The sequence below is a fragment of the Nicotiana sylvestris genome, chromosome 12 (genome assembly GCF_000393655.2).
Source record: "Nicotiana sylvestris chromosome 12, ASM39365v2, whole genome shotgun sequence".
NCBI classification, from domain to species: Eukaryota; Viridiplantae; Streptophyta; class Magnoliopsida; order Solanales; family Solanaceae; genus Nicotiana; species Nicotiana sylvestris.
In genome coordinates this window covers 90,885,895-90,957,983 of record NC_091068.1, presented here as the reverse complement: position 1 = coordinate 90,957,983, position 72,089 = coordinate 90,885,895, and the positions used below count along the sequence as shown (strand labels likewise).

Genomic DNA, 72,089 nt, shown 5'->3' with positions numbered 1-72,089 from the left:
GGGGCGTAAAAAAAATCCATCCCTCAATAATATCATCCGCGCTCACTGAGGGTGTGCAGACTCCGGAGGGGCTCCTACAGCCCAAAAGCTATCAAAATCAGTATAACCACTGCGACATACAGCCCGATCCCAAAAATATCACTCTCATCAGGCTCTCGACCTCACTCAGTCATCACTCTCCAGTCTCACCCATGGGCTCACAATGTTATGGAAACTAGCCGGGAAATAATGATATGCTATGCCAAAAATAACAAATGAGACTGAGATATAATGTGTAATGCATGAAAATCACTGAGTACAAAATAACAGTAATTTAGTGAGATGATAGCAAAAAAACGACCACTAAGTGTCCCAACAGTACCGGAGTAAAGCCTAGACATAATATCTAGCATGGTTTATAGTTCATTTACTTATCACATGATGAAACACGGATGTCAACAAGATAGAGTCATGTTACGGTGCCATGGGATGAACCAGTCACAGTCCTCACAGTTCACACCCGCACTCCCGTAACTTGGCATGTGTGTCACCTCAATACTAACCACGTAACATATAGCTCAGGGTTTTGAACCCTCAAAACCAAGTTTGTAAGTGTTACTTACCTTAAACCAAGAAAACTCTTACTCCGCAATGCCCTTACCTCTCAAATCGGCCTCCAAACGCCTCAAATATAGCCACAAATAATCTGATACAATCAACATGAGCTAAAGGAATCAATTCCATAAGAAAACACTAAGCTTTAGGTCAAAAGTCAAAAAGTCAACTCATAGGTCGGGTCCCGGGCCCACATCTCAAAATCCGACAAAAGTAACAAAATCCAACAACCCATTCGATCACGAGACTAACCATACTTGTTTCACTCAAATCCGACTTCGAATTAGCATTCAAATCCCAAAAATTCATTTTATGAAATCTCCACAATTTTCCCCAAATTTCCATCTCAAATCACTAATCGGATGATGAAATCAATGATATATTCATATGTATTAGCTAAATCCGAGTTAGAATCACTTACTCTGATGAATTTCTTGAAATACCCTCGAGAAATCGCCACAACCCAAGCTCCCTAAGTCCAAGATGTGAAATAAAACACTAAGCCTCGCTTATATAGTTCCCTCTGAACTTCCACTGTGCGGTCTACATAATTCTGTTGCGGCCTCACTCTGCTATCTCTACGGTCGCAAAATTCTACTATGGCCGCACTCCTTAGCCTTCCTCCACTGCGGTCCGCACAATCCTGTTGCGGCCACACTCCTCTCCTGCGGTCCGCACTCCCAAGAGCATCCTATCAATGTTAGAGTGTCAAACCTATCAAATCATGCTCGATTGAATCCAAATTTTACAAACAAGTCAAAAATGACACCACGAACCTACTCTAGCCTTCAGGAATTCAATCTGACTTCGATATAAAAATTTCCATTGCCTGCCAAAATCATCAAAATTCCAACTTTCTCCAATCAAGCCTCATTCTACAACGGACCTCCAAATCATATTCCGGAAGCGCTCCTATGTCCAATTTTACCTAACGGAGCTAACGGAACCATAAAGAATCAAATCCGGGGTCGTTTACACTCAAGTCAACTTCCGGTCAACTCTTCCAACTAAAACCTTCTCATAAGAGACTAAGTCTCTCAATTCACTCTCAAACCACTCCAAACCCGAATCAACTAACCCGGTAAGTCAAAATACAGCTGAAGAATACAAAATAAGCAGGAAATAGGGGAATGAGACTATACTCTCAAAATGACCGGCCAGGTCGTTACACTTTTTCAGTTGATATATTAAGTTATTACACTACATTCAAAGATGACTATAGATTTTGTTTGAATTCGTTTTATGATTATGTGTTGGATACAATCAACATAGTGCTAATTCTTTTTTTTTTTTAAAACAAATAAATCTTCTTCTAATTTTTTTTCATTGGTTAAGACAACCAATTTTTCTTTGTATGAGGAAAATAATCACCATGATTAGGTTTATATTCGATCTTTATCGTCCTCTTTTTTTCTTATTTAGAACTGGTGTCACGACCCGGAATTCCCATCGTCGGGACCATGATGATGCCTAACATTTTACTTGATAGGCAAGCCACCGTTAGAACAACTTATTCATTTTTCAACAGTTCAGATTAAATAAGGATAAAGAACTAGAATATCTGTAGAAATCCAAAGTAAAATGCGGAAGCTAAAACAGCCAAACATTAGCTAAAATTCATGGACCCGATGTCACAAGTGCACGAGCTACTAGAATAATACATACAAGAGTCTGAAATAAATACAAAGCTGTTTGAATGAAAATACACAGCTAGATAAATGGGAGGGGGACTACAAGAGTTGGGGGCGCTGAGCAGCTATACCTCAAATCTCCGTTGCACTGATCAATCCAAGCACGCTAATAGCCACCGCTGGGACCGACTCTAAATCTGCACAAGAAGTAGTGTAGTATGAGTACAACCGACCCCATGTACTATGTAAGTGCCGAGCCTAACCTCGGCGAAGTAGTGACGAGGCTAAGGCGGGTCACCTACACTGCAACCTGTACGTAGTATATAATAAAGACAACAAAAGGAAATATAGAATATAGGTAAGGCAGTCAGCTGAGAATAACAGCTACAACCTCAAGAAATAAACTAGTGTCATTCAAAATTACCAATCCTTAGAGTTTCAAATGAAAATACCGAAAATCAACATAGCTCAAGGAGATAGAACACATAGGTTGTTGCGGCGCGCAAACCGATCCCACGGTATAACATAGAATCCTACCTTATTTCACGTAACATATCAATAATAATAAACGATATATATATGTTGCGGCACACAATCCCATCCTACCATATATCAATTTTAGTATCATAGTTCACCCTTATTTCACCATATCAATCCACCTTTATTCTACCTGTTGCGGCGTGCAACTCGATCTTAATTCACCTTTAGTACACCATATCAATCCACCCTTATTTTACTTGTCGCGGTGTGCAACCTGATTCCATCATATCAATACCAAATACTCAATGTGAACAATCAAATCAATAGTATAAATCACAAGAATCTCTACGATCAATGAATACAATGCTGAACTAGAAAGGAAACCTTGTACAACATAGGAATATACATAAGTAATACTAAACAACGAGACATGTCCAGTAATTGATAGTAAAAAGGTACAAGTAAGTCCATTTAGCAATTAGTAGGGAATCATGGTGCTATGAAAAGATCTAACATCATTAACAAGAGAAATCATTGATTCACATGTAGAAATTAAGCATGAACGATATCTAGAGCATATAACAGTTAAGACAAGAAAGGAGATAATGAAGGAAACCGTAAAATCAGGGAAAGCAAGTAATTCAGCGGCGTATAAGCACTAGTCACTTCGCATATACACCACAACACATGAAAATCCCATAGCACATAATCTGAGGGTCCCTAATTCCCTCAAGTCAAGGTTAGACACAACACTTACCTCGCTCCAAACACCACTCAAAACTCAACCACAGCTTTGCCTTTTCAAGCAAGCCTCCAAACAAACAATATCTCGCAAATTACCAACCAAACGATTCAAAATAAGACTTAGGAATTACCCACGATTGCAAAAGATTGAATTTAGGCCATTATTGAAAAAGTCAACAAAAGTCAACTCCCAGGCCCACTTGGTCCAAACCTGAATTTCGGACCAAAACCTGATTACCCATTCACCCTCGAGCCTGGTTATGTAATTTGTTTTAGAATCCGACCTCAATTTGAGGTCTAAATCCCAATTTTATAAAAATCCTTAATTCTACCCAAACTTCCACCAAGAAAACACTAGATTTTAGGTTGAAACTTTATAAAATGTAATGAAAGATTGAAAGAAAAAAATTAGAATCACTTACCAATGATTTAGGGAAGAAAGGTTCTTGGGAAAATCGCCTCTAGGGTATTCTTGTTTTGAAATTTTGAAGAATGGGAGAAAATCCCATTTTTCAGCTATTAGACCAGTTGCAGGTGTCGCAATTGCGACCTGGGATTTGTAATTGCGAACCCCGCAAAGGCGAGCTTTTCTTCGCAAATGCGAAGTCTCACTATTCCTGCTATCATCGCAATTGCGATGACTTGTTCGCAATTGTGAACAGTGGCCTCCTCGCATTTGCGACCAAATGATCGCAAATGCGCACTCAGTGCTGACCCACCCCTCTTTGCAAATGCGAACCTAACAGATGTCGCAAATGCGAAGCCAAACTTAATATTTGCAAGGTCTGAGGAAAACCTAGTCGCGCGATCAAATCGCCAAAATAACACCTAGAACTACGAATTGAACACCAAACCAAATGAAAATTTCAAGAAAACTTTGAAACTTCTATTTTAACAACCGGACATCCGAATCATGTCAAACCAACTCCATTTCTCACCAAATTTGACAGACAAGTCAAAAATATAGTAATGGATCTATACCAGGTTCCGGAGCCAAAAAATGGACCCGATATTAATAAAGTCAAACATTGGTTAAACTTTCAAAGTCTTTAAGCCTTTAAACTTTCAAATTTCATCAAAAAATGATAACCTGAGTTAGGGACCTCCGACATCGATTCCGGGCATACGCCCAAGTCCCAAATCACGATACAAACCCACCGGGACTGTCGAAACACGAATCTGAGTCCGTTTTCTCAACATATTGACCGAAATCAACTCAAATAGATTTCAAGGCAAAGATTTTATATTTTATCAGTTTTTAACATAAAAGCTTTCCAAAAAAACACCCGGACTGTGCATGCAAATCGAGGAGGGCTAAAATGAGGTATTTGAGGCTTCAAAATATAGAACTGGATTCTAAAACATAAGATGACCTATCGGGTCATCACATTCTCCACCTTTAAAACAACCGTTCGTCCTCGAACAGACATAGAAAAGTATCTGGACTAGTAAAAAGGTGTGGATATCTACTCCATATGTCCGACTCGGACTCCTAAGTAGCTGCCTCAACGGGCTGACCTCTCTACTGCACTCGAACTGAATGATAACTCTTTGACCTCAACTGACGAACCTGCTGGGCTAGGATAGCCACTAGCTCCTCCTCATAAGTCAAATCCTTGTCCAACTAGACAGAGATGAAATCTAACACATGTGACGGATCACCGTGATACTTCTTAAGCATGGACACAGGGAATACCGAATGAACTAATGATAAACTGGGCGGCAATGCGAGCTTGTAAGCCACCTCACCCATTCTCTGAAAAATCTCAAAAGGTCCGATATACCTAGGAATCAACTTGCCCTTCTTTTTGAACCTCATCACACCCTTCATGGGTGAAACCCCGAGCAATACATGCTCTCCAACCATGAATGCTCTACGATCGGCATAACACTTTTTCCTAGACTGAGCTGTGCGAGTTGATCCTGAATAATCTTGTCCTTATCCAAGGCATCCTATACCAAATCTGTACCTAACAACCGAACCTCCCCCAACTCTAACCATCCAACTAGCGATCGGCACCGCTTATCATATAATGCCTCACAAGGAGCCATCTAAATGCTCGACTGGTAGCTATTATTGTAGGAAAACTCCACAAGTGGAAAAAACTTATCCCAAGAACCTCCGAAGTTAATAACACACATGAGGAGCATATCCACCAATATCTTGATAGTGCACTCGAACTATACGTCCGTTTGAGGATGAAATGTTATGCTCAACTCAACCTACGTACCTAACTCATGATGTACTACCCTCTAGAAATGCGAGATGAACTGCATACCTCGATCAAAACAGATGATTGACACAGGATCACCGTGAAGACGAACGATATCGCAGATGTAAATCTCAGTCAACCGCTATGAAGAATAGGTAACTGCAATAGGAATGAAATGCACTGACTTGGTCAGCCTGTCCATAATGACCCAAACTGCATCGAACTTCCTATGAGTCCGTGGGAGTCCAACAACGAAATCCATAGTGATACTCTCCCACTTCCACTCAGGAATTTCTAACTTCTGAAACAAACCGCCAGGTTTGTGATGCTCATACTTTACTTGCTGACAATTTAGACACCGAGCTGTATATGCAACTATATCCTTCTTCATCCTCTTCCACCAATAATGTTGCCGCAAGTCCTGATACATCTTGGCATCACCTGGATGAATAGAATACCGGGAACTGTAGGCCTCCTTAAGAATCAACTCACGAAGCCCGTCTATATTAGGCACACAAACATGACCCTGCATCCTCAAAACTCCATCATCTCCAATAGTAACCTACTTCGCATCATCGTGCCGTACTGTGTCTCTAAGGACAACCAAATGAGGGTTATCATACTGTCGCTCCCTGATGCGCTCAAACAAGGAAGACCGAACGACTGTACAAGCTAGAACACGACTGGGCTCAAAAACATCCAACCTCACGAACTGATTGGCCAAATCATGAACATGTGTTGCAAGCGGTCTCTCACTGACTGAAATGTACACAAGGCTGTCCATACTCACTGACTTTCTACTCAAGGCATCAGCCACCACATTGGCCTTCCCACGATGATACAAGATAGTGATATCATAGTCTTTCAATAGCTCCAACCACCTCCTCTACCTGAAGTTGAGATCCTTTTGTTTGAACAAATACTGCAAGCTCCGATGATTCGTGAATACCTCATACGACACGCTGTAAAGATAGTGCTTTTTAATTATCAACGCATGAATAATGGCTGCCAACTCTAAATCATGAACATTGTAACTCATCTCATGAATCTTCAACTGTCGCAATGCATATGCAATCACCCTGCTATCCTACAATAATACCACACCAAGTTCAATACGAGATGCATCATAATATACAATATAAGATCCTGAACCTGTGGGCAACACCAACACTGGCAACATAGTCAAAGTAGTCTTGAGCTTCTAAAAGCTCATCTCACACTCGTCTCACCATCTAAATGGGGTACCCTTCTCGGTTAACCATGTTAACGGGGCTGCTATAGATGATAACCCCTCCACAAACCGAAGGTAATAACCCATCAATCTCAAGAAACTCCAGATCTCTATAGCTGAAGTGGGTCTAGGCAGTTCTGAACTGTCTCAATCTTCTTAGGATCCACCTGAATGCCCTCTGCTGATACAACGTGCCCCAAGAAAGCGATTGAGTCCAACCAAAACTCACAATTTGAAAACTTAGCATATAACTGGATGTCTCTTAGAGTCTAAAGCATAATCCAAAGATGTTGATGCTGCTCATGCTCCTCTCGACTGTGGAAGTATATCAAGATATCATCAACAAACACAATCACAAAGGAATCCAAATAGGGCTTGAACACCCGGTTCATCAAATTCATAAATGTTGTTGGGGCATTTGTCAACCTAAATGACATCACTAGAAACTTATAACGCCCATATCGAGTCCGAAAAGTTGTCTTAGGGACATCAGATGCCCTAATCCTCAATTGATAGTAGCTAGACCCCAAATCAATCTTTGAAAATACTTTGGCACCCTGAAGCTAATCAAACAAGTCATCAATCCTCGACAATGGATATTTGTTCTTTATGGTGACTTCGTTTAACTGTAGATAATCTATGCACATCCTCACCGATCCATCCTTCTTCTTCACAAACAATACAGGGTGCACCCTAGGACGAGACACTAGGTCTAATAAAGCCCTTATCAAGTAACTCTTGTAACTGCTCCTTTTTTTCAACTCTGGTGGGGCCATACGGTATGGCGGAATAGTAATGGGCTTAGTGTCCGGAGCCAAGTCAATATAGAAGTCAAAATTCCTGCCGGGTGGCATCTATGATAGGTCTATAGGAAACACCTCTGGGAACTCACGAAGAACTGGTAGTGAATCCACGGAAGGAACCTCCGCACTGGAATCGCAGACATAAACCAAATAAGCTAGACACCCCTTCTCTAATATATGCCGAGCCTTCACATAAGAAATAATCCCACTGGTAGAATGGCCAAAAGTCCATCTCCACTATAATCGAGGCAACCCTGGAAAGGCTAAGGTCACCGTCTTGGCATGACAATCCAATATAGCATGATAAGGTGACAGTCAATCCATACCCAAAATGACATCAAAATCAACCATATCGAGAAGTAGAAGATCTAAACTAGTCTGAAGACTCCCAATAGTAACCACACATAAATGATAAATACGATCTACAACAATAGAATCCCCCATATGTGTGGACACATATACATGAGCACTCAAAGAATCACTAGGCACAACCAAATATGAAGCAAAATAGGATGACACGTAGGAATAAGTAGAGCCCGGATCAAATAGAACTGAAGCATCTCTATGGCAAACTGAAACAGTACATGTGATAACAGCGTTAGATGACTCAGCCTCAGGCCTGACTGGAAAAGCATAACATCGGAGCTGGGCCCCACCACTCTGAACTACATCTCTAGGATGACCTCTAGCTGGCTGGCCTCCACCTCTAGCGGCCTAACCACCACCTCTAGCGGCCTGGCCTCCACCTCTGGTTGCCTAAGCTCTGCCTCTAGCCGGCTTAGCAAGCGAACCGGTGCGGGAATCATAGTATGAGAACTTTGTTGTGGCGCGCTGCCCAATAATCTCGGAGAGGTCCTCCTGATATGCCCAAAACTACCATACTCAAAATATCCATCCTAGTGTTGTGGCTGCTGAAACTGAGACTGGCCCGAACTAGCCTAATAACCACGGTGATAACTCTGAATAGGAGTTGTACTGATATGAGCTGATGGTGCACTATAGGTTGGCTGCCCAGAATTAGGTACATAAGGACCATGACTCCCTGAAGCACTATGGGATGCCTGAAGCGCTAACTGAAATGGCTTGGGAGGATGCACCCTACCAAAAGTACCTCTGCCTCCATATGAGGCACCACTAAAACCACCGGAATGATGAGGCCTCTTATTAGACTCCTACTCCCTCTCCTGTGAAAGAACATCCTCGATCCGCCTGGCAACATTAGCAGCCGTCTGAAAAGAAATCTCAACCCCAGTCTCATTGGCCATCTTAGGCTTGATAGGGTGAGTGAGTCCCTCAATAAACCTCCTCACCATCTCTCTTTCGGTAGGAAGCAGGAGAATAGCATGACGGTCTAGATCCATAAAACGGGTCTAATACTGCATGACTGACATGTTGCCCTACTGGAGACGCTCAAACTGCATGCGGTAACTCTCTCTCAATGTAATAGGGAGGAACTTCTCAACAATAGCTGAGAGAACTGGTCCCAAGTAAGAGTAGGCGACCCAGCTGGTCTGGTAGATACATAATCCTTCCACCATCACTTGGCGGAACCCATCATCTGAAACACAGTAAAAATGACCCAATTAGTCTCCACTATACTAATGTTCCACAACACCTCATGGCAATGATCAAGATAATCATTTGGGTCCTCAGAAGGTGCTCCACTAAAGTGATCTGGGAAGATCTTGGTAAACTTGTCCAATCTCAATAAGCCCTCAGAAGATATGGCTTGACCATCACCGGCCTATGTCACAACAACTGGCTGAACTACCCCAACTGGCGGTGCTGCTGGAGTCTGATACTGGGGAGCTATCTGCTCTCGAGTATGAGTAATGGGGGTCTGTGCTCCTCCCCCATCCTGAGAGACAGCTGGTGTGATAGGAAATGTACCGGCCTACGCCACACTCTCCATAAGTCCCACCAAATGGACCAAAGCGTCTTGAAGCACTGAGGTGGCGATGAACCCCTCCAAGACCTGAGTTGGTCCAATAGGCACAGTTTGGGATGGAACCTCTTGATCAAACTCCACCTGAAGTTGCACCGCTGGTGCTGCTGCTAGAGCTCTAGGCTGAGCTCTGCTCCTGCCTCGGCCTCTGGAGCGACCACGCCTTCGACCTCTGCCCCTCATAGGAGCTGCTGCTTGGGGCTCCGACTGTTGTCCAACTGAAGATGCGGTGCGCGTTCTCGCCATCTACGAGAGAACAAAATCGAAGGGTTCAATCAGCAATGATAGAATAAAATTGCACGACAGAGAAGAATATAAGTGAAATTGTTCCTAACTCCATTTCCCCTGGAAGATAAGCACATACGTCTCAATACCGATCCTCCAGACTCTACTAAGTTTGCTCGCGACTCGTGAGACCTATGCAAGTTAGTGCTCTGATACCAACTTGTCACGACCCGGTGTTCCCACCGTCGGGACCGTGATGGCGCCTAACATTTCACTTTCTAGGCAAGCCAACGTTAGAGCAACTTATTCATTTTTCAACAGGTTAGATTAATAAGGAGAAAGAACTGAAATATCTATAGAAATCCAAAGTAAAATACGGAAGTTAAAACAGCCAAACATCTGCTAAAATCCCTGGACCGGGCGTCACAAGTGCACGAGCTACTAGAATAATACATACAAGGGTCTGAAATAAATACAAAGCTTTCTGAAGGAAAATACACAGCTAGATAAAGGGTAAGGGGACACCAGGAGCTGCGGACGCTGAGCAGCTATACCTCAAGTCTCCAGTGCATTGATCAATCCAAGCACGTTAATAGCCGTCGCTGGGACCGACTCTAAAATCTGTACAAGAATGCAGAGTATAATATGCGTACAACCTACCCCATGTACTGTACAAGTGCCGAACCTAACCTCGACGAAGTAGTGATGAGGGTAAGGCGGGTCACCTACACTACAATCTGTACGCAGTATCTAATAAAGGCAGGAAAAGGAAATACGGAATAAGGTAAGACAGTCAACTGAAAATAACAGCTACAACCTCAAGAAATAAACCAGTGTCGTTCAGAATTAACAATCCTTAGAGTTTCAAATGAAAATACTGAAAACCAACATAGCTCAAGGAGATAGAACACAAAGGTTGTTGCGGCGCACAACCCGATTCCACCGTACAATACAGAATCCTCCCTCATTTCACCGTAATACATCAAAAATAATAAACAATATATATATATATATATATATATAATGCAACCCGATCCCACCATATCAATACCAAATACTTAATGTGCACAGTCAAATCAATAGTTCAAATCACAAGAATCTATATGATCAATGAATACAACTTTGAACCAGAAAGGAAACCTTGTACAACATAGGAATCTACATAAGTAATACTATACAGCAAGATCAGTCCAGTAATTGACAATTAGAATGTGCAAGTAAGTCAATTTAGCAATTAGCAGGGAATCATGGTACTATGAAAAGATCTAACATCATTAACAAGAGAAAACATTGATTCACAAGTAGCAATTAAGCATGGAAGACATCTAGAGCATATAACAGTTAAGATAGGAAATGAGATAGTGTAGGAAAGCGGAAAATGAGGGAAAACAAGTAATTCGGCGGCGTATAAGCACTCGTCACCTCGCATATACACTGCAACACATGAAAATACCATTGCACATAATCTGAGGGTCCCTAATTCCCTCAAGTCAGGGTTAGACACAATACTTACCTCGCTCCAAAGATCACTCAAAGCTCAACCACAACTTTGCCTTTCAAACAAGCCTCTGAACCAACAATATCTAGCAAACTGCCAACCAAACGATTCAAAATAAGCCTTAGAAATTACCCACGATTGCAAAAGATTCAATTTAGGTCATTATTGAAAAAGTCAACAAAAGTTCAACTCTTGGCGCCGCTTGGTCCAAATCCGAAATTTGGAAAAAAACCTGATTACCTGTTCACCCCCAAGCCCTGTTTGTAATTTGTTTTGGAAGTCGACCTCAATTTGCTATCTAAATCCCAATTTTACAAAAATCCCTAATTCTACCAAACCCCCAATTTCTACCATGAAAACAATAGATTTTAGGTTGAAATATTAGGAAATATAATGAAAGATTGAAAGAAAATAGATTAGAATTACTTACCGATGATTTGGGGAAGAAGGGTGGTTCTTGGGAAAGTCGCCCCTAGGGTTTTCTTGTTCGAAAATTTGAAGAATGGGAGAAAATCCCGTTTTTCAGCTATTTGACCAATTTAACTCAGTAGCCTATCTGAAACTCACAGGAGTCCTCGGGGCTCCAAACCAAACATTCACCCAGGTCCAAAAATATCATATGAACTTGCTCGCGCGATCAAATCGCAAAAATAACACCTAGAATTATGAATTGAACACCAAATCAAATAAGATTTTCAAGAAAACTTTGAAACTTTTATTTTAACAATCGGACGTCCGAATCATGTCAAACCAACTATGTTTCTCACCAAATTTGACAGACAAGTCATAAATATAGTAATGGACCTATACCGAGTTCCAAAACCAAAATACAGATCCAATATCAATAAAGTCAAACATTGGTCAAACTTTCAAAATCTTTATGCCTTTAAACTTTCAAATTTCATCAAAAAGCGATAACTCGAGTTAGGGACCTCCGACTTGGATTTCGGGCATACGCTCAATTCCCAAATCGCGATACGGATCCACCGGGACCGTTGAAATACGGATCTGGGTCCCTTTGCTTAAAATGTTGACCGAAGTCAACTCAAATGGATTTCAAGATAAAGATTTCATATTTTATCAGTTTTTAACATAAAAGCTTTCTGGAAAAAACACTCGGACTGCGCACGCAAATTGAAGAGGTCTAAAATGAGGTATTTGATTCTTCGAAACACAAAATTTGGTTCTTAAATAAAAGATGACATATGGAGTCGTCACAACTGGTATCTATTATGATCTGTGCAAGAAGTCAAATTCAGTATGCAACTCCGCTCATAAATATATCAAGATGTTTGAAAGAAGTTCAACTTTTTTAACAATAAAAAATCTGCTAATTTGTAATATAGTCATTTGAGAGTAATGGATGGTGAGTACTTCTGAGCTATTGAGAATCAATTGACATAACTTGTATCATGTGCTCCTATCAAATGGCTTGAAAGATAAAACTATGCTAAATTACCTCAAAAGGATGTACTCGTATGTGAAGTTAGCACATATGCAACTTTGTCTTCCCTTATGGTTATGAAGAATAACTCCAGCAACATGGACAGAAAAGAAATGAGTTAAAGACCTATACCATACACAAATCTTTAGCTCACAAGAAACTATGACATATATTTTCTCCAGTCCTTTACATTACAAGTGAAAGAAAATAATTTATTTCAAAATGTGGCTGAAGGTGTTGGTTTATGTTTAGTCAACAATGACATGCCAATTGGAAGAGTTGGTGGAAAGAGTTGGTGTGGATGCTAGGAGGAAGCTTCCTCCTTTGATGTCACCCATGACATCAAGAGGAGGTCTTTACCTCTATAAATAGATGCACTCCTTCATTTGTAGAAACCATCCCAAAAATAATACAACACATTGTAGTGAGTAGAGAGTTAAGAGAGAAATTCTCTTAAGTGTAATTGGGAACTCTCCCCTTCCTTTGTTAATATTAAAAAGGCAACTGTTCTCTGGTGGACGTAGGATTATTTTGATCCGAATCACGTTAAATCTTGTGTTCATTCTTTTACGTTTCCGCTAACGGTAGCAAGAATATATTTCCCTCATTCAGTTTCAAATTCCGTATGAAATTAAGAAATGTCTTAGTTTTCATGTATCTGAATCTTGGATAATGCAGAAAAATCATACTTAACACATAGAGGAAAAATCTGGCATGATTTCTATTTTATATATTGACTAAAACAAAACAGGTCATTTTGAACTATCTAGATGTATTATTTGGAGAAAAACTCACTCAATTTCTACCGTTTCCTAATGAATATGAAGCTGACAAATCCAAAACAAATAAAAGGACTGCCATCTGGCACCCACAAGTTTCAAGTAGTTGGGAAAATAAATTGAAGTGAGATATATGAAAAAATGTTAAGGAAGATGAAGAAATCAAATGAAAGAGTTTAATCTTTTCTTTACCTTCATTTTGGTTGCAGGGCCTCTAGGAAAAAAGGCTATGATTTTCTAAAGAAATTGATTTATAAAAGGATGTATATCAATTTTACTACCCACACTTCTTCTTCTTTTTCCCCTACCATACTCACCTGATTCACGAATATCTATTGCTCCCTATTTAGCCAAAGAAGATAAAGTAAAAATCAATAAATCATGGTGTTAGTGTATTATTTGCAAGTATTAACTCTAAGATAAGAAAATTGTCCTTCTTGGTCAAACCCATGAACCTATACCTTCCAGGCATCTGTCCATCTTCATAAAGAAGACTCTAATTTTATCCCATTCATGGAGGTAGAACTCTTTTGGAGAATATAAAGTGTGACCATAAGCGTACGTTCATTACCAAAACATCTTATATTTTGCAAAGCAAACATCACCTCACCCCCTAATAGTATAATTTGATAACATTCCCAATTCTACCTTTGAACTATTGCATAAACCATAGAACTGAGAAATATTAGCAACAGATAGTATTTGATACCGTGAATGAATATTATCCATGACTATATGACACTGAGCAGTAAATAAAAGAAAAATCCTTAGCAATAATCAGTTCTCCCTGCCAAGAAAATTAGGAAAACTCAAGCGACAAACAGACCTAGCAGTGAATCAAGCAGATACGATGTCTTTTTCACCTTCGTTATTTTTTAGAGGTCTAATGATTTGGCACTCTAACAAAGTTTACTCCCTTTTATTTTTCTTCAAGTATGATGCCAATGAATTTGGCAACTTCCAATTTCTGAGCAATACCAGGTAACCGTAGAAAATGTTGCCTGACACCAAAGCAACAGAATAAGGATCAACAAAATTTAACTTGTTTTAAAAAAAATGATTTAAACTCTAGAAGCGCAATAGGCCTTCGATGATACATAACTAACCTGGTTGAGAACATTCCATAATTCAGCACCCATTCGATCATGTTTATTAAAAGCTAGTCTTGAAATTTCATACTATCTAACAGTTGTCACGATCCTAAAACCGATCCGATCGTGATAGCGCCTATCGTGAAACTAGGCCAGCCGACACAATTTCCGAATTAACCATTATTCAATAAAAGTCATTTTTAAGCCTTTAATTAATCAAATATCTCATAATGTAAGTCGAGATGAACAGTGCAGAATAAATACACAAGCCCAACATCGGGGTGTCACAAGTCACGAGCATCTACTAAGGTCTGAATACAACGAAGAGTCTGAAAATATACTTAAAACAATCTAAGGAAGACAAGAGGGAGAAAAGCAAGGCTACGAACGTCGACAGCTACCTTGCTAACTCCGATGACTCTGCCACTGAGCAATCAACACCCGCTACCGGGCTCAGAAATACCTGAATCTGCACACAAGGTGCAGGGAGTAATGTGAGTACGCCAACTCAGAAAATAATAAAAGTAAATGAAAGCTGAGCAGTAAGAAAACACGTAAACCACGTCATAACGCCACAACAAATGCAGTATATTTCCAAAACAGTACAGAAATCATTTACTTTGTAAATCAAGCTCAGTTTCAGTAAAACCTTTTAAAACAACTTTCAATAGTTTCAAACGAGTGATAAAATAGTGAGTAAAATGATAGAAACATAAACAGCCTCTCGGGCAAAAACATGTACCATAAACCGCCCCTTGTGCATAATATCGACAGAACCAGCCCCTCGAGCTACCTCACAATCACTCACAATCAGCCCCTCGGGCAAACATGGATCAAGAACAGCCCCTCGGGCAACAACATGAAACAACAATAGCCCCTCGGGCAATATCACATCTCACACTGGGTACCCGCGCTCACTAGGGGTGTGCAGACTCCGGAGGGGATCCTACAGCCTAAGCACTATAATAAGCCATCTCGTGGCATAATCAAACTGCCCCTTGGCCTCATAACAAGCCACCTCGTGGCGTAATAAATCAGACCCTCGGCCTCATAATCATGAATCAGTACAACACTACTGTGGCGCGCCGCCCGATCCCATAATATCCTCACAACACAGACCCTTGGCCTCACTCAGTCGGAAATCTCTCAAGCCACTCGGGCAATAGTAAAACATGATGCTCAGCCCAAAATATCATTTAAAGTATCAAAACGGAATAAATATGGCTGAGTTATGAAAACAACAGAATACAACATGACTAAGTACAAATATGAAGTCAAAACAGTGAGGAATCATAGTAAAAATCCCCCTAAGGGTCCAAAACAGTTGGCACGAGGCCCAAATGTGGCATTTAGCCCAAAACATGATAATACTTTCCAAAACATAATGATATTAAACAGTTTTCAATCAAATACGCGACTTAATAGCCATACGGGACGGACTAAGTCACAACCCCCAATGGTGCACGACCCCACGCTCGTCATCTAGCATGTGCGTCACCTCAAAGTAGTACAACGATGTGAAATCCGGGGTTTCATACCCTCAGAACAATATTTACAATCATTACTTACCTCAATCCGGTCCAAACTCTAGCCTGTGATGCCTTTGCCTCATGACTCTGCCTTCTAACGCTCCGAAGCTAACCAAAAACAAAGTCATACCATCAAAATATGCTAAGGGAACAAAGCCCGCTCGAAAATAATCAATTTACAAAGAATCTCGAAATTGGCCAAACCCGACCACCGGGCCCACGTCTCGGAGTCCGATAAAAATTAGATCAATAGAATCCTTATCCTCCCACGAGTCTACCCATAATAAATTCATCAAAATCCGACATCAATTGCCCATTCAAATCCCCAAAAGAATTCTCAAATTTTTCGTCCATTTTTCCCTAATTTCCACTCTAATTTCTCAAATTAAATGATGAAATTCAAGACTAAATCATGGAATTAAACCAAATATGAGTGAAGAACACTTACCCCAATTACTCTACTGAAAATCTCCTCAAATTTCACCTTCTCCCAAGCTCTCTAATGGTTTTTGTGATATTGGACTTAAACCCTCAATTTTTAAATATAATCTGACTGCCCAGTTATTCCTTCTACGCGAACGCGGCGGTCCTCTCGCGTTCGTGTAGGCAAATCTCGCCTGCCTCCAAAAATGCCCTTCGCGAACGCGTCCATAGCTTCGCGAACGCGAAGCTTCACCAACTCACTCCTTCGCGAACGCGTTCCATGACACATGAATGCATAGACCAAAGGTACTTGGGGTCCCCAGCTGCCACTACCCTTCGCGAACACGGCCCATTGAGCGTGAACGCATAGAACACTTTACTCAACCTCCGCGTTCGCGTCCTCCTCCTCGTGAACGCATAGAAAAAGTTCTTCAGCTTCCCCATTTACTCTTTGCGAATGCGGGACCCCACCGCGAACACGATGAACAAGAATTTTCTGCAACAACACCAGAAAATCTGCCAAGTCCAAAGTCCAAAAATTGATCCGTTAGCCACCCGAAACACACCCGAGGCCCTCGGGACCTCAACCAAACATGCCAACATATCCCATATCATCATTCAAACTTGTTCCAACCTTTGAAAACCTCAAAACAACATCAAAACGTCAAATCAACCACAGATTCAAGCCTAAGAACTCCAAAACTTCCAAATTCCGATTTCGATCAAAAAGTATATAAAACCTCGCCCGAATGACCTAAAATTTTGCACATACATTCCCAATGACACAATGGACCTACTCCAATTTCCGGAATTCCATTCCGATCCCTATATCAAAATCTCCGCTATCAACCGGAATGTGCCAAAATTCAAATTTCACCAATTCAAGCCTAAATCTACACGGACCTCCAAAATATATTCCGGACGTGCTCCCGAGTCCAAAATCACCTAACGCAACTAACCAAATCATAAAAATCCAAATCCGAGATCGAATACTAAAAAGTCAAAACTTGGTCAAACCTTTCAAATTTTAATCTTCAAACTGAGAACTGTTCTTCCCAATCTATTCTGATTAACCTGAAAATCAAAACCGCCGATTTACATAAGTCATAACATATCACACGGGACTAGTCATGCCCGAGAACTGGCGAGCGAAGTGCAAAAGCTCAAAACAACCGGTCGGGTCGTTACATCACCCCACCACCACGACAAAGGGCAAAAATGAAATTATCAAGAACAAACAATGCTTTCCACCTCAATTGCAAAATCAACACGACCTGGTGTGTGAATAATATTAACACAAGCAGAAATACAAATACTGAAACCACACAAAAAAAAATGTTGCATAAAGTATATTAAGAAACATAATAGATTTAGTAGATGATGTAATGACAATTATTTTGTGACAATAAGTATTCTTTCCCATCAACTCATAAGCCATCTTCTCTACTTTTAAATTTGCCTCCTGATGCTTGGTTAGTAGCTCATCGTCTGCTCTTTTCAAGCTCTCACATAACTGAGCAATTTCAAGTTCAATTTCTCTCATTAGATATTAGGAAGTAAAGGACATAGAGGAAATAGGAATGGAAAAGTATATTCAGGCACAAATCAATTATACCTCCGATAATTTTGCCTATGTGAGAAGAATCATGTGAAATGTGATTTATTTTTATAATCCAGACATGCCTTGTATATATCTACCAGTTGTTGACTTGTAAGAATATATGACTTTGCATCAGATACTACTATCCATCATAAAAAAAGTCCATATTCTCAATATACGATCAAGTAGTAAAATATACAGCCTATGTTTCCGAAAATATTGATAATAGTAAAAGAACTTTGCATCTCGATTATAGAGATTCTTTTAGAAGCATCAATTTTGAACACTACTAACATCTTTTCTTGCAATTTGTACTTTGTTCTTGCACATAATTGTTGAGTTTTGGATTTTTGAGTTTTTGTTTAAGATGAAATAGTCTTAAAATGAGAGTGAATGGGAAATGAGATTTGGATTTGGATTTGGATTTGGATTTGATCAAATGATCGATCGATTGATTAATTATTTGGACCAAATTTATTTGTTAATAGTGAATATTAACGTGATATAATCCGTGTTTGTAACGGATGTTTTCCAATCCGTGTATTGTGTTGCACCAAGAAAGCAACAAGATGCCTAGTGCACCTCCCACCATGGCCAAGTGCTCCTCCCACCAAGCAAGTGTTCATTCCACCATGTAAGTGCTTCCTCCATGATATCCTAATGCTTGTTCCACCATGGAGGGGGCGGATTTCTCTCACATGACTGCTATAAATATAGCAGAAGTTGTAGAGAAAGAAGAACACACCGGAAAAAAACACTCGAAACACTCAGTATACAATTGATATACACTCTGTATATAATTGATATACACTCTGTATACACTCAAACTACACTTTGTATACACTGTGTATACACTAGAAAAACAAATTGCAATCTGATATCCTCTTCAGTAAGAATTCAACATCGGCTATACATTGCATTCCTTCCTCTCAGAATTTCCATTCGACTTCTGAATTCTCCTCCCGTGTTCTGCATTATTTTAAAACTACAAACAAAACAACTGTAAGTGTAATTTGCTGCCGAACTTTGCGTTCGCTGAAATACTAGGGTTTGAAATACCGCTACACCAGTGTGTAATTCGTTCTATCCTGTGAGGAAATAATCCATAACCTTGGGTACTAGGAGGGGATTAAATTCCTTAAGGAAATATTGTGAATTCAGTGGGCTCGAATTAATTTTTGTTTCAGTTATATCATTTATATTTACGTATATTACTGTTGTAGGTAGCTGATAAAGAGGATAATATATATCTAAGAGTGGAAAAGTTAAAACTTGATCTTCCATCATTCCATATTTATAACAGATAAGAAGTACTATACAGGAAACAACAACAACAAGCTTAAGGAATTTAATAATTTTTAATTTCTGTATTTGTGTTACTTTTATTATTCTGGAAACTTAAAACCTTTGTGGTTTTGTGTACTCCCATTTGGAGAGTAAAGCCTTCGTAGCATTTTGTTGGAGATTAAAATCTACGTGATTTTTCACTCCAGTTTTAAACGTTTATTAAACGTTTGTTTGTGTCATTTTTACAGTAAAAATGGCGAATGACGGAAATCAAGCTGTTCCGATGATGACTGCCAACGCATCGACAAGTCAAACTCCGGCGTTGGCACGGCAGAGAAACCCGAAAAATTTTCCGGGATGGATTTCAAGCGCTGGCAGCAAAAGATGTTCTTCTACTTGACTACGTTATGTCTACAGAAGTTCATCAAGGAAGATGTTCCTGATCTTCCAGATGAAACTCCAGAGAATGATAGCTTTCTCGTGATTGAGGCGTGGAAGCATTCTGACTTCTTGTGCAGGAATTATATTCTTAGCGGACTGGAGGATAATCTGTATAATGTATACAGTGGCGTGGAGACGTCAAAAGAATTGTGGAATGCGCTTGAAAAGAAATACAAAACTGAAGATGCCGGGATGAAGAAATTCGTCGCTGCAAAATTTTGGACTACAAAATGGTAGATAACAAGTCTGTTATTACCCAAGTCCAGGAGTTACAAGTGATTATTCATGATCTACTTGCTGAAGGTACATTTCAAATGAATGCTAATGTTGAAAGTAAAATTTTTAGTAATTTTACTAACGAAATTTTCATTGAAGGTCTTGTCATCAATGAGGCATTCCAAGTAGCAGCAATAATTGAGAAGTTGCCTCCATTGTGGAAGGACTTTAAAAATTATTTGAAACACAAACGAAAGGAGATGTCCCTTGAAGATCTCATTGTTCGATTGAGAATCGAAGAGGACAATAAAGCTGCTGAAAGGAGAGGCCGTGGAAATTCAACAATAATGGGAGCAAATATTGTTGAAGATAACAAAAAGAGAAAGAAGGCTTCTGGTCCGAAATACAACCCAAGCAAGAAGCGGTTCAGTGGAAACTGCTACAACTGTGGGAAAACCGGACACAAATCTACGGAGTGTCGTGCTCGGAAGAAAGACAAGCAAAGGGGTCAAGCAAACATGGTAGAAAAGCATGATGATGTTGATGACTTGTGCGCCATGCTTTCTGAATGCAACCTGGTAGGAAACCCAAAGGAGTGGTGGATTGATTCTGGAGCCACTCGCCATGTTTGTGCTGTGAGGGAAGCATTTTCTACATATGCTTCTGCTGGACCCGAAGAGACGCTCTCTATGGGAAATGCTGCTACAGCAAAAATTGAAGGATACGGTAAGATATTTCTCAAGATGACTTCTGGCAAGGTCATGACTTTGAACAACGTCCTTCATGTTCCCGAGATTAGGAAGAACTTAGTCTCTACTGGACTTCTTGTAAAGCACGGTTTCAAGTGCGTTTTTGTATCTGACAAGGTAGTGATTAGTAAGAATGAAATGTTTGTAGGAAAAGGTTACCTTACTGAGGGCCTTTTCAAGCTGAATGTAATAGTTGTTGAAACTAATAATAAAACTTCAGCTTCTTCTTACTTACTTGAGTCAAATGATTTATGGCATGTACGTTTGGGTCATGTCAATTATAAAACCTTGCGAAAAATGATTAACCTGGAAGTATTGCCTAAGTTTGAATGCGAAAAATCAAAATGTCAAATATGTGTGGAATCTAAGTATGTTAAACATCCTTATAAGTCGGTTGAAAGGAATTCAAATCCTTTAGACTTAATTCACACAGATATTTGTGACATGAAGTCAATACCATCTCGCGGTGGAAAGAAGTATTTCATAACTTTTATTGACGATAGTACTCGATATTGCTATGTTTACTTACTTAATAGTAAAGATGAAGCAATAGACGCATTCAAGCAATACAAAAATGAAGTTGAAATGCAACTTAACAAGAAAATCAAAATGATAAGAAGTGATAGGGGTGGTGAATATGAATCTCCTTTTGAACAAATATGTTTAGAATATGGAATTATTCATCAAACAACAGCCCCTTACACGCCCCAATCCAATGGGATTGCGGAAAGAAAGAATCGTTCATTAAAGGAGATGATGAACGCATTGTTGATAAGTTCTGGTTTGCCACAGAACTTGTGGGGGAAAGCCGTTCTTACGGCCAGCCGAATACTAAATCGAGTACCCCATAGTAAAACACAATCCATTCCATATGAAAAATGGAAAGGAAGGAAGCCCAACTTGAATTATTTTAAAGTGTGGGGGTGTTTGGCAAAAGTGCAAGTTCCTAAACCCAAAAGGGTAAAAATAGGACCGAAAACAGTTGATTGTGTTTTCATAGGATATGAGACTAATAGTAAAGCATATCGATTTCTGGTTCATAAATCAGAAAATCCCGACATTCATAATAATACGGTTATAGAATCAGATAATGTTGAGTTCTTTGAAAATATATATCCGTATAAAAAGGAATGCGAGTCGATTGGTGAAGGATCTAAACGACCTCGGGAAGAAACAAAAGAAAGTACATTTAATCAGGGGGATCCAAGACGTAGTAAACGTCAAAGAACGTCTACTTCGTTTGGACCAGATTTTGTGACTTTCTTATTGGAAAATGAGCCTCGAACATTTAAAGAAGCTATGTCTTCTTCGGAATCATTGTTCTGGAAAGAGGCAGTCAATAGTGAAATAGAATCCATATTGAACAACCATACATGGGAATTGGTTGATCTTCCTCCTGGAAATAAACCTTTGGGTTCTAAATGGATTTTTAAGAGAAAAATGAAAGATGATGGCACTATTGATAAATTTAAGGCAAGACTTGTTGTCAAAGGGTATAGACAACGAGAAAGTCTTGACTACTTTGATACATACTCCCCAGTTACAAGGATTACATTCATACGGATGTTAGTAGCATTAGCTGCAGTGTATGGTCTTGAAATTCATCAAATGGATGTTAAAACGGCCTTCTTAAATGGAGAGTTGGAGGAAGAAATTTACATGAAACAACCTGAAGGGTTTGTGGTTCCAGGTAAAGAAAATAAGGTATGTAGACTTGTTAAGTCCCTTTACGGACTAAAACAAGCACCCAAACAATGACATGCGAAATTTGACCAAACAATGTTGTCAAATGGTTTTAAGATAAATGAATGTGATAAATGTGTGTACATAAAAAATGTTCCAAATCACATAGTCATTGTTTGCCTATATGTGGATGATATGCTGATAATGAGCAATAACATTGCCAACATAAATGCTACTAAGCGTATGCTAACTAGCAAGTTTGATATGAAGGACTTGGGAATTGCGGATTTAATTCTAGGGATTAAGATCCAAAAGACTCCTCAAGGTCTGGCATTGTCACAATCTCATTATATTAAGACAGTACTTGAAAAATTCAAGCACTTGGGCTTTAAAGTTGCGAAGACTCCAATTGACGTAAATCTTGCACTAGCAAAGAATAAAGGCCAAAGCATATCACAATTGGATTATGCTCGTGTGTTGGGATGCTTAATGTACATCATGAATTGTACACGACCAGATATAGCTTGTGCTATAAGTAAACTAAGTCGATACACGAGCAATCCAGGTCAATCTCATTGGATGGCAATGAAACGAGTTTTGGGATACTTAGAACATACCCAAAACTTTGATTTGCACTACAGTAAATATCCTGCGGTGATTGAAGGATATTGTGATGCAAATTGGATCACCGGTTCAACTGATTCGAAGTCCACAAGTGGATATGTATTCACTATTGGTGGAGGAGCGGTATCTTGGAAGTCGTCCAAACAAACATGTATTGCCCGCTCTACAATGGAGGCTGAGTTCATAGCCTTAGATAAAGCCGGTGAAGAAGCTGAATGGCTCCGGAATTTCTTGGAAGATATTCCATTTTGGCCCAAACCGTTGGCACCAATATGCATACACTGTGATAGCCAAGCGGCAATTGGAAGGGCTGGGAGCGTTATGTATAACGGTAAATCTCGTCATATACGACGAAGACATAAAACCGTTAGGCAACTTCTCTCTAGAGGAATTATCACGATTGACTATGTAAAGTCAAGTGATAATGTGTCGGATCCACTTACAAAAGGCCTAACTAGAGAGGTAGTTGAGAAATCATCGAGGGGAATGGGACTATGGCCGAGAACAAGTCATTGTGGCGGTAACTCTACCTAGAAGACTGGAGATCCCAAGATCTAGGTTCAAGGAGATCAAACAAAGTCATTAATGACGGTTCAACATTGTCAACAAAATTTGTTTTAGTCCATTCTCGTGATGAGACAATGTTCAGTACCAAGGATAAAACATTAAGGCTTTTTAATGATTTCTAAATTTGATACAGGGTATATCAAATAGTGTATCTACGGGATGACACGTTTAGGAATCACCTATGTAAGTGTGAAGTGTTAGCCGCTTCAAGGAGAATTTTGCAAGGCCAATTCTCTACGCACTTATGAAACCAGGCAGTGTTCATGGCTGAAACGAACACAACAATGAGAACCAAAGACGGTTAAGGGATTGATTGTGTGACTTATGGTTGTCTAGGTATACACTAAAGTTCGACGGTTCAAAGATATCAAATCTACCGATTGACCGAGTATATCCGACATAAGTTCACTACGGAAAGTTCAAAGGGAAACCTACTTATCCAGATGCAATTAATTCTTGCTTGCAAATCACACAAGTTTTTCATGCATACTTCCGTGATATAGCCATTCCCCATTCATGTGGGGGATTTTTGAGTTTTGGATTGTTGAGTTTTTGTTTAAGATGAAATAGTCTTAAAATGAGAGTGAATGTGAAATGAGATTTGGATTTGGATTTGGATTTAGATTTGGATTTGGATTTGATCAAATGATCGATCGATTGATTAATTATTTGGACCAAATTTATTTGTTAATAGTGAATATTAACGTGATATAATCCGTGTTTGTAACGGATGTTTTCCAATCCGTGTATTGTGTTGCACCAAGAAAGCAACAAGATGCCTAGTGCACCTCCCACCATGGCCAAGTGCTCCTCCCACCAAGCAAGTGTTCATTCCACCATGTAAGTGCTTCCTCCATGATATCCTAATGCTTGTTTCACCATGGAGGGGGCGGATGTATCTCACATGACTGCTATAAATAGAGCAGAAGTTGTAGAGAAAGAAGAACACATCGGAAAAAACACTCGAAACACTCAGTATACAATTGATATACACTCTGTATATAATTGATATACACTCTGTATACACTGTGTATACACTGGAAAAACGGATTGCAATCTGATATCCTCTTCAGTAAGAATTCAACATTAGCTATACATTGCATTCCTTCCTCTCAGAATTTTCGTTCGACTTCTGAGTTCTCCTCCCTTGTTCTGCATTGTTTTAAAACTACAAACAAAGCAACTGTAAGTGTGATTTGCTGCCGAACTTTGCGTTCGCTGAAATACTGGGGTTTGAAGTACCGCTACACCAGTGTGTAATTCGTTCTATCCTGGGAGGAAATAATCCATAACCTTGGGTACTAGGAGGGGATTAAATTCCTTAAGGAAACATTGTGAATTCAGTGGGCTCAAATTAATTTTTGTTTCAGTTATATCATTTATATTTACGTATATTACTGTTGTAGGTAGCTGATAAAAAGGATAATATATATGTAAGAGTGGAAAAGTTAAAACTTGATCTTCCATCATTCCATATTTATAACAGATAAGAAGTACTATAAAGGAAACAACAACAACAATAATCATTTGATTTAAGGAGAAAATATCAACACATTTTACTTTGTATCTAGGCATCAAACACCTAAGCGCGGCCACATCAGTGATTATTATTTCAACACACCTAAAAAGCAAAAAAGAGAAAGAGGCATAACTTGAAAAAATTATACAAGTGCAGTGTCCTCTTTTATTTTATTCTCTAGAAGAGATTGAAATACAAGCTGGAGGAGCAATAATATCAGGCATATAGTAATAAGAACAGATAACATATACTCCTTCTTTTCTTGTTCGTCTCTTCCTCTCTAGAATTGCATCTATAACTAAGGATATTAGATGGAGAAATTTTGGAAGAAAACATAATTTACAGAGAAAACACTAAAATTTGCTGCATGCCACTGCAAATTAGCACATGCATGGTTGAAAAATACAGAGGAAACGCAAAATATTTGGAATTCACGGATAAAACCCAAAAATAAATCACAAAAGCAAAAGATAAAACTGAAAACAAATCAAAAGAAAAATTTACCCGCAAACAAGTACAATAAGAAATTAGAGAAAAAACTTACCACAACTAAAAGCTTGAACCAGACACAAATTAGACAAAGCGGACAACCTTCCAAGAAATCCACAAAATGAATAAAAATTGAAAGAAATGCAGTGATAGAATATAGGAGAGAAGATCTATTGAAAGAAAGAGAAAGCATTGAAAGAAAGTGTAAAAGAGTGGGTCTTTTAGTGGGACATGTAACGACCGACCGGTTGTTTTGCTTTCTAGAACTTTGTTACCCTAAATAAGACTCCACCTATGTGCTTTTACTATTTTATGACTTGCGGGGATGGTTAGTTCGTGATTTGGAAATGTTCGGGTTGAAATCGGAACACTTGGTTCCTTAAGGTTGGCTAAAAGGGCCAAGTTTGACTTTGGTCAACATTTTGAGTAAACGACCTCGAAATCGGGATTTGACAGTTCTAACAGGTTGGTATAATGATTTTGGACTTGGGCATATGTTCGGATCGGGTTTTGGATGATCGGGTAGCATTTCAGCGCCTAATACTGAAAGTTGACTCTTTGAAGGTATTGAAGTTCTTTAAATTTGATTTGGAGTAGGTTTTGGTGTTATTGATGTCCAATTAGGTTTTTGAGCCTTGGAATAGTTCTGTCTGGTAATTTAAGACTTGCACGTAAAATTTGGTATCATTCTGAATAGTTTGAATATATTTCGGCGCTTTCGAAGTAAGTTTGAAGAATTTGAAGTTCTTAAGTTGATCCAATTTGGTTTGGGGTGTGATTCTTAGTTTTGTTGATATTTTATGCATTCCGAGGGTGCGAGCGAGTCTGCTTTATAATTTCAAACTTGCTGGTATGTTCGAACGGGGCCCTGGGGGCCCTGGGTGTTAATCGGACGAGGCTTGGACCAAGTTGGAACTTGGGAGCAACAGCTGAAACTCCCAGCTTTTGGTGCAATCGCACCTGCGCTTGGCCAGCGGCAGGTGCGAGCTCGCAAAAGCGAGCCACAAGCTGCAGAAGTGGACCAGTGTGGACGGCCTAAGAGCTGCAAGAGCGAGCTAGGGACCGCACCTGCGAAGGCGCAAGTGCAAAGCTTTCACCTCAAGCACAGGCTCGCATGAGCGACCAGTTGGGCGCAGAAGCGGAAAGGCGCGGCCTGGCCTTGGTCCGCCTCTGTGTGGGTTTTTCTCAGAAGCGGAACCGCAGGTGTGGATGTTTCATCGCGGGTGCGAGGGTGCGGGAGGCAGAACCTCATTTAATACGAGACTTAGGCATTTGAGCTCATTTATTTCATTCCTTGTGCAATTTTTGGAGCTCTTAAAGAGAGGTTTTCACTTAACACTTTGAGGTAAGTAATTTCTACACAATGTGAGTTAATTACATAGATTATGGGTAGATTTAATATGTAAAATTTGTGAAATCATGGGTTTAGATGAAAAACCTAGGGTTTTGATAAAAATGGGATTTAACCACGAAAATGATTATGAAATTTAGTGAAAATTATATATTTGAGTTCGTGAGGTTATGGGTAACAACTTTCTTTGAAAATTTCTGAAATCCGGGCACGTGGGCTTGGCGGTAAATTTTAGGAATTCTCCAAATGGGATTGGAAAACTACTTTAATAGATAAAATATGAACTCTTAACATGTATTGATTGTTTTATATAACATTTGACTAGTTTCGAGTCGTTTGACACCAAGTTGAGGGTTTGAAGCACATTTGTGGACCAAAAGTGAACTTGACAACAAGGTAAGTCTCTTTTCTAACCTTGTAAGAGGGAACTCATCCCCTTAGGTGTGTTGTATTGCAAATTATTTGTGTGGGGAGCTACGTACGCACTAGGTGATGAGAGTCCGTGCGTAGCTATATTTCATGTGATGTCCGGGTAGCCTTAGGCTTACATTATACTCTGTTGATACCGTTATTTGATTTTTTCTTATTAATTGCCTTTAATAGAGCTAAGATTGAGGATTTTAAGATTTAAAGTTTCAAGTTTAGATTCCTTACTTTTGGAAAGAAGTGAAGAATATCTTGATAGCTTTGATAAATCTATGCTCACTCGCCTCGGCAAGTTAATAGATGCATCTATGGTTCATGTTGTTCGACCCTCGACAATGCACACAATATACGTATATGTATTTTGGATCGGGCCGCACGTCCTTGGCATAATTCGTGCCTAAAAAATACTTGGAGCCCAATTATATTTGATATCGTTTTACTGGCTTGAGAGGTTAAATGGTAAAATGATGGAAAGTTGATTTGAGATTTATTATCAGTGAAGAATTATTTATTTATTTCTTATTATTGAATTTTCTGTTATATCTCGCATTTTCGTACGTTAGAAGTTTCGTCTTCAGTTGATCGACGTAGACTCGGGGATAAGGTTATCTTGAGTTTAACGTATTTATGCTATTTATAATAAGCGATAAGTAAGTGTTATGAAGGGTAAAAGGTACACGAATTAAAGAAAACGAGTTTCGTTAAAAGTGGCCAATTTGGGATAAAATACGTGTCGAGCGATAATACCCGATAATTATGAACTAGTACCATGCAAGGTACCATATGACCACGGTAGTATAATGTATAAAGTATATTAAAAATAAGTAGTATTTTTAAGTAATTTAAGATAATTTTTAATTATACGGATAATTGATTAATTACCGGGTAACGGGACATTACCTAATTACCTAATAAATGGATAAAAATTAAATATCCCACCCCCACCCCACGTGGAAGCTAGCCACATTATCAAGAAATGACTAAGAGTCATTCTTTGATTAGGTGTCAAATAGATATAAATTCCTTTCATTTTTTCAAGACTTTGGATATCAAAGTCTTTCCAATTCATTTCATTTTGAAGGCTTTGCATTTAAAGACTTAGGAACAGAATGTTGCCTTCTCAATTTCAAACAAAGTCCCATTCTCACTTTCAATACAAATATAAACAGTAGCGAGATTAGTAGGAGATTTTGTTCAAATTGTTACCATTTTCGTGAGATTTCTTCAAAATAGTAGCATCGAAGCTTCTTCTATCAAATTCAACGAGAATTATTATTAGAAGCTTAACAACGTAAAAATTTTGCGGTTCTAAAGGAGTACGGTACAATCTTTTTCAAGAATATCATACGGATTTTTCCTATTCCAGGTATGTTAAGGTCATCCCTTCTTTCTTTTGGCATGGTCCAAATTATACCGAAGAAACGAGCAAACGCACAGTTTTCATAAATTACTCTATTCATAGAAATATTAGGGGTGTCTATATTCTTGATTACCCTTGTAAATTATTACTATCTTCTGTTCATGGGTCTCACAATAATACGCAGTTGAAAAAGTTTATCCGGAAAGAATATTGAGATTATTACGTATTTTTCATGCATTTCACCCATTTATGCATGTGCATTGACCCATGACCAGATGGTGTTATATACGCGTATATATGTAAATATATGTATATGGGATATGGGAAAAAGTTACGGCGTTATATACGCACCACCACCTAATCAGCTGGTATATGTTGATGATGTTGCCCATAGTGGCCGAGATGATATGATGGGATACCCTCAGTGGCTTGATGATACAATGTACACCCATACCTATGCATGGCAGGGCATTTATACGCACGTGCATGACATTATAAATGTTTTAAAATTTATAAAGTTATTCAGATTTAAAGACGCGCTTCTATATTCCATGTTTCATCTATGTCTTTTACGTACTAATTTTCATGCCTTACATACTCAGTACATTTTTCGTACTAACGCCCTATTTCACGGGGCCTGTGTTTCATGCCTACAGGTGCAGGTAGGAAAGCTGAGGGTCCCCCTTCCTAGGATCCCTGATCAGCGAGAGTTGGCGTGCTCCACTTGATCCGGAGCTGCTTTTGATTTTGGTATGATATGTTTATATATATATATGGGAATGACGTGGCTCAGTCCCGTCTTTGTACAGTTGTGTTTTCATTAGAGGTCTATAGACAGTATGTCTAGTTGGGTTGTATGTGGCCTTGTTGGCTTTCAGTTATTGGATGTATAGTTGTCTATTGCAGCCTTGCCGGCTCGCCCACTGTATTATGTATGTATACATACATATGCCTTGTTGGTAGGTTTCCTTTCATGTATGTTATCTTCGTAATTCAACAGATGTTATACAGGTTCATATCCTAGACGCAGGCTTATGGGTGTTTGCAGGGAGGACTCAGGCACCCGTCGCGGCCCATCGGTTTGGGTCGTGACATTTTCATTATCATTATTTAGCCCATGCTTATTTAAAATTTGGATATTTTATTTTTGGCCCATAGTAAGTGTCGAAGTCGACCCCTCGTCACTACTTCTTTGAGGTTAGACTTGATACTTACTGGGTACATATTGTTTATGTACTAACGCTAGACTTCTGCACTATCCGTTCAGGATCTGAGGCAGGTGCATCTGGTTATCATCCCGGCCCGCACTCCTGATTACCTCGAGACTTTGTGGCGAATTTCCTTCCGAGCCTGTTCTGCAGCACCCGGAGTCTTTCTTTTGCTTTTACTTTCTGTCTATTTCACTTCAGACAGTAGTGTAGTACTATTTTGTATATTCTACTAGTAGCTAATACACTTGTAACACCAAGTCTTGGAGATTATGCTAGTAGGCACATGATGATTTTTTTTTTGGTTATTTACTCATTCGATTTGCTCTTAAAAATTATTATCTCTCATTTTATTTAATTCTCACTTCTTAATTATTCACTATTAAAAATTAACTATTTTTAAAGTGTGAAAAGAAACAATCATGTGGTTAGTTCATTGTTGGCTTGCCTAGCGGTAACGTTGGTAACATTGGGCGCCATCACGACCTAAAGGAGAAATTGGGTCGTGACAACATGGTATCGGACCACTAGGTTCAGTTAGGTGTCACAAGTTATGAGCAGGCTTAATAGAGTCTTGCGGATCGGTGCGGAGACATCTGTACTTATCTTCGAGAGGCTATAGGGTGTTAGGAAAATACTCTTTCTTCATATCCTATCGTGCAGTTGATGTTGTACTAAGTATCTTTCTCTTATTCTCTCACCGATGGTGAGAATGCGCACGACGGATGTTCCAGAACTAGGAGGGGCTGCTCCTCCTATAACTAGAGGTCGAGGGAGGGTACCAGCTCAAGGTAGGGAGCGAGGATGTCCCACAACTGCTCCAGTTATGCCACCAGCGGATCTAGTAGAGGATCCTATTATTGAGGATCAGGGCGAGGTGCCTGCTGCAGAGCCAGTCCCGGTATATTTCATGTCAGCACCGGGCTTCGAGGAGGTCATGGGCCATATGCTACGGTTCATGGATACTATGACCCAGGCTGGTTTATTTCCAATAGACCCAGCCACATCTTAGGCTGGAGGGGGAGCACAGATCCCTACCGCTCAGGCTCCTAGGCATGCAACTGGTGTATATCAGACCCCGAGCACACTACCCGTGGGCCAAGCCCAGCCAGTGGTAGTAGCCATACCTGATCTCAAACCAGATGTGGCCAGCGAGCCGTAGAAGTTGTTTTACAAATGGAATACACTACACCCTCCTATCTTCAGAGGTGAGCGACATGAGGATCCCCAGGACTTCATTTATCGGTGCAGGGACAGACTGCACAACATGAGGATATTAGAGACCCACAGGGTGGATTTTACTACTTTCTAGTTGGAGGGCAGGGCTCATAGATGGTCGCAGTCTTATCTTCTTGGCAGACCAGCAGGTTCTCCTCCTTTGACTTGGGACCAGTTCATACATACCTTTCTGGATTGGTATATTCCACCCTCTTAGAGGGAAGAGTTGCAACTTCAATTTGAACAGCTCGAGTAGGATCGTATATCAGTGATCAATTATGAGGCGAGATTCTTTATGTTGTCTCGCCATGCACTTATGATACTACCTACTGATGCAGAGAGAGTACAGAGGTTTGTTGTGGGGTTGGATTCAGGTATTCAGCCCACTATGGCCCGAGAGGTTGCGATGGGGACTACTTACATCTAGTTATGGCTATAACTCGGAGGATTGAGGGTTATCATCAGTGAGGCCAAAAGTAGATGCTGCAGGACAAGCGGTTTCGTTATTATAAAGGATTCAGTGGTGCTCTATTTGGGGGCATAGGTCAGTTAGGGAGAGGTCATCCTAGCAAGCCCACATACCCAACACCGCTGCCTCTTCGGGGTGCTCCAGTGTGACCTTATTTTAGTGCCATGCCAGAGAGTTCTTACCACCCACCAGCTATTTAGGGTTCTTCTAATAGGTATTCAGGCCATCAGGGTCAGGCTTCCGGTCAGTAGTCTACCGCTCTGAGGGGTTGTTACGAGTGCGAGGATCCTAGCCACATGAAGAGGTTTTGTTCCAGACTTTGGGGCAAGGAAGCACAGCAGGGTTATCAGCCCATGATTACAGCACCAGTCGTCCGGCCGCCCAGAGGTGGAGGGCAGGCTGGTAGGGTCCGTCCTAGAGGTAAAGGCTAGCCAGTTACAAGTTAGTCAGGTGGGTGCCCAGCCTATGGGTGCACCAGCTAGGTTCTATGCTTTTCCAGCCAAACCAGATGCAGTGGCCTCAGATGCCGGGATCACAGGTATTATTTCTGTCTGCGATGGGGATGCTTAGGTATTATTTGATCAAGGGTCTACCTATTCATATGTGTCATCCCTGTTTGCTCATTTCCTGGATGTTCCTTATGAGTCCTTTGACACTTATGTTTATGTTTCCACTCTTGTGGGCGATTCTGTTGTTATGGATCGGATCTATCGGTCCTGTGCTGTCACATTCTATGTTTATGAGACTAGACCAGATCTTCTCTTGCTTGATATGACTGACTTTGAGGTCATCCTAGGCATGGATTGGTTATCTCCATACCACACCATCCTTGATTGACATGCCAAGAGTGTTACCTTAGCGATGCATGAGCTGCCTAGATTAGAGTGGAAGGGGTTGTATGTCAGTGCATCTAGCCAGGTTATCTCTTTTCTGAAGGCTCAGCATATGGTCGAGAAGAGTTGTTTGCCCTATCTAGCTTATGTTCTGGATACTACTACAGAGGCTCCGACAATTGACTCAGTGCTCGTAGTCCGGGAGTTCTCTAATGTGTTTCTATCTGACCTTCCAAGCATGCCTCCAGATTGTCACATTGATTTCTTTATTGACTTGGCTCTAGATACCCAGCCTATATCTATCCCACCGTACCACATGGATCCAAAAGAGTTGAAGGAGTTGAAGGAATAGCTTGAGGAGTTGCTAGCAAAGGGGTTTGGCAGACCAAGTGTATCGCCTTGGGGTGCACCAGTGTTATTTGTGAAGAAGAAAGATGGAACTATGCGAATATGCATTGATTACTGCCAGTTGAATAAAGTTACCATTAAGAAAAAGTACCCGTTGTCGCGTATTGATGATTTGTTTGACTAGCTACAGAGTGCTAGGGCATTCTCTAAGATCGACTTGAGATCGGGGTACCATCAGTTGAGAATTCGTGATTCAGATGTTTCGAAGACTACTTTTTGGACTAGATACGGCCATTATGCATTTCTAGTGATGTCCTTTGGCTTGACTAACGCCAAGTGGTATTTATGGATTTGATGAATAGGGTGTTCAGGCCATATATTGATTCATTTGTCATTGTCTTAATTGATGATATTTTGATCTACTCGCGTAGCATGGAGGAGTACAAGCAACATTTGTGAGTGGTGCTTCAGACCTTGCGGGAATAGAAGCTATATGCTAAGTTCTCCAAGTGTGAGTTTTGGCAAGATTATGTAGCCTTCTTAGGGCATGTTGTATCGGGAGAGGGTATTAAGGTTGATCCCAAGAAGATCGAGGCAGTTCAGAGTTAGCCTCGTCCTACCACAGCGACCGAGATCAGGAGCTTCTTGGGGTTAGCCGGTTATTATCACCGGTTTGTGGAGGGCTTCTCATCTATTGCAGCACCTTTGACTAGATTAACCCAGAAGGGTGCTCTATTCCATTGGTCCGATGATTGTGAGCCTAGCTTTCGAAATCTCAACACAGCTTTGACTACGACACCAACTTTAGTGTTGCCTTCCAGTTCGTGGATGTATACTGTGTATTGCGATGCCTTACACATTGTCTTGGGTTGTGTATTAATGCAGGAGGGGTGAGTTATTGTATATGCTTCACATCAGCTAAAGATCCATAAGAAGAATTACCCTGTGCACGATCTAGAGTTAGCCGCGATTGTTCATGCTCTTAAGATTTGGAGGCATTATATTTATGGGGTGTCTTGTGAGGTTTACACTGATCATTACAGCTTGCAGCATTTGTTCAAGCAAAGGGATCTCAATTTGAGGCAGTGCAGGTCGCTTGAGATACTAAAGGACTATGATATCATCATCCTTTATCATCCGGGCAAGGCGAATATGATTGCAGATGCCTTGAGCCGAAAGGCGAAGAGTATGGTTAGCTTGGCATTCATTTCACTAAAGGAGAGGCAACTAGCTTTGGACATTCAGTGAAATGACTCGACCAGTCGTTTTGCTTTCTAGAACCTTGTTCCCCTAAATAAGACTTCCTATACATGCTTTTACTAATTTATGACTTGCGGGGATAGTTAGTTTGGGATTTGGAAAGGTTCAGGTTGAAATAGGAACATTTGGTTTCTTAAGTTGGCTTAAAATTCTAAGTTTGATTTCGGTCAACATTTTGAGTAAATGACCTCGAAATCGGGATTTGACGGTTCCAATAGGTTCATATGATGATTTCAGACTGCATAAGTTTGGATTGGATTTTGGATGAACCGGGACCGTTTTGTCGTTTAATAGTGAAAGTTCGTTCTTTGAAAATTTTAGAAGTTCTTTAAATTTGGTTTGGAGCGGGTTTTGGTGATATCGAGGTCCAAACGGAATTCTAAGACTAGAAAAATTCTGTAATGTTATTTAAGACTTGCATGCAAAATTTGGTGTCATTCCGAGTAGTTTAAGTACGTTCCGGCGCGTTTAAGTTCTTAAGTTTGATTCAATTAATTTTGGGGTGTGATTCCTAGTTTTAATATTGTTTTGGGAATTCTGAGAGTTCGAGTGAGTCCGTTTTATGATTCCACACTTGTTGGTATATTCAGGGGGGGCAAGAGCACCGAGTGTCAATCAGACGAGGCTCGGACCAAGTTTGGACTTGGGAAGCAATAGCGGAATCATCAGGTTTCTGTCATAATCGCACCTGCGCTTGGTGAGCCGCATGTGCGGGCTCGCAGATGCGGGCCACGAGCCTCAGAAGCGAGATTTTGAGGGAAGACTAGCAACCGTAGATGTGGAAGATTGGGTGCACCTGCAAGACCGCAGGTGCGAGGGACTTGGTCGCATGAGCGGATGGTCTTGCAGAAGCTGTCCCTTTTGTTCGCAGATGTAGAGATTGTCCAAGTGAGGAAAAGGTGCACCTGCGATGAATTTGCCGCAGGTGCGAGACCGGAGATGCGGCAAAGGCACTGCAGGTGCGGAATCGCTGGAGGCAGTGAGGTTCATTCAATACGGGACTTAAGCCATTTTTATGAGTTTTCTTTCACACTTAGGCGATTTGAGAGATTTTAAGGAGGGGATTTCGACCTAGCTTTTGAAGGTAAGTAATTTCTATCTAATATGAGTTTATATCACGACCCAAATACCTAACTCGTCATGATGGCCCCTATCGTGGTACTAGACAAGCTGACATTTCCCAAACACATTGATAATTTATAAGAAGATAGATCAAAAACCTTTTCATAACAGAGATTTCGTAAGAAGAGTTAAACTCACAATAAAATGCGGAAAAGATAGCACGACATCGAGGTGTCACTAAGTCAAGAGCATCTAAAACCAAATCAAAAATTCAGAGTTTACAGTAGTCTATCAATACTAAACAGAAAGAAAAGACAGCAATTGAATGAGAGATAAGGGCTGCAGACGCTGGCAGCTACCTCGTAGATCTCCGAGCAGCCGCTATGCACGAACTCAACAACCTTCTCGACCGGTCTCAGTTGAATCTACACACAAGGTGCAGGGAGTAACGTGAGTACCTCCAACTTAGTAAGTAACAAAAATAAATAAGGAACCGAGAAGCAATGACGAGCTATACAAATACAATTTATTTCAGTAAACTTGAGCAAGAAATAGTCCTGCTTTCAAACTTAGCAGTTAAGTCAAATTAGTTCATGCTCACACACCTGATATCAAGTCTTTTAGAGAGTTTAACAAGGACAGATAACAACTATGTGCAGCAATAATCGAAAGCAAGTACAGTCTCTCACGACAACAGTCACTCAGCTTATCTCAGCAGCTCAATCACTCGTCTCTCAGACCTCAATAATCACACTTAATAAGTACCTGCGCTCACTAGGGGTGTACAGACTCTGGAGGGGCTCCTTCAGCCTAAGCGCTATAAATCGCACGGACAACTCACGCGTTGCACAGACAACTCTCGTATTGTAATATCAAAATAAGACCTGCATGGACAACTCACATGCCATAATATCAATCAAGATCCGCACGAACAACTCATATCCTACAATATCAATGTCTCATCACTTGGCACTAGGCCTCACTCAGTCACCAACCTCCCTAGTCTTGCGGGCTCTCAGAAATCGCATACAACAACCCAAACAAAAATAATATCATGTATCAACAATGAACAGTAAGAGACGGAGGCATAATAAGCAAGTAAAGCTATGACTGAGTACAAATAGAAATTTAGCAGCTAATTCAGTAAGTACATGACCTTACAGGTCTCAACAGTGATAACATAAGAACTAAACATGATTTATAACATGAAGTGCAGTCAATTTCCATGAAAATAGAGGGAACATGTATTAAATAGTAGGCTAATCGATTCCACAGTCTCACGGGATGGACCAAGTCACAATCCCTACGGTGCACACCCACACGCCTATCATCTAGCATGTGCATCACTTCCACAACACAAGACACAATGTCCCGGGTTTCACACCCTCAGGACCAAATTTACAACTGTTACTTACCTCAATCCGTGCAAAATCCTTCTCCGCGATGCCTTTGCCTCTTGAATCGGCCTCCGAACGTCCCGAATCTAGCCAAAAGTAATACAACACAATCAATATATGCCAAGGAACCAATTCCACAAGAAAACCTACTAAATTGGACTCAAATCCTGAAATTAGCTCAAACCCGGCCCCCCAGGCCCACGTCTTCGAATCCAACAAAAATCACAAAACTCGAAATCCCATTTACTCACGAGTCTAACCATACTAATTTCACCAAAATCCAACATCATTTGCCTCTCCAAATCCCCAAAACTCACTCTCCAATTCTCAAGCCCTAACCTCCCAAATTTCACTTCCAAAACTCACCAACTAGGTGTAAAATCAGTGGGGAATCACCATTTATGAACATAGATAAGCATAAGGAACTCACTTCAATGTTTGCTTTGAAATCCCTCTCAAAAACCCCTAAAATCCGAGCTCAAAGATGTGAAAATGGGGGAAAATCCTGAAGTGTTCTTTTTATACCTTCTGCCCAGCAAAACCCCATCTGCGGTACAATTCATGCTTCTGCGATGCCGCACCTGTGAAAAATCCACCGCAGGTGCGGATCTCACTTACTCGCCCAAAATTTGCATTTGCGGTCAAGTAACCACACCTGCGGGTGTGCACCTGTGGTCCCTGCCCGCTTCTACGATCCTTTCTTCTCAACCGTTATTTCGCATTTGTGCTCCACTTCCGCATCTGCGGTCTCGCAGGTGCGCTCCTATCGCACCTGCGCTTCCAGTCTAAGCCACTCTTGCCCGCACCTGCGAGTATATCTTCATTTCTTTGGTACGGTCCGCACCTGCGGGCTCCCCACCACAGGTGTGAAAATACCAGAAGCAGACCACTTCATAAATCCTTCAAACATCAATCTTGTTCCGTTAACCACCCAAAATCAACCCAACGCGATTCTTGAGGCAATTTTCACCATATGAATTGTGGTAAGTGTTCTCTACTCGGTTTTGGATATATTCAATGAATCTATCTTCGATTTTTGCAATTGGTTGAGGAATTGTAAAGAGGAAATTGGGGGTTTTGGCCTAAAGTTTCATAATATGAATTTTTGAGTTTTGAACACTGATTTAGAATCGGATTTGAGTGAAATTAGTATGATTGGACTCGTAATTGAATGGATTGTCGGATTTTGTGAGTTTTGTCGAGTTTCGAGGCGTGGGCCCTGGTGTGATTTTTGGACGGATTTGGGATTTGACTTAGGATTCGATCTGTATCATTTGTAATTGCTTCCTTGGGCTTTATCTGATGTTTTTGAGTTGTTTTGTCTAGTTTTGAGCCGTTCGGAGGTCACTACGCACGTGATAGCATTCTTGGAGCATCGCTTGGCTTGCTCGGTGTCGGAATTTGCTTGCTTAAGATAAGTAACTCTTCTAAATTTAGTATTGAGGATATGAAAACCCGAATTATGTGTTATGTGATTGGTGTTGAGGTAACGCACATGCTAGGTGACGGGCGTGCACCCTGTGAGTTATGACTCTGTTGTTTCCAGGATACTGTTTAGTGGCCCACTTTGTTGATATATGTGTTTTCACCATGTGATAAAGTAATTGGGTTGTACATCATGCTAGATATCATGTTTAGACTTTATGCTGATATTGTTGGGATCCCTAGTGGTCGTTTCTTGTTATCATCTCATTGATTTCATTGATATTTCGTACTCAGTCACATTCATGCATTTATATCATATCTTAGTCTCAGTTGTTACTTATTGATACATCATATCATTGATTTGGGTCAGTTTTCATGACATTATGAGCCCGTGGGGTGGGACTGGAGAGTGATAACTGAGTGAGGCCGAGAGCCTAATTATGACTGACAGTTATGGGATCGGGCTGCACGCCGCAATGGTTATATTGATGATTATGATAGTGCTTGGGCTGTAGGAGCCCCTCCGGAGTCTGTAACACCCCCCCAGTAAGCGCGGATGATATTATATTGAGGTATGGATCTTCCATGGACATGGATCTTGTCCGAAGGATTTATATACCTAGAGATTGATGTTTTCCATGAGGCCAAATTGACCTTCCTCGGTACTGAGTGACTGATGGTCAGTTATGTATATATTCCGGGATAGATCTTCCCTGGGACAAATGGGCCATATAAAGTACCGAGTGGTTGAGCGTGATGAGTGAAAAGTGTGAGACAATGAGATTGAGTACTCTGAGAGTGTGAGTACATGATTCATCTATGAGATACATGGCATTGGCATGCATACATGACATACAGGCATAGAGATGCATTTTTCCTCATGATGTACGGTATCACGTCATTCTTGACTTTTACACACATTGATATGTGGCATAAATATTTGGAAAGAAAATGAAACATCTTATTTATTGTGAAAAGGATTTTTAGAAAATTATAGTTTTCAAACTACCTCAAAAATTTTCGATGATTTCGATAAAGGATTTATATTTTTGCTGATATTCTGGAAAGAAGAACTAATTTTGGGAAATTGTGCAAAAGCTGAACATTTTTATTTCTGAGATTGTTTTCCTTGTTATGTGTGCTACGTTGTACGAATTGCTATTGGTTATTTGTGTTGGACCCGACTTTGTTCCAGCTCGTCACTGCTTTCAACCTGAGGTTAGATTTGTTACTTTTTGAGTACATGAGATCGGTTGTACTCATACTGTACTTCCTGTACATTGCGTGCATATCTCAGATGGTGATGTTGTTGCGTTCGATGGTTGCTAGATTTGAAGGCGTACCTGCTTCCCTGTTGTAGCTGCCTCTTGTACATGGTAGCCATAGAATTATAAAACTCTATTTATGTACTTTTCAAACAGAAGATGTATTTCATATCAGCTTTGTAAATTCTATTCTTAGAAGCTCATGATTTGTACTACCAGCCCTTGGGAGGTGTAATAGATCCAAATAATTTATTTTATTTAACTGACATATTAGCAATATTGATATTGAATTAGTTAGTAGTTGGCTTACCTAGCTGGTTGGGTTAGGTGCCATCACGACTATTGAATTTTAGGTCGTAACAGATTGGTATCAAAGCTCTAGATTCATAGGTTCTACAAGTCATGAGCAAGTATCTAATAGATTCTTGTGGATCGGTATGATGACGTACATACCTATCTTTGAGAGGCTACAGGACATTTAGGATATACTTCCCATATTTCTTTCCTTATCGTGCGGCATTGATTCAACTTGAAGCGTAACTCTTTGAATTCCTTCCACGTACTCGTATGCGCACATGAGCGCTCGGTATCAGCGGTGCATCGACGACTTGTGATTTCCTGAATGAGGTGCGAGATGTGATTTCTATGTGTTGATGAGGGGCAAGTTTGAAGGATTTGAGATCGGGTTTTGACGGTATCTTGAGCATAGACACTGCAACAAAAATGGTCTTTAGCGGCAATAACTATGGTCTTTATTGGCAATTCTAATTGCCACTAAACTGTTTACCAGAAATTAAACATTAGCCGTTGTATCCAGCATCGGCAAAGCCTTTATCAGCTATTACACAAAATGCTGGTAAAGACCCCAATTATTACCGCTAAAGGTCCATGAGTTTTAGCGGCTATTATTACCAATTGGTTTCAACTTCAGATCTATAGTCAATTTTTGTAGATCTTAATTTCATTTTCACGAGTTACTGTAGCAGACAGTTTTCTTCATTCAATTTCAGTGATTCAGCTAATTCCAGCACTACTTTTCAGCACAACAGCTTGTTTTGATAACGTGAAAGTGTTCTCTTCTCTTCTAAGATTGGTTTGAATTCTAAGCTTCATTTTAAATCGAATTTACTGTTTTTTACAATTTGGACTGTGAAATTGGATTCACTGCCATAAGCAGTAAATAACTTGAAGCTAATTCGAATTACAGTAGAATTATTTTCTTGCAAAGCTGTTGCACCTGTGTCATGTAAGTAAAGTGCTAAACAATTTCAACTGTAATGGACACACAGGCAGGTGGCCAGCCACATTTGGAGGCTGCGCTGCCTAAACAACCTCCTCCAAACATTGCACAAACATCAGGGAACACAAATACCAATAAATAGCCGATGGATTACTCCAAATTACTGAAACCTTGCACTTTAAATGCTACAATACAGGAGCAACAGGAAGTTGAGCCAATTCCTATTCGTCCACCTACAATATTGAATGGAGAACATGTTATTCAGTTCACAGAAGCAGAAGTAGAAAGGATGGATATCATCAAAGGATTACAATATGCAATAGTTGGTAAATGTTCTTATGGAAGCCCAGAAATTCAACAACTGCGTAAGTTAATACCAATTCAATGCGGAATTAAAGGTGAGTGTAACATTGGATTTCTAAGGGATAGGCACATTTTAATTAGAATGACGTTAAGGCAGGACTATCTACATTTTTCATCAAAAACTCATTACATAAAGGACATGGATGGCTATCAATATCAGCTTAGGCCATTGATTTACGACTCAAAATTTAGAGCAGATGAAGAAACACCCAAGGCAATGGCTTGGATTTCATTCCCAGGTCTATTGCCAACCTTTTTTGTGAAGGAATGTCTATTTTCTCTAGCTTCAGCAGTAGGTAAACCTATGCATATAGACATGGCAACAATTAATAAAACTAGACCTAGTTGTGCTAGGGTGAAGGTACTAGTTGACTTACTTGCAGATCTGCCTAAAAAAGTGAGGATGGACATAGTCAACGAAGCTAAAGGAACAACAAGAACTGAATGGGTGAGAATTCAATATGACATGCTGCCTAAATATTGCAGACATTGTAAACTGCAAGGGCATGATCAATTTGAATGCTGGAGGATACACCCTGAACTATATGTGGAGAAGGAGAATGATAACCAAGCAGATACAGCTAAGAAACAAGACATAGGGAACTCACACCCTATAATGATGTTATCTAGTAGAAAGGTCGTGGGTAATGTGAATGTTACAACAAAAGAGCAATGGAAGGAAGTGAAGGACAACAGAGTTAGAAATGTAGTAAATCAAAATAATAGTCTCACTAATAATGGAATGGAGATGGCACCAGCTAAGCAGTTGGAAAACAATAAGAACAAGGAGGGTAAAAGCACTGTAGAGAGACAAGTAGAAGCACATAACAACAGTTGTAAGGATTTGGTGGCAGTTGACAATGAAGATAACGATAATGTTCAAGTAGCTAACAAGTTTGCAATATTACAAGGGATGGATGAGGAGGAAGAACCTGTTGATCAATTGGCAATGGTGGCAGCTAATGCAGCAACAAACAGGTCAGCACTTCATAACCAAGCATCTACAAAGCAAAAACCAAAAAATATGGTCAATAATGAAGGAAAGTTAAATCCAGCAGCACAAGCTTTTCATCTTACCTCATCGGGGATTAGTTCGACTAATGGTCTAATCAATGGAAAGGAGGCATCAAAAGCAAAAAACGATACTGCACAATGGGTTGAAAGAAGTTTCAAGGATAAAACAGGAGGGTCAAAATCGTCTTCATTTAAAGAAAGAGTGCAAGGCTGTAGAGGCAGGCTATGGGATACACAAAAGGAATACGATTCAGAGGAGAATGAAGTACCACTAGGAGCACAAGCTGATAAGGAACCAAATGAGAAGGACAAATAAGAAGATGAGCAAAGTGTAAATGGAGAGCACCATGCCAATGACAACAAAACAACTGGTAATTTTTTAATAAAGGGAGGATCAGAAAATGTCGAGCACAACAATAATTTTCAGATAGCAAAAGTCACAGAAATTAGAAACTATGAAGGAAGAGGCCCAGAGGTAAATGATCCTAGAGGAACAGAAGATGATAAACTTCAGAAATCACAAGAAGACCTACAAGGACACAACTCAACAGAGAAGGAGAAACAACCAAAATAAAAAACAGAAATAGTAAATATTACTGTTACATTGGAGAAAAACCAGTTGCAGTTGTTAAAAAGAGGAGAAGAGAAGGCCTTGGTCCCTAAAAAGAATGCATTTGGAGCTACATCAGGAGGGAAGGAAGACAATGAAGAAGGAGAAGAACCTGGTAAATCAGGATACGACATGGATCAAGAATCAACTACCCAACACCTTATGAATGCTGCAAGGCAAGGTGACTTATCACCTACGCAAGTGGAAAAGGCAAAATCAGCAGCAAAAGGTAAGAAGAAGCAACAAAAAGATAATTTTGCAGCACCAAAAGCTGGGATGCATACAAGGAGAACACTAACTAAATCCAACAATCAGTGATGAATGCTATAATTTGGAATATAAGGTCAGTCAACACACAGCAGGCCTTTGAAAGGTTGACAAAAATGCATAGGCAAAATCACTATGAATTTGTAGGGTTAATGGAACCAAAGCAACAAGCAAAAAAATTGGAAAGGTACAGAAACAAGATAGGACTTGCACATGCAATTTCAAATGTTTCCAACAAGATCTGGGCTTTCGTAGATGAGGTATTTGAGGTAACTGTTATGTACAATATGGTGCAACAATTAACACTAAGATTGTTTCATACTGAATCGCATGTGGAGTTTGTCCTAACATTGATATACGCAAAATGTGATGCAATTGAGAGGATAGAATTATGGGATTTATTATATGCAATGGCAAGGGATATGGATGCACCATGGCTTGTAGGAGGTGATTTCAATGTAATATGGGATGAAGAAGAGAAGTTTGGTGGGTTACCTGTGTCATTGAATGAAATTGATGATTTTCGACACTGCATCAACACTTGCAATCTCTTTGACCTTGGATTTAAAGGCAGCATATTTACATGGTGGAATGGGAGAGCAGAGGAAGACTGTATATTCAAAAGACTAGACAGATGTTTGGCCAATGTTGAGTTCCAACAAACATTTCCAGGAATAGAGGTGCAACATTTGTCAAAGACTGGTTCTGATCATAGTCCAATGTATCTGAAGTGTGATATTGAGACTCCACCAATAAAAAAACCTTTTAAGTTCTTGAATTTTTGGGTGAAACATGCGACTTTTAAAGATGTGGTGAAAGAGAATTGGTCTGCTGATTTCAGTGCAAATCCTTATATTCTTTTTAATCACAAGTTAAAAAAATTAAAGAAGGCCCTTTCATTGTGGAGTAAGGCTACATTTGGAGATATTTTCCAAAATATAGCAAGTATGGAGGAGGTATTGATGGTTCATGAAGCAGAATTTGAAGCAAATCCGACAGGGATGAACAGGGAAATGCTACAAAAGGTTCAGGCAGAATTGATCAAATGTCTGGCACTAGAGGAGAAATATTGGCAACAAAAGGCAGGCATGACTTGGTTCGAAAGGGGATAGGAACACTAAGTTCTTCCACGCACAAGTGAGAGGTAGGAGGAAGAGACTTCAGCTTAACAGAATTCAAAACAGTGGAGGAACCTGGATTGAAGAAGAACAAGAAATTGCAGAAGAGGCTATCAAATTCTACGAGCAACAGTTCACACAAGAAGCTAATCTTTCATTATTTGATATCGTAGAGCATGTTCCTAATCTGATTAACACTGAGCAGAATGCAGAATTGATTAAGCAGCCAACAAAAGAGGAGGTTAAAGTGGCAGTACTTGGACTTAATGGTGATAGTGCTGGGGGCCAGATGGTATGACAGGAAAATTCTATCAATCTTGTTGGGACTTAATAGGGGATGACTTGTACGACATGGTAAGGGCTTTTTTCAATGGTCATGAGCTACCCAAGTGTGTAACACACACAAACCTAGTTCTGCTACCAAAGAAAAAAGAAGTTACCACTTTTTCTGATTTAAGATCAATAAGCCTCAGTAATTTTTCAAATAAGGTTATATCAAGGGTGGTACATGAAAGGCTAGTGAAATTTCTCCCAAGTCTGATATCGGAGGAACAAGCAGGTTTTGTTAAGGGAAGGAATATAGTAGAAAACATCCTTCTAACTCAGGAGATAGTGACTGACATTAGGCTTAGAACTAAGGCTGGACCTAATGTCATCCTGAAGCTAGATATGACCAAAGCTTATGATAGATTATCTTGGCTATTCCTAACCAAGGTACTGAGAAAGATGGGATTCATAGAAAGGTTGATAGGGATTGTCTTTGGATTAGTTTCAAACAATTGGTATTCTATTCTAATCAATGGTCAAGCTCATGGGTTCTTTAAGTCCTCAAGGGGAGTAAAACAAGGTGACCCTGTATCTCCAACTTTGTTTATATTGGCAGTAGAAACATTATCTAGGGGTCTCAATGTACTACATACTAACCTGTATTTTTGTGGATTTGGGATGCCAAAGTGGAGTCCAAAGATCAATCATTTGGCGTATGCAGATGACATGATTATTTTCTCATCCTCAGATGAAACATCTCTGATGCTGATTATGCAAGTGTTGAAGGCATATGAAGCTGCATCTGGGCAGCTTGTTAACAAGACCAAATCAGCTGTGTACCTACATCATTTAACAAACATGGAAGTGGTCAGCAAGGTGGAAAGGATCACGGGCATTCATAGGAATGAATTTCCTATCATATACATAGGTTGTCCTATTTTTTATGCAAGGAGAAAGCTGGAATACTATCAGCCCCTAATTACTAAGGTAATGGACAAAATGCAATCATGGCAGAGCAAGTTATTATCAGTAGGGGGCAGTGCAGTTCTCATATCCAATGTACTGCAAAGTATGCCTATGCATCTACTATCAGTTGTTAACCCTCCAAAATATGTGATAAATAGGTTGCACAAATTGTTTGCTCAATTTTTCTGGAGCAGCTCTGTAGGAGGAACTAGTAGGCATTGGGCTTCATGGAACACCTTATGCTTGCCTGTGGAGGAAGGAGGAATAGGTTTCAGGTCACTACATGATGTTGCAAAGGCATTATTCAGCAAGTTATGGTGGAATTTCAGAACAAAACCAAGCCTATGGAGCTCTTTCGTATGTCAGAAATACTGTAAGAAAATGAATTCAGTAGTTGTTCCATGGAAAAGGGGGTCTCACATATGAAGAAAAATGCTGGAATGTAGAGATCTGATTGAACATCAAATCTTTTGGCAAACAAAAAGGGGATCCTCACTTTTTTGGTTTGAAAACTGGACAGGTCTTGGGGCACTATATTTTTTGGTTCCTCAGGACTTTGGCATTGGTGAAACAGTACAAAATGTACATGAGGTTACCTTAGATGGTGAGTGGGATGTGGTCAGGCTATTTGAATTGCTTCCTGAAGACTTAGCAGTACACATTCTGGAGAAAATCAAACCTCCTTCATCTCAGCAGGTTCGTGACGTGCCTTGTTGAATGCTGGAAACAAGAGGATATTTTAGTGTTAAGTCAGCATGGGATTATACGAGAAGAAGAGACGAACCAAGAACAGTTTATAGGATGATTTGGGTAAAGGGACTGCCTTTTAAAATAGCATTTTTCATATGGAAAGTGTGGAAAGCAAAGTTACCTTTAGATGATTTCTTGAAAAAAGTAGGCTACTGCATGCCATCAAATTGTTGGTGTTGTGTACAGCCTGATGAGGAATCTCTTCAGCATTTGTTTTTTAGATCAGAATCTGCAAAGACAACTTGGAAGTATTTTCTATCGAGGGCAGGAATAGCTGTGGAGGGACTTACTTTGCACCAAGCAATCACAAAATGTTGGACTGCAAATGTGTGCTTAAGGCTAAAACCAGTAATGCAAGCACTCCCTTCATGCATAGTATGGGAACTCTGGAAAAGAAGAAATAGTATGAAGTATGGTGATGCTGTGACAACTAGCAGGGTGATTTACCAAGTTTCATCAAATCTCCAGGCATTGGTGAAAGTGAGAAAGCCTAGGATGGACATGATACCTCACAAATGGAAAGATCTTCTAGCTATGATGGAAAATTTCACTCTCAAACTTAAGGTTACCAAAGTCTTGTGGAAACTTCCAAGTGCGGGATGGCTAAAAGTTAATACGGATGGGGCATCGAGGGGAAATCCAGGCAGGAGCTCAATAGGTTTTTGTATAAGAAATGAAAATGGTGACATAGTCAAGTCAGTAGGGAGGGAGATTGAGGAGACAACAAACACAGTAGCTGAAGCGAAGGCCATGGTAGAAGCACTAAGGTTCTGCAGATTTCGACAATATTCTTATGTATGGCTTCAAACTGACTCAATGTTATTAAAAAAGATAATGGATGGGATTTGGAAACCACCATGGATCATATCTGAGCAGGTAGAGGAAATGATGCAACTAATGAATGGGGGAAATTACACATTTACGCATATTCATAGGGAGGGAAACAAGCTGGCTGATCATTTGGCTAATTATGCTTTAGATCATGGAGAAATAGAATGCCAACATTTCTGGCATCTAGATGCACAGGGAAGGAGGTTGGTTAATGAAGATAAGCTGCAATGTCCAAGTCTAAGGGTGAAGGTGGACAGGAGATAAGAAGCAAAGTGAAAAGGAAGAGCAGGAGGCATGTCAACTTAAACGACCAATATATTCAAATCCCAAGGGAGAAGGGTATTTCTATCGCGCAGCACACTAGGAATTGGCATGGAGGGCTGCGAGAAACCATGTATTGTAAGCACATGGTTTATTGTGAAAAGCGTGAAGCCTGTCTCTTGGTCTGGGCAGCGCAATCGAGCAAAAATGAATGCAGGAAGGGAAGAACAAAGCACATGCGTGGAGGGTAGCAACTGCCACAACAAGAGCAGTTGGGATGTGAAATTTGGGAGTAAAATAAAAAAAGGGAGGCACGCATGCTATCACATAGAAAGGCACGATGGAAGGTAAAGCATGTTGGACATGAATGCTTTTGATACTTGAGCATGCAATACTTTAGCTCAATTCGAAAAATAGTAGACCGTGTCCATGATAAAGCAAGGCACGAAATTGGGTTGGACATAAATTGCACGCTGCAATTGTTTATCTCGATGCTGGAGCTGCACGCATGGCCTAAGCATGGGGTGGAAAATCGTAAAGCAAAAAGGCATGCACAATATTTTATTGGAGTGCCTTAAGAGGTGGGGGAGTGTCCTTTTAGGACGAAATATCAAGCTGGAAATGCAAAGCACGCTGAAAGTGCTACTTTGATATCACATTGCTGGAGATGGCTACTATCACAAGAATAATTCAAAGATTGCTTATACAAGCAAAATCTGGGCAGTGGCTACATGGTTTGGACACTCGTTCTAATAAACTGCAGGGGCAAGATTCATCATTAACCATATCAGTCCATATATGATACCAATGTAGAGCTACGTTCTCAATATTGGTAATAGGTATTATATAATAGTCATAGTTACTTTTCCATTGCGCAAGGCAACATGACATTTTGTACGTTATGTTTTGTTTGGATTTATATATATAATAAAACTAGCCCTAGGCGGTTGCCTAGCGGATTGCCAAAAAAAAAAAAAAAATTAAAATAGCCACTAAAACCCTTACAGAATACCCTAGGCCACATATTTAGCTGCCTTTGTTATTGTCAGTAAAGATCCATTTTATTGCGAGTAAAAGAGAACCTTTGTAGTGGTATTTGTAATGATCGGGAAAAGATGATTTCTAACAATTTCCTTATTACAAGTAAAATTTAAGTGTTTTGCTATCATTTCTGTTGACCAATATGCCCAATTATATTTAATAGTAAGCATAATACATTTCATTAAATCCACGATAAATAAAAATAACTACTAATCCAAAATTTCAAGTGTTAATAACACAAGAAAAAAAGGGGGGATTTGCATCTATACCCGCTTTTTGGGTCACATTTTAATTTGTTCCCGCTTTGCAAAACAAAATTGCAATCGTACCCACTTTTTCGCATAATTTCAGCATACGGGGGTGAAGTAGCAAAGACAATCATGCAAAACTTCAGCATTCTAGTAGACAGGCCTGGAGTAGCAAGTGTACTGAACCAAGTGTGCTGAAGTTTTTGTTTGTAATTGCTAAACTTAAGCATAGTAGCTGAAGTTTTGTTCTCTATTTGCTGAAGTTTTTGTTTGTAATTGCACTAAATGAGTTGAAATTTTTTTGTCCCGGATTCATTAGTTTAGTCATTAAGCTTTTTCAAAAACTTCAGCAGAAGATGCTGAAGTTATTTAGTTCATTTATAAAAGCTTCAGCACTAAATAAGCTGAAGTTTTTTTGTCCTGAATAAGCTTTTTCAAAAACTTCAACAGAAGATGCTGAAGTTATTTAGTTCATTTATAAAAAATTCAGCACTGTCTTGAATTCATTAGTTTTGTCATAAAGCTTTTTCAAAAACTTCAGCAGAAAATGCTGAAGTTATTTAGTTCATTTGTAAAAACTTCAGCACCATATAAACTAAAGTTTTTTAAAAAGCTTTCTAACATAGTAGATAAATAATCAGGTTACCAACAATATCTAAATCATAAATTTTGAAAACAATAAACGTAAAAAGAACAGAATTATCATTGTCTACTAACTTACATACGTGAAAATATTCACAAATTATTGTCTACTAACTTACGTAATTATTTATAATTTATTTTTAAATAATCTGATAAACATATTTATGACAATCATCCTATAAACTGAAGTTTCATAGCAGCACCAACAACAACAGAAGAAAGAAGAAGAAGAAAACGAAGGAGGAGAAGAAGGAGGAGAGGGGGATGAAATTGTTTAAAAAGTGGGTACAATTTAAAAAATTTTAAAAAATGGGAATAGGTTAAATGGAGGCGACCAAATAGGGCGCCTCGTGCAATTTTTACGAAAAAAGTAAACTATTTGAATCCAATAGCTAGTATAATTTTGCATCTAATAACTATTGTTACAAAATAGCTATAATACTACAGTAAACATCATACAAAAAAATTTCCAACTCTTGATCAGAATGATTTCTTCCATATGCCCAATTATCAAATGTGATAGTGCTTGACCTGAAATGATAAAACAAAGAGAATATAAATATGACTAGGTATAGAATATAATTCTATTATTGAGTTAGACAACATTTAGTAGAATATTTCAGGAAATGTATGAAAAAGGGATGTATAAAGAACATATGGTCAGCAGGTTTCTTGATATGTACATATTACAAATTATATTAGTATCATCTAGCTTATATCCTGAAAAACCTTGAACTAGAAGAACTACCACTAGATAATTCCATAAAAAAATATTTAACTTTAATTTTCACCTGTAACTTCCACAACTTTTTCAAACAGGTTGCTTCAGATTTTTATACTCAGGTTTTAAAATCAAAATTGTGGCTAGTAGTGAATAATTTTCTCTTAACGGTAGAACTTGAGTTAACGGTGTAACTAAGTTGAATTGGTATAGCGCCAAATTTATCCACCCACTCCACCAGTAAAGGAATAAGAACATGAAATATCTTATTCATATCCCTTGGACAGAACATGCTCCCTTGGATAGGACATGTTTATCAAATCAACATTCAAACTCAAATAAAGGAGCAAGGCATCAGCGGCAGTCGAAGACAATATTTTACCGTATGATTTTTTTTTCTGAATCAGTTGTTTTATTCTATGAATTTTTTCGTGCTAATGCTCTTATAACTTGTATGTCGGCTCTATTCAATTGACTCCGACAAGCATACTGCTTATTATTTTTTTAAAATAGTTCATACAGATCAAAAAATAATTGAAAATTGAATGTAAAAAATATATATCAGAAAGCGTAGTGACAAAATATAGATACTCAATCAATTGCATATAATATGACATATGTTAGGGATATATAAAACTGACCTAGTGAAATAAAAATATACCAAGGAGAAAAAAAGATGAATCTTCATAAGACTCATACCTGGCATATATAGGTCGATTTCCCACCCATGTTAGTTTCTTCAATAATCTGAACCAACCCTTGACCTGGAAGACCAAAGAGGTTGATCAGAAATCACACAACACATAAAAAACAGAGACAACATCACTGCAATGTAGAACACGCACTAGTTAACAGGTATTAGGGATGAAATTACTGCAGGCATTAAGTAAAATCTGTGTCATGTGAATCATATTCTTTCACAAAAACCAAACATGATATTTTGTTCTCTTTCTTATATTATTTATCTAGTTTTTTGAAAGCAAAGAATCAGAGAAACAACAAATAAAAGATTGCATTACAAAATAAAGAACTTCTCTCTGAGTATCTAGTCAATCAGATTTATGTGGTTCTCATAGAAAACACGCCTTTTATATGTCCAATATTATATATCCGTGATTTGAATTTTTGAGTTAAAATTATGAAATTTAACTTAATCGTCTAGTCAGTACTCACATTATAATGAGTGCTTATGTATCCTAAAGAGTCCTTATAGATGTACTTTCACTATCTTTCCAAACCATCTAAATAAGTACACAACTTTTCAAAAATTTGTTTGATAAAAGTATTTAAGTTCTGTAATTACGTACAGATAACAAAAGGTGGACAACTATTATGGGAAATTCTTTCTTTCCTTCTTTGTAAGAATTGTGGCATGACCATATACGTACACGTTTGAATCATTTACCTTATTGATTTCCTGGTTTTGCTTCTCCGCAGTGGAGGAATGAAGATAAAAGAGAAAAGAATAATGAGATTTTAATACAGTTGCACCACTAAACTGCATCTTCAATCACAAGTTACTAAAGATTGGCAAAAAATAAATTTCAGCTTTTTTTGTAAGATTATTTTGTTAGCATTCTGCATATATCCAGGAGAGAAAATAAAGGGCAACCATGGGCAATGAGGCCGTTACAGAATAAGATACTCTTGTGTTTGAAACATAGGTACACTACCTCGGCGAATTATTGAATTAGTCGTTCAAACCCCTGAAAGCAATTACTCCCTCGTTTCAATTTATTCGAATCTATTTTCTTTTTGGTCCGTTCCAAAAAGAATGAACTCTTTCTAAATTTGGAAATAATTTAGCTTAAACTTATAATTCTACCCTTAATGAGAAGCTTTTATAACCACACAAATTATCTGGGCCCCTTTTTAACTTATTTAGGACCACAAATTCCAAAAGTCTTTATTTTTTCTTAAACTCCGTATCCAACCAAACAGGTTCACATAAATTCGAACGGAGGGAGTACATATTTTGGGTAATCAGAAGTTAGTCCAGGGAGGAAAGGACAGAAAGCAGCTTTAGAAACCTCAATCGGCACAAGAATTTAAAAGTGTGCACTGTCAAATGCTTTAAAATTATTGGTATCTTTCAAACATGGGAAATCGTTAATTATCAGACAAAGATAAATCCAAGAGATACATTTAACATAATACAAGTACACCATGCCTAAAGCTTTTTGCTCATAAATAAAAGATGTCAAATAACTCCAAACAAAAAATAAAGACAAGGTAAATTGCACAAGTTTAACTTTAATTAGTTCAGGAACTTCGCAAAAATCATTGTCCAAAATTAAATGTGACAAGTTGCGAAAAATAACTCCTTCATACCTGCAAAGATTTTCAGCTGTAAATCTAAGGCAAACAACTTTTAGTTCGGGGCATGGAACGACCAGCAATCGCAAGAGTTCTAGATACAGAGTTCATAGAGAATTAAAATTAGATCAGGAATTTGAAGAAATCACCACATGTTGCCACAATATCTCAACAAATACTTGCAAGTGATCGATCAAAATGGGTATAAAAGAATATTCTAGCAAGCCAAAAATCAACCATAAATCATCAGTCTTCCGCATTCTCATTGTAAACATTGAAATCATATCTATATAAACCAAAAATAAGCAAAAACATAAAGCTATACCTGTCAAATGGGCAATAACCAGTAGTCTCCCACTTATTATACATGTTTCTTGTCTTCTAGTTTGAAGGTTTTTGGGTTGCTCAATATTATTATCTACAAAAGAACGCCATTACGTACACTGTAGAAGGGAACAAAAAGGCAAAATTTTCATTAGAAATATAATACATAGTATCTTTCTTTTGAATAAATAGCATAGTATTCCAAACTTCAGTCCACTAAAATAATCAAGGCACTGTGACAATGCTAAATAATCCATCTCAATCACATAGCATTCAACTATATACACACTAGATTGGTACTTGTATTATGGGAATTACCAAATAAATTGAACATAATCTAAACCAGACAACAATAAGCACAAAATATTTACTAAAATAAAAAAAAATAGCGAAAAAATAAAATAGGAAAAAAATGAACAGAAAGAAAACTAAACCTAGGGCTCAATAATGATGTTGGTGATGGAGAAAACTGACGAGAGGCAAGATTGAGACAGAAATCAAGCATCAACAACCAAGAAAAATCGAAACATAGGGATGAGAGATAGAGAAAGATCGACAGACAGAGAGAGATAGTGATATAGAGAGATAAGTCGAATTACCTCGTGATGGTTGTCGATTGTGGTGATGCCGCCACCGATGGCTGAATATCTCAAATTGGGAAATAGTTCAATTTGGGTGTCTGTTCTAGGTTTACAAGGAAGGAATGAGGAGAGGGAGGGAACAATAAAAAAAATTGGAGGGAAGATAAAGTTAGAAAAAATTGCTTTCAATAATTAGTACTAACTTTTATAGAGGCCATTTTCTTCATTTGCCAGTGAAAGGTCCTAATTCCCGGTTAATATCAAATCGTCGCTAACATTTGAGTTCAAGGGATAAATTACCAGCAAATAGTCTATTGCCGCTAAACAATGGCCACTAAAAGTGTTTTTTCTTGTAGTGAGAGGTGTTGATTGTGTGAGCATGTGCTTTTGGACTTATATGTCCGGTAGTACCCCTATTAGTGGAATTTGTGGCTGGATGGCTACGTGATGAGTATGATGTGACTGCGAGATGTGTTCATATGATTTGAATGTGATGAGAAGGGTCTGCGTGAGGTGTAGAAAGAACTATTTAGTGCTTGATTTCCATCTTGATTTGATGTATAGCCCCGAGTTATGGGTGTGTTAAAGGATCTTTTCATGTTGTTTAGTTGAGGAGTGAAGTAGATTTCATATCGTGATATGAGTTCAGACTCAGGAAGATTAAGTGATTGCGTAATGTTTATGATTGTGGAAGGGTATAGAGAGAGGTCAGCTTGAGGTGAAGCAGGTGGGTTATCTCCTGCAGGGTGTCCTGAGGGTTGTGTGATCCCTCTGTTGTTTTGTAGCGAGTCCTCTTTTACTAGTGAATTATATGTGTTGCAATTTGAGTTTGGATCGCTTATGAAAGTGGGCTTAAATAGTACAAGGGTGAATGCGAGATTTGCAGATGATTAGAAATACTAGATGGTTTGTGTTGCACGAGCTTATAAAAGATTTAGTTGAATCTCACTAAGGCATTATCGCAGTAATAGAGTATGGATATTATGAGTTATTATGTATTTTGATCTATGGCTTTGAGCCAAGTGGGAGAGCCTGCTATTGATCAGTTGATTGCACGGTTATGTGTTGTATTGGTTTTAGTTTGAGGTATACTAGTAAATCAGTTATGGCTTACAGAGGTTGAGATCGAGGATGACTTGAGTAAAGAAAATTTGGGATAAGGTTTGTGTTATGATTTATGGGTATATGAGAAACATTGGATGTTTAGTTGTTGTTTGTAAGGGATGTAACGTGTATGGAGTAGGAAATCGCTCGGCGGCTTAGAAGAATGGGTTACTTTCTTATGTTTTGCTGTACTAATGGGACACAGGTCGTTCGATTCATTTGATCAGTTTAATTGAGACCTGAGTAGAGTGGATGACTCTCGAGAATGGTTCTAATAGATTTAAGATTTATATGTAACAATTAGGGATCTTCAGGATGTGTAATTGGCTAGAAACTGAGATTTACATTGGATGATGTCAAGACTTGTGGCATTTCTATATCATTATAGATTCTATATATCGATATTAGGAAGGTGAAGTTAATGGCTTTAGATTCTTAGGAAGTCTCTTCAGGGTAAGTATTTTAAATGTGGTACTTTTGGGGATATTTAAGAGAGTATTCAGCGGCTTATGAGCCTTAGGGTGGTGTGGTTTTATGCTTGGGTCTCATCTGATGAGTCTGGGTTGAGGATTGTAGTATTATGGTGAGGGGGAGTATCAATTTGAAGGTAATTTAGAAGGAACTTGGAGAAATAGGATAGCTTGGTAGTAGGTTGGATCAACATGGTAATGAATATGATAGGTTCTTTGGGTGATTATGATGTGGTGGGTTTCTACATGTGTTTTGTGATGATACTATTGGGTTTTGAGCCTGCGTAGCATGGTTGAGTTAGAGAGATTCAGTTCTGTCAGCTTGGGTAAGTACAAATGGGTTTTGGAGAGTTCTTGATGGTTTCTATCGCGGATGAGATGTGTATTTCCTGCTGGTGTGTGACACATGTTGCGTATTGTGATTTTCTCCTGGATGGGATCAAATGAAAAGTTCTTGGCTAATTGAGTGCATAGTTTCTTGTGACTCGGAGTGGATTATGAAGTTCTAGTATTTTGCATATGATGGCATGGTATATGTGATGTGTCGTGTGGCATCGAGATTGGCAGGTGCAAGGTCATGGTTCAATTTTGAAGGGAAGGTCATGAGTCCTTAGGCAACATGGACAGTTTTAGATGACTAGGTAAATGATATTACTATATGGTATGACTTGATTAGAGTATACATTTCATAAGGGGCAATATACATTTCAGAAGGGGCAATGTGTTTTGATTTATGGATACTTCATCGTTATTGTGGCACTCTCCTGGTTGATCAATTGTTGATGTTCAAATTTTGCTTTGTGGCGCAGAAGAATTGTAGAAGTATTCCTCGTGGGATGGTCATTCATTGGAGAAGTGTTAGCCATGCAAGAAGTGGAGTTGAGATTAGATATGGTGATTCATGTACTCTATGGATTTGGAGACTGGGAGTTCACATAAGTAGACTGCTTCATGGTTATGGGCTGTGAAGTTGTGGCCGAAGATAGCCAGATGATAGTATGTGTTATGGTTAGGTCACTGTGGACTTTCAGAGGGTTATGTATCTGTTTGTAGGTGAGTAGAGTGGATTTGGGGTCCATTGACAGGCTCAATTGGGATGTGTATTCTACACCGAGTCGGATTGGTTGGCTCCATACTGCTATTGTTGAGGGAGGTGTCGTTCAATTGTTGTTGAGCTTATTCGTTTTCTGAAATGATTTGTGAGTTACCCTTCTATGTTACGAGGAGTTGTGAATTGTTGGTTATATGCACACGTGATGCGGTTCTATTTGGGCTTATAGTGGGAATTTGAGTAAGATGAGTATTCGGGTATTGTGTGATTGATTGCGCATTGGCTATGTTCTTTTCGGATGATGCCATTGTGTTATTTGCTCTTCGTGGTTATGGTAATGTACTTTAGGTACTTGATGTCAAATTTCGTGTGGTGATTGATTTTGAGCAAGGCGGCTCGAGGAATATAAAATGAACCGCCGTTTGGATGAGATCACACATTGCTGTGAAGTTATGTTGAGATATGATCCTTGGTGTCGGATTCGTGCGTTTTGGTTCTACGATGTGTGCTAGGCTCTTAGCATGGTGTTGTGATGGTACTTGTTAAGTTGGCGGGACAATTCTCTTGTTTGAGTCATTTTCATGATTGAGTACATTTGGGATGTTGCTATTGGGTGCACGAATTGCATAGGTTATGGATTTGGGTTGTACTGATGTGTCATGTCACTAGAGTGGTCATGTTGGATGAGATGAGGTCATTGGACTTAGAATGAATACTATCAGAATTGATTACAGCATGGTTGGAAGGATAATATCAAAAGTCGGCTTAGAAATCTGCTATAGTTCCTGTCGGAGAAGAGGGAGCTCCATGAATTGTTGATCTGACGAATGGTTATGAGTTTCGGTGTGTTTCTTTCATCATTCGCAGTATACGAAGGTGTTAGAATGAGGCTTTGTTTGATAAGAGGTTTATGTTTACCGTAAAAATGGTAACAACAATTAAATTTGTAAATGGGATTCTAAAAATACGTGATCTATTTTTATGTTAGTTGTTAGAGCAGTTGATGCTAAGAGTATGAAGTTTAACGAAGAGATACAAGCTAAAACGGGGCAGTAATCAAACCCAGGGGCTTGCCGCCCGAGCCTCGGACTGGTCGATAGAGAAGCCTCGAGGTCGATATCCGGCTCGAGCTCGAGCTATCAGAGGTAATCGGAAATGGGGTAATAGTTAGGGTATGATCAAACAAGGCCCTTTATGGCCAATGCCAAGCAATAAATGAAGAACAAATATGAAACTAATAATTGCTAAGAGTGGCCTCGAGCTAGTAAGAACGAGCAAGTTAGAGAGAAGAAAGAGAGAGAGATATTATTGATCTTGTGGAGAATAGTTGGAGCAACACCCTCCCTTTACAAAGTAGTTTGGGTTACCCTTATACAGGAGGGTAATCCGGTTATAGTACAACATATATTAATTATAAAAGCATGAAGATGGGACGGCTAGATGTGATGCCTCGACATAGGCTCTGGGTAGGCCGGCTCAGTCAGACTTAGTCGTGTGCCTTGGGAACTTCCCCTTTTGCTCTAGCCTCAACCTTTGTCTTCTTTGAGTCGGGCCTTGACGAGCCTCGAGGGAGGGGAATCGGTCGCGACTCCACGTCCCTGGGGTCTCGAGGTATTCTTCCGAAGTGGCTTGATCGCGAGAAATGAAATCCTCTAATTTTTCCGCATATAGATAGTCTCCGCGTTTCCCAAAACAAAGTGATGGGAAATGATTCTGACACCTAACTCCACGAGCTTCTCACGGTGACGTCATACCAATGATGTAACCTGTGGCGCGAGCTTTTGCGGCGATCGAGATGTCCCGTGGACTTGTGTGTTTGACATCATTTGATGCACTGTCGATTCCCGTTCTACAAGATAAATGTACCGTCGTCAATTCGGTTCTTCAAGAATGCAGTAATTGCATCCGCCGGTCAATCTTCCAAAGTCTCGATGACCGTGTCGTTACCCCCTATAAATGGGGGTGCTTTGGCGTTGTTTTTCTATCCAAGTACCTTCATTAGCTCATTTGCCCATTTCTTCTTATCTTCTTCCTCTATCCTTGAACATTATGTTTGGGGATCATGGCTTCAAGGCCGTTCGGCAGAGCTCCCGTAGGCTGTGTTGAGGCCTCTTTCTAGAGCTTCCCTTTGTCAAGCATAACCATGCCGTCATGTCGCTACTATGGTTGTTGTTATGTCTACTATTGCCGCTCTTGTTTGCTCGAGATGATGACATATGGGGGTCAACTTTCCTTGTTCGCAAAAAGCTCTTATGATTATATACCGCTGCTCAAAAGGGGGCTCGGATTATACACCTCTGCTTACCTTCATACCCCAGCTCGACGTGGTGCTCTGCCCTGAGCTGGTAGCTTGCACGACTAGATGTTCCAAGAAGTAGACTCTAAGTAGCCGTGTAGGCGGGACAGAGGCTCGCTCGGTCCGCTGTCTCTCCGAGGTTCTCTTGGCCAGCGAGGGTCCTCGACCTTCGGAGAGCTATGGCATTTTTTCATTCCTCCCTGCTTCTCGCCCTATCCTTTGGGGATATCATTGTGGAAGGCCGGGATGAGGCTTCTGAGGATGTGTGCCCGAAGGTGCCTGTTGCAGAAGGCGGACCTTCAAAGGTAGACCAGTCTCTAGGCTTTTATCACGTGTGTGCACCCTTTTGTTTCTTCCTTTATGCGTAAGAACCCCTTGCGGGCTTTTGTAATTGTATGTAAGGACCCTTCGAGGGCTGTTGTACATGAATATATATGAATATAAAGCTACTCCCTTGATTTATGTTCTTGATACTTGCCCTACCATTGTATGTTCTTGTGCGCTTCGAGGATTTTGAATGTTTTCCTTTGTTGTTGACCGCTGATATCTAACTCGGATGCGAGCGTTATTTTCGATCCTCTGCCGGTTGATATGGCTCTTTTCCAAGCCCATCGTCGTACCTCAGACCAAGCTTTAATTGGTCTGATAGACTCGGGCCGTCGGGCCCTTCGAATTGTAGAGTTTTGGAGTTTTTGAGAGTGGTATCCTAAGCGAAGGTCAGCTTCGGGTACCTGGGGTTCTACTTTGAACATGATGCAGATAGCCTTTTAAAGCATAGTGGATAGACTTCCATCGACGAGTTGCCTATATTTAGGCGATGCCTTGAGCCCTCCTTGAGTCTTCATGGGTGGAGCTTCAAGTGCTTACTTTACTTTTTAGAAAGGAAAACCACGAGATCGGGTACCTCCTCGAATTCTATGGTGGTGCTGAAGGCTTTCCGAAGCCTGACTTCTTTTGGATGGAGGTCCTCGAGGTCGGGCATCACCTCGGGGTAAGAGATGATGTAGTTGGCTCCTTGAATCCTAACTTCTTGCCGTCGGAGGTCTCGAGGGTCGGGTACAACCTCGGGATCTATACCGAGGCCGATGGCCTCCAGGGGCTTACTTTGGATAGACAGATCGTTGTTGTTTCCCACATATATGTGGGGTGGCTTTTGCTTCTTTGGAAGATCTCATTATTTTGGACAACTATCCCTCCGCCTTGGCATTGGGTCCTTCATCTCTTCAGGCGCAAAAAGCATTGGTGCACGTCCCTGCTTTAGTCTGTCAATTCTACCATAGCCATGACAGCTACTTCAGGACAAGCCCGACAGGGAAGGGAGAGTTCCACTCCTAATGCTTAGGATCTGCGGGAGTTCACTCTAAAGACTGTGTCTTTGATAAGAGAGAAATATATGGAGATGGTGATGAGATACTACGGATGGGGCAATGGGATAACGCTGCAGGTGCTTTACCCGGACGAGAGTATTATGGACTCTGCTGATGGATTCTTGAACGTATACCTACATCCTTTCGCATTAGGGCCCCTTGATAGGGTCGTGCTTGATTTCTATTTGAATTATGTCGTTCTGGTGAGTGGTGTTGATGATGAGGTTCTTTGCGGAGAAGGCTGGGCTCCTTCGGAGAGGAGAAAGAGTCGTCGGCCTCTGAGCTAAGGGACGATGGCAATAAACGGGATTTGCACCCGCAGTGCGGTGGAGCTTTTAATGGGGCTAAATGGGCCCGTGTCTTCGAGGAGAGGAAATCGCCCGAGCCTGCTATTCCCGGAGTGTTTGTTCCTAGAACGATGGTTCCTATGAGTGAATATGCTTCGCCCGAGGTTGGTTCTTCCAGGGCCGAAGGGGCTGGACCAACAGGAGTGTGCTCTGCCTTCGAGGAAGTCCGCCAGCTTCACTTCATGGTGAGTTTTGGCACAGCCCTTCTGTATTTCGTGTCTTCCTTTCTTTATTCAGTTTTTCTTTTGCATGCCTTCGATAGGCTCAGGTCTGAGCTGCTCCGCCATGGGGCTAGGCTTCGGAAAGCTCTGGATGAGGGTGAGTCCCTTAGGCTCCTCGGCAAGGAGAAGGAGGTTGAGTTGATGCACTGGCGGTATAAGGCATATCGGAGCTTGAATACGAGAGCTATTTGATGGAGCAGGTAACCTTTCATAGTATGCATTTCGCTCTTTTGACCCTTAAGGTTAATCCTTTTGCCTATATTAGCTGCAGAAAAAGACGGAGGCTTTGGAGTACCTTAGGGGCCAAACCGATCGAGTCAGGAATGCCTGTGGTGGACTGAGGGCTCAGGTGCAGGCTTAAGCTTTGGAGGAGAGGGGCGCCTTGGCCAAGGTTCCCGCCTTCGAGGCCTAACTCCGCTTGGCTCGTGGTAATGCTTCAGTTCAGGCGGATATGATTGTGAAGCTCGACTCCGATCTCTCGAAGGTCAAGGCTACGATAATCGATACTGAAGCAACATTGAGTCAGACCAAGGTTGATCAGGACATGGCGATTCATTTGAAGGACGTTGCTGATTCCCAAGCCGAGTTAAAGCAAGCCCTTGATCGTGAGAAGAGGATCGAGGAGTATGTTCGTTGCAGATCCCGAAGAGAGGTACTTGAAGAGATCGGCGCTAGGGGTTTCGTTCTCTCGGAGGAGTTAGACAGTGCGAGAACGGATGAGCGTGATGCTCGATCACGTCTTGCCGACATCATGGAGAGCAAAACTGGGGCTGGTAGGTCGTAACCTTCTGGAGCGGAGCGTAGATTTCGCCATTTTTCCATTTTGTATTTGACATTCGTAGAGCACATTTGTAGATGGAGAGCGTACCTTTTGCGTATGTAGATAAAATAAAACTTGAAGCTTTATCTCTTTTGTATCTCTTTTTGCATTGCTTTTGACCTTGCGGGCTGGTTTCGGTGTTTGGCGGGAGCCCTGTGGATCCAGAGCTCATTAGACAGGCCCGAAGGCTCTTTCATGCTTAGTCAAGTGTGATTTTTGATGAGATTAGGCGTTAGAGCTTTCGTGCTTTGCCCAGCTATTTTGGGTTTAGTCTCCGAGTCAGGCTTTGACTCGAGCTTACCTGACCTTCATTCTCATGTACCTGCACGGGCGGATGATGATGGTTCTTATTCTTTGCCCTTGGGCATTTGTATTTTAACTATTTTGGGCTCAGTCTCCGAGTCGTGTTACTACTCGAGCTTAATTGACCCTCAAGTTTTTTGCGCCTACATGGGCGGATGAAAATGGCTTTGATACACCTCGGATCGAAGCGACCTTTTAAGTGTGTGGCCTTGAGGCTCGTTTGGCTAGCGACAATGGCACTTACGTTGTGCCCTTAGGCATATTGTAGTTAACTATTTTGGATTCGGTCTCCTAATCGGGTTACGACTCGAGCTCATTTTAATCCTCAAGTTTTCAATTTTCAAGCTGGCGACAGTGGCTCTTACGATGTTTGGTCGTTGCAACCTTTTAGTGTGCGGCCCAGAGGCTCGTTTGGCTGGCGATAATGGCTCTTACGCTTTTGCCTGTGGGCATATTGTAGGCTTTGTTTTCCTCTCGTTAAGGTCTTTTTGAAATAATTTTGTCTAACCCGTCGTTGGTTCGGGAAGAACCTCGATTTCAAGTCGTTAGCGGTGATGTTCGAGCACCTCGGAAGGTTTTTAGCTCGTAGGCTGAGTAGCTCGAAGCCTTGTGATTTGGAGCTGACATGGTTAAAGCTCGTTTGCCTATTGAAGGAAGCCTATTTTAACCGGTTCTTTTCGAAGTAGATTCGAAGTAATGGCCTGCGATTTTGTTAGCGACGGTCGGGCGTCCCCGAGTCGCATTAATTTGGCTGGTGCAGCCATTTTGACCGTAGTCATATGTATTTGGTCGGAGCCATTTTTGATCCTGAGTGATAGTTTAGGCGTCTACACCGAGGGTATGCCCTTTCGGAATTTTTACAAATGCGACATATAGCCAAAACTTCGGGATTGAGTATTATGCCTGTAGTAAGGTCTTACAAAATTTTCATGCCTATTGAGGTCTTACAGTTTGTCATGCCTGTTGAGGTCTTACAGTTTTGTCATGTCTGTTGAGGTCTTACAGTTTTGTCATGCCTGTTGAGGTCTTACAGTTTTTGTTGCTATGTAAAATAGATCTGGTTATACCGAGTCTGCCCGATCGGGGTCTTACAGCCTCGGGTTTTCCAGTGTACGGCGATTGACGATAGTCTCCGAGCCATCCAGTTTGCTTAGGCTCGAAGGCCGTTATTCGTGAGCTCGGAGTTTCCTTGTTGGGCCTTATGGTACCGGAGTTCCGACCCTAGGGTTGTGCGGGTGCCAAATTATTGACGCTAAGTCTCCGAGTATTTTGGGATGCCTTAGGTGGAGGGACCCCTGCCATGAGCATGCTGAAATTTCCTTTTTTGGAGTACAAGATGCTAAAAGATATTCTTTTATTGCTTGACGTAAATACATGTCGTCTCGTTGTTGTGAACTCGGTCTGTGGGGGCGCGGATCCTTGGACCATTTGGTCCGGTACATGATTCCCTATTGAAACTTAGTCTGCCTTTCCCCGGCCCTACCGAGCGGACAACACCTTCAAGAAGGGGTGCCCCTCATCGTTTGATTGCAAAAGAAGGCCTGCGATCTTGTCGGATCCTCCTTAGAAGGTACGTTGCTCTGCTAAGAAACTTGCTGATGAGACCCTCTTCGGGGCGGAAGTCCGGCCGAGGGGAAAGAGTGCAACGGGCTCCGTCAAGGCCTTGGGATCTTCGTGTAGAGTTAGAACTTCCGAATGCCTTGGCCAGGTGTCTGCATATAGATTAGTGAAAAAATAACGAAGGAGGGAGGTAGTTTTTTTTTACCGCGGGATGTACAGGCGATGTTCCGAGGTCTGATATGTTCCTGCTATTTCGGGGTGAGGACTTTAGTACACACCTCCGCCGTGTTTAATCGGGCTTGGTCGAAGATGTGGTTCGCTTACCCTTTGGCTCTTTCGAGAGCGGAGATATTGGTGTCGGCAATATGTAATGTGATGCAGACTTTCCCCTTGCTGCGTGTCATTCCCCGCAGATGGCTCCAATCCCGTCCTTCGTTGGAGGTTTCGTTCTTTGGCAAAAGGGGAAGTTACCGTTTTCATGCAGCGTGTCCGCGACCGTCTGAATAAGGCGTCCGTGCCTTGCACCTCCTTTCATGATATGGAACTCGGTGTATCGGTCTGGGCCAGTCGTGTCGTACTGAGAGAATGGTCTTTCTCCTTAGTGTAGTGATCGCCATTTGGAATTTTCCAAGGATTCGAGAGGTGGTTGTTGTTTTGACCTGGCGGTCCGAACCGCCCTATCATCCTCGGCCCGACAGTATTGATCAAGCTACCTGAACTCATGAGCACATGTTTTATTTAAAATGGATCGAGTGAGGAAGAAGGTTACCAGTGCGTCAGTGTGGGACCGAGACAAGGTCTCAGTTTCTTTTTTGCTGAATGTGAGGGCGTCCTTGGGAATGTATCCCCGGATCCGCTTTTCCCTTGTGACGAGCATTTTTTACTCTCCATTTTATGAGTCATTGGAGGGTGTCGCCGCTCCTCCACTATTGTGGCAATACGTCGCGGCTCATTTACTTTGCTCTTCATGGCCGCCTTCCTCACTCGGAACTAAACTTGAGCTTGACCGCTCAACAGTTCTCGATGGTGATTTTTATTGAGTAGCACGGCTGTTTTCCTCCTGAGCTAGTGGCCATTTTTGGCTCCGTGGTCGTGCGCGTTATACAGTTCACACACCAAGCTGTGATTCCCCCGATAGGGATTCTGCTGAATTGGTCTGAGCCATTTGACGTCCCTGGTTTTGCTTACGATGAACACAATGTTTGGTACAACGATGTTGAAATTGTACTCTGATGGGCGAGGTGCCCTTGCCATCCATGCGTCCCCATTGAATCTGGCTTTGTTAACGATTCCTCGAGGAAATTATCCTCGGGCCATTCTCCGATTGTTGCGAGGTAGATTGCATCTCAAGGCATTCCTCCTATCTGCGGTGCACGGGCGGTACCTCCCTCTGTTTGGCATTGGTTTCTTTGCCAGGAGCCTTCTTGGGTATACTGAGCCCGAGGAGGTTCCCGGATGGTCATCCACGACCCTGATTTGCGACTGATCAAGTTTTGTTTGAACTGCCCTGAAATCGTCGGGCTTGGTTTGTTTAGGCTTTGAGTGAAAGCCTGTATTGCCCAGTCATCCGAGACCGGGGGTAACCCCGTTCAATCCATTAGAGAATGAGGTGTGAATTTTCATAGCATTTCGTTCTCCCTTTGTTCGGCCCTGGATGTGTCGAGTCATTGCTTCGATGGCATCTGCATGTGTCTTTATGGAGGAATCTGCCGGTATGGTAAGTGGGTTTATGGGGTCGGGGGCTAGGGTTATGACGCCTGATCATGGTCCTTTTTGGGAGTGTTTCCCCGAACCCCTTCAATAAGACGGGCTCGATCTCATCATCTTTTGGGTCGTTGCCTTTTTCCGCGGACGTATAGATAGTGATGTGTTCATTAGGATCTGAGGTCCCGTTGTACTTAGTGAGTTCTGGCGTTTTGAACTTCTTTGGAATGGGTTCTGGGGCCGCTTCCTCTAGGACCGGCCATTGCACAAACTTCCTCGAATTTACACCTTTTAGGATCGGGGGAGAGCCCGGGATTTGGTCGACCCCAGAGTTGTAGGTCTTGGCCTTTTTATCGTTGGCTGCTATCAATTTCTCACCTGATTCGATCCTTTTGGTGAGATCCTCGAGCATCTTTACTGTGGCAGGGTCGGCTACCGATCTGTTATTGCTTGATCTCTCGGGTACTTATTCGGCAGGGGGAGCTATTTCTGGCGCTACTGTGTTGGAGTCTTCGGGTGGCTTTGCAACTAAGCGATAGCCGACTATTGTGCATGCAACATTTAAAAAATATCGTGAAGACTAACTTCCTATGCTTCCCGAGCCAGGGTTTTCCGGGCTTCAAGTTGGTCGCCACGTTGTATGCTTACGTCGGTGTATGAGGTTTCGTCGACCTATTGCACGTCTTGAGAACCCACGTCCACTGGAATCGGTCCAGATGCGTTATCGGGGTTCTGCGGTGGCGTGCCAACAACTGGAACAACCACACATTTTCTCCGTGATTTTTGAGGTAGTCATTCTTAACCCTATTTACCGAGCCAGACATTTCGACCTGAAATCAAGAGATCTTGGATAAGAAAAAGTGTGAAAGATAACTTGCATTTGTGCAATGAAACCAGCAAGAAAATAATTACTATTATTTTTAGCCCCACGGTGGGCGCCAAACTGTTTACCGTGAAAATGGTAACAACAATTAAATTTGTAAATGGGATTCTAAAAATACATGATCTATTTTTATGCTAGTTATTAGAGTAGCTGATGCTAAGAGTATGAAGTTTAACGAAGAGATACAAGCTAAAACGGGGCAGTAATCAAACCTAGGGGCTTGCCGCCCGAGCCTCGGACTGGTCGATGGAGAAGCCTCGGAGTCGATATACGGCTCGAGCTAGCGGGGGTAATCGGGAATGGAATAATAGTTAGGGTATGATCAAACAAGGCCCTTTATGGCCAATGTCAAGCAATAAATGAAGAACAAGTATGAAACTAATAAATGCTAAGAGTGGCCTCGAGCTAGTAAGAACGAGCAAGTTAGAGAGAAAGAGAGAGATATTATTGATCTTGTGGAGAATAGTTGGAGCAACACCCGCCCTTTACAAAGTAGTGTGGGTTCCCCTTATATAGGAGGGGAATCCGGTTATAGTACAACATACATTAATTGTAAAAGTATGGAGATGGGATGGCTAGATGTGATGCCTCGGCACAGACTCTAGGTAGGCCGGCTCTGTCAGACTTAGCCGTGTGCCTTGGGAAATTCCCCTTTTACTATAGCCTCGACCTTTGTCTTCTTTGAGTCCTGCCTCGATGAGCCCCGAGGGAGGGGACTCGGTCGCAACTCCATGTCCTCGGGGTCTCGAGGTATTCTTCTGAAGTGGCTTGATAGCGAGAAATTAAGTCCTTTGATTTCGCCGCATACAGTTTATTACCGGTATTGGGTTGTTTTGAGTTGCTACTATGATTAGAAAGTATCGCTATGAGTGTTTGAATTATGTGGTATATCATATGATTGAATCTTGGGTTATGATTTCAGCTAGTTCAGACTTATACAGTGTGTAGATGCAAGATTCTGACCTTGTAGAAAATTTCGGACGTGGAAGTTGGATTCTAAAACTTATGGGCTAGGTTGGATTAAGAAATTTTGGTGATATTGTGTTATCGGACCTATATGGGATAGGGTGACGTGGGATCATCCCCGGGTATGTGCATAGTAAGGTTACACAGCGATTTGATGCTTTTGGAACAACTCTTGGCACGTTCGAGGACGAACGTATGTTTAAGTGGGGGAGGATGTAATGACCTGATCGGTCATTTTGAGCATTTGCACTTCGCTCAAATATTTGAGATAATGAGTAGCTCCATATTATGTATTATGACTTGTGTGAATTGTCTGTTTTGGTTTTCAGGTTATTCAGAATTGATTTGGAAGAATGATCCTACCTAGAAGCTTTAAATTTGAAAAGGTTTGACTAAGTTTTGACTTTTTAGTATTTGACCTCGGATTGAATTTCTGATGGTTCTGTTAGCTCCGTTGGGTGATTTTGGACTTAGGAATATGTCCGGATTGTGATTTGGACGTCCGTAGTAGAATTTGGCTTGAAATGACAAAAGTTGGAATTTTGGAAAGTTCGACCAGGAGTGAAATTTTTGATATCGGGATCGGATTCCAATTCCGAAAGTTGTAGTGGGTCCGTAATGTCAAATGTGACTTGGATAAAAATTTGAGGTTAATTGGACGTGATTTGATAGGTTTCGGCATCGGTTGTATAAGTTGAAGTTTCAAAGTTCAATGATTTCGAATTGAGGTGTGATTCGTCATTTCGATGTGGTTATGTGTGTTTTGAGGCATCGAGTAGGTCCGTGTGATGTTATGTGACCTTTTGGTATGTTTGGATGTGGTCCCGAGGGGCTCGGGGTTTCGGACGAGTTTCAGATTATTTCTCCTTCATTATGCATTGCTGGTTCTGTAGAATTCTAGGCTTCTGGTTTCCTTAATCACGATTGCGGAGTGCAGATCGCGATCGTGTAGGCTTATTTAGGGCTAAGGCATTTTTTGTCAATGCGATCGTGAAGGCAGGAAAGCGATCGTGTAGTTGAGGAATGTTGTATTTCGGGAACACGAGGCTAATGCCGCCACCGCGTAGAGTATTTGAGGCAGGAGTTAGGGTCAGGTGTTGTTATATGCGGTCGCAGTAGGAAGGACGCGATCGCGTAGCTTTGAGGAGTCAGCTATTCACGATCGCGTGGTGTATTTTCAGGGCCAGTGCATTTTTCTTCTTCGCGATCGAGAGGGTATTTCCGCGATCGTGATTCATTGATTCACCCAGTGATTATAAAGTACTCTATTTCGAGGGTTTCAGTCATTTTTGAATTTTTGGAGCTATGAATCTCGGAGTGAGGTGATTCTTGAGGAAACTTTTACCATATGAGTTGGGGTATGTGTTCTCTACTCGGTTTTGGTTATATTCCATGAATCTATCTTCGATTTTTGCAATTGGTTGAGGAATTTTAAAGAGGAAATTGGGGGTTTTGGCCTAAAGTTTCATAATATGAATTTTGAGTTTTGAACACTGATTTGGAATTGGATTTGAATGAAACTAGTATGGTTGGACTCGTAATTGAATGAGTTATCGGATTTTGTGAGTTTTATCGAGTTTCAAGGCGTGGGCCAGGGTGTGATTTTTGGCCGGATTTGGGATTTCACTTAGGATTCGATCTGTATCATTTGTAATTGCTTCCTTGGGCCTTATCTAATGTATTTGAGTTGTTTTGGCTAGTTTTGAGCCGTCGGAGGTCGCTATGCATGTGATGGCATTCTTGGAGCATCGCTTGGCGTGCTCGGTATAGGAATTGGCTTGCTTAAAATAAGTAACTTTTTTAAACTTAGTGCTGAGGGTATGTAACCCCAAATTATGTGTTATGTGATTGCTGTTGAGGTGACGCACATGCTAGGTGATGGACGTGTGGGCGTGCTGTCACGATCCAGATTTCCCACCATCGGGATCGTGATGGAGCCTAATTTTTGAATGCTAGGCAAGCCAACAATTACGGTTTTTAACACTTTTACAATTAACCCAAACATAATAAATATTAACTAAGCTAACAGATATAATATGCGGAAGTGTTATAACACCTTAAAATACTCCAATACAAGTCTACCCCAACGATCTGGTGTCACAATTCACAAACGTCTAAGAAGTTCTACAAACACTAGTTTACAAGAATTACAACTTTTATCGAAATGAAAAGAGACAAATAATCCAAAATAGGGGGAAAGGGGGACTCCAAGGTCTGCGGAGGCCAGCAGATCTACCTTGGGTTTCCCGTGGACTGAAGGCAGCAACCTCAGCACTACCCACGTGGTCCAGCACCGAAATCTACATAGACAGTGCAGAGTGCAGTATCAATACAACCGGCCCCATGTATTGGTAAGTGCGGAGCCTAACCTCGATGAAGTAGTGACTAGGCTAAGACACGACAACCATATAAACCTATGCAGTTAAATCATATACAAGAAACAGTAATAACAGAATTGAACAGATAAAGATGAGGAAGGGAAACATGCTGAGGGGAATATCAAATTATGACAATAATAAAGTAGGGAAGCAAGGTAAATATCAACATTGATCAAACAGAAAGGATAACGCAGTAACAAGTACATGAGATCACCCTTAGTGCTTTTACAATCGTCCTCACCATGGAAATTAACGAAAGCGGCATGACATCACCCTTCGTGCTTTTACTCTCTCATATTCATGGCACGGCATCACCCTTCGTGCATTAACACTCGCAGAAATATGGCACGACATCACCCTTCGTGCTTTAACACTCTCTCACAATATCGTGCACGACATCACCCTTCGTGCTTTAACACTCTCTCACAATATCGTGCACGACATCACCCTTCGTTCTTTACACTCTTCCTCGCCCAAAAAATGGTAACAATATCATCCCGGCAAGGGAATCAACAATAGAAACAATAACATCCCGGCAAGTGAATCAGCTATAACCAATCTCGTTTCAACAATTAACTTCACAGAATAAATCTCAACTTGAGTCAATACTCAACAATGGTCAATTGCCAAGAAACTATCATAAGTTTTGTTCAACACGGATAATCATCAACTTAAAGCATCAATAGTACATAATAAGAATTACAACGATCACAGTTTAAGACTCACTTGCATGCTCGACACCAATGTATAGATACTCGTCACCACACCTATACATCGTACTCAACACTAACACGTAGAAAATAAGACAACAACTCTTATTCCCTCAAACTAAGGTTAGACCAAACACTTACCTCGATTCCACGGCCCAACTCAAGCCTCAATTACCGCTTTACCTCTCAGTTCTAGTTTCAATCCGCTTGTATCTAGTCACAATTTACTTAATAACATCAATAAATGCTAAATCAACCAATTCTAATGCATGAATATAGATTTCCCAATGTTTTCCCCAAAAAGTCAAAAACCGACCTTGGGCCCGCTTGGTCAAAACTCGAAATTTGAACCAAAATCTGACTACCCATTCCCCCACAAATCCAAATATGCAATTGGTTTTGAAATTCGACCTTAATTTGAGGTCTATATCCCCAAATTTCGAAATTTCTGAATTCTACCCAAAACACCCAATTTTCCATGAAAAACCCTAGATTTTGAGATAAAATCATGTAAAAAGATGAAATAGATAGAAGAAAAAGGGTTAAGATTCATTAACCTATGATTTGGGAAGAACTTGCTCTAGGAAAATTGCCTTTTGGAGGTTAGGTTTTGAAATTTTGAAGAATGAAGTGAAAATCCCGTCTAAGACCTCGTTTACTCAGCTGCAGATGTCGCATTTGTGACTGAGCTTCGCAATTGCTAAGCTCGCAAATGAATAGGTACCATTGCAAATGCGAGGACCCTCATATCTCTGCTGCCTTCACAATTGCAAAGAAAGGTTCGCAATTACGAACTACAATTCTGCGCAAAAGCGACCAAAAGATCGCATTTGCGATCACTGCCTTCCCACCTTACTTCGCAAATGCGAAGGGATGTTCGCAAATGCGAACTATGCTTGCCTGGCCTTGGATCGCATTTGCGATGAAAGGCTCGCAAATGCAAAGCCTGAGAAGCTCGCAATTGCGAGATCAGAGGCTTGCAACAATACCAGATGCAACAACAGATTTTTCTAAGTCTAAACTCACTTCGTGGCCTATCCAAAACTCACCCGAGCCCTCGAGGCTCCAAATCAAACATGCACACAAGTTTAGAAACATCATACGGACTTGATCGTGTGATCAAATCGCCAAAATAACATTTTAAACAATGAATTTAACACCAAAACTCATGGAATTCATAAGATAGTTCAAATTTTCTATTTTCTCAACCAAGGGTCCGATTTATATCAAATCTCTTCTGTTTTACACCAAAATTCACAAATACGACTTAAATATTATATCAAACCTGTATCGGGCTCCGAAACCAATATACGGGCCCTAGACCAACGAGTTTAACCATTATTCAATTTCTATAAATCCTTATATTTTCTAGCAAAACAATTTTCTCCAAAAATTCATTTTTCGGGCTAGGGATCTCAGAATTCGATTCGGGGCATACGCCCAAGTCTCATATTTTACTACAGACCCTACGGGACCATCAAATCATGGGTTTGGATTTGTTTACCCAAAATGTTGACCAAAGTCAACTTTAACCAATTTTAAACGCAAATTTCCATGTTTTTCTTAAATTTCACATAAAAGCTTTTCGGAAACGTGTCCGGACTGTGCACGCAAATCGATGAGAAAGAAAATGAGGTTCTCAAGGCCTCAGAACCCGGATTCGAATTCTAAAACACAAGATGACCCTGTTGGGTCATCACATTCTCCACCTCTAAAACAATCGTTCGTCCTAGAACGGACATAGAAAAGTACTTGAGTTAGTGAAAAGATGGGGATATCGGCTGCGCATATCGGACTAGGACTCCCAAGTAGCTGCCTCAATAGGCTGACCTATCCACTGAACACGAACCGAAGGATAACTCTTTGATCTCAACTGACAAACCTATCGGTATAAAATGTCCAATGAGTCCTCCTCGTAGGTCAAATCCTTGTCCAACTGGATAGTGCTGAAGTCTAACACGTGGTATGGATCACCGTGATACTTTTGAAGCATGGACACATGAAACACTGGACGCACAGCTGATAAACCCGGCGGCAACGCAAGTCTATAAGCCACCTCTCCCACTTGATCAAGGATCTCAAAAGGCCCGATGAACCTAGGGCTTAGCTTGCCCTTCTTCCCAAATCTCATCACGCCCTTCATGGGCGACACCCGAAGCAACACTCGCTCTCCAACCATGAATACCATATCACAAACCTTACGGTCGGCATAACTCTTTTACCTGGATTGAGCTGTACGAAGCCTATCCTGAATAACCTTAACCTTTTCCAAGGCATCTTGTACTAAATCTGTACCCAACAACTGAGCCTCTCCCGGCTCAAACCATCCAACCGGCGACTGACACTGTCTACCATATAATGCCTTATAGGGAGCCATCTAGATGATCGACTGATAATTGTTATTGTAGGCAAACTCCGCTAATGGCAAAAACTGATCCCACGAATCTCCAAAGTCAATAACACATGCTCGGAGCATATCCTCCAAAATCTAAATAGTACGCTCGGACTACCTGTCTGTCTGACGATGAAATGTTGTGCTCAACTCGACCTGTGTACCCAACTCACGCTGAACTGCCCTCCAGAAATTTGAGGTAAACTGCGTACCTTGGTCAGAAATTATAGACACGGGCACACCATGAAGACGAACGATCTCACGGATATAAATCTCTGCCAACCACTCAGAAGAATAGCAAACTTCCACAGGAATGAAATGCGCTGACTTAGTCAGTCTATCTACAATAACCCACACTACATAGAACTTCCTCTGAGTCTGTGGGAGTCCAACAACAAAGTCCATAGTGATACGCTCCCACTTCCACTCAGGAATCTCAATCTTCTAAAGCAGACCACCAGGTCTCTGATGCACGTACTTTACCTGCTGACAATTCAAGCACCGAGCTACATATGTAACAATATCCTTCT

At 40.6% G+C, this 72,089-nt stretch overlaps 2 protein-coding genes and 1 long non-coding RNA gene across 3 annotated transcripts; 2 read left to right on the top strand and 1 right to left on the bottom strand.

Annotated features, from left to right (window-relative positions):
- Positions 1 to 30,853: 30,853 nt before the first annotated feature.
- On the top strand, positions 30,854 to 32,674 carry LOC138883359 (uncharacterized). Its single transcript, XM_070164041.1, has 2 exons — positions 30,854 to 31,051; positions 32,408 to 32,674. Exons 1-2 carry the CDS (start codon positions 30,854 to 30,856, stop codon positions 32,672 to 32,674), a joined length of 465 nt encoding a protein of 154 aa, XP_070020142.1.
- A 10,363-nt stretch (positions 32,675 to 43,037) lies between these two features.
- Positions 43,038 to 44,337, top strand: LOC138883358 (uncharacterized). The gene is made up of 2 exons (XM_070164040.1): positions 43,038 to 44,007; positions 44,060 to 44,337. The coding sequence occupies exons 1-2, from the start codon at positions 43,038 to 43,040 to the stop codon at positions 44,335 to 44,337; spliced, it is 1,248 nt and encodes a 415-aa protein (XP_070020141.1).
- A 4,938-nt stretch (positions 44,338 to 49,275) lies between these two features.
- Positions 49,276 to 53,308, bottom strand: LOC104219094 (uncharacterized). The gene is made up of 5 exons (XR_709157.2): positions 53,006 to 53,308; positions 52,408 to 52,525; positions 52,098 to 52,176; positions 50,466 to 50,530; positions 49,276 to 49,576 (listed from the first exon to the last, which is right to left on the bottom strand). It is a non-coding gene; the product is annotated as an uncharacterized lncRNA (long non-coding RNA).
- Positions 53,309 to 72,089: the final 18,781 nt, after the last annotated feature.

Excerpts from the sequence above, each read along its gene's own strand:
- LOC138883359 (XM_070164041.1), top strand. The coding sequence starts at position 30,854 with ATGGTGAGAATGCGCACGACGGATGTTCCAGAACTAGGAGGGGCTGCT. Across the intron at positions 31,052-32,407 it reads CTGCTGCAGAGCCAGTCCCG|GTATTATTTGATCAAGGGTC; the intron begins GTATATTTCATG and ends GGGGATGCTTAG.
- LOC138883358 (XM_070164040.1), top strand. The coding sequence starts at position 43,038 with ATGCATAGGCAAAATCACTATGAATTTGTAGGGTTAATGGAACCAAAG. Across the intron at positions 44,008-44,059 it reads ATATTGGCAACAAAAGGCAG|TGAGAGGTAGGAGGAAGAGA; the intron begins GCATGACTTGGT and ends TCCACGCACAAG.